Here is a 72,089-nt window from a genome sequence, read left to right as displayed (position 1 = left end):
TTCTCAGAAGAAAATTATTGTGATGATTTTGTAACAGATTAGAATATTTCAAACAAACATGTTCTCTTGTATTTTTTTTATTCGTTTGTGGGATATGGGCATCACTGGCGAGGGCAGCATTTATTGCCCATCCCTAACTGCCCTTGAGAAGGTGGTTGTGAGCTGCCTTCTTGATCTGCTGTAGTGGGGTAGGTACACCCACAGTGCTGTTAGGAAGGGAGTTCCAGGATTTTGACCCAGCGACAGTGAAGGAACGGCGATATAGTTCCAAGTCGGGATGGTGTGTGGCTTGGAGGAGAACTTGCAGGTGGTGGTGTTGCCATGCATTTGCTGCCCTTGTCCTTCTAGGTGGTAGAGGTCGCGGGTTTGGAAGGTGCTGTCTAAGGAGCCTTGGTGAGTTGCTGCAGTGCATCTTGTAGATGGTACACACTGCTGCCACTGTGTCTCAGTGGTGAAGGGCGTGAATGTTGGTGGATGGGGTGCCAATCAAGCGGGCTGCTTTGCCCTGGATGATGTCGAGCTTCTTGAGTGTTGTTGCAGCTGCGCCCATCCAGGCAAGTGGAGAGTATTCCATCACACTCCTCACTTGTGTCTTGTAGATGGTGGACAGGCCTTGGGGAATCAGGATGTGAGTTACTCACCTCAGGATTCCTAGCCTCTGACCTGCTCTTGTAGCCACGATATTTATATGGCTACTCCAGTTCAGTGTCTGGTCAACGGTAACCCCTAGGATGTTGATAGCGGGGAATTCAGTCATTGTAATGCCATTGAATGTCAAGGGAAGATGGTTAAATTCTCTTTTGTTGGAGATGGTCATTGCCTGGCACTTGTGTAGCGTGAATGTTACTTAATGTGTTATGTGTTTATATTATTTATAGTATGAAAATGTCTATACTTTTGTTTCTGACATGAATTCATAATTTACTTATGATATCTAATTTAAAAAAATTAATGCACATAAATTTATTCTTTTGGTAGCGAGAAAGCAGCGAAATGTTTATAGTTTTCATAGGTTCCCATTAATTCTGATGAGTTTTTTTGCAGTGGTCCACGGACAAAAAAGTTTGAGAACCACTGTCCTACTGTGGTCAGCAAATCCTGCATAATATGAAACTTAAAAAATTAAAATATGAAAGCCTGAATATTTAAGATATGATGATACGACTGTACCATCATTGACATGCTATTTAATATTTCACACTCATACTTGGTTGATAAAGGGAAATGGTGTAAATTCAAGTCAACAAATTCTGTTCTAACAATGGATCAAAAGTCATGTTACACTACAGAGCCTGAAGAATCAAGTCAAAGCCTTTCTTAAAAGAGTCAGTGCCTTCAACAAAGGAGAGGCAAATTTTACAAAAAGAAAGAGAAGGACACATGGCTCCCTCTCTCTATCTAAAACAGTGCTTCTTTAAGTAGCGTCATTTAATGAAATTGGAGAATTTTGGCTCCACTGCATATATCCACCTCCTCCCTACAGCTGCAATAAAAGTGCTTTATGCCTGTGAATAGTGCAGAAACAGGGAAAATGTCATTCACTCACCACTGAATAAAGAAAAATGTTGGCGAACAGTTGCTTTACATCTAAATGGTTCTGCCCATGGTACAGTTCCAGCAGACAAGTTTCCATGCATGTTTATTACAAAGTTTCAATGCTTTTCGGCCTTAATCCTTCGATGCTATTGTGCTTTATAAAGAAAAAACTTGCATTTGTTTAGTGCTTTTCATGACTTCAGGATGTCCAAATCACAATTCAGCCACTTAAGTACTTTAGAAGTGTAGTCACTGTTGTATTTGTCATATTTATCATGGTTGACCTTGAGATGAGCTTCCAACCACATATCCGCACCATCGCTAAGGCTGCCTATTTCCACCTCTATAACATTACCTGACTCCACCCTGCCTCAGCTCATCTGCTGTCAAAATCCTTATTTATGCCTTTAGGCTTGATTATTCCACTGCATTACTGGCTGGTCTCCCACATTCTACTCTGTAAAATTGAGGTCATCCAAAACTGCTGCCCTTGTCTCAACTCTCACCAGGTCCCGTTTACCTATCACTCCTGTACACGTGATCAACATTGGCTCCCAGTCAAGCAATGCCTTGATTTTAAATTTCTCAACCCTCCAATGCCTCACCCTTCCCTATCTCTGTAATCTCCTGAAGACCCACAACCCTCTGAGATATTTGTACTCATCTAATTCTAGCCTCTTGTGAAGCCCTGATTTTAATCGCTCTACCATTGGTGGTCAGGTCTTCAGCTGCCTAGGCCCTAAGCTCTGCAATTTCCTCCTTAAGCCTCCCTGCCTCTCTTTCCTTCTTTAAGATACTCCTTAAAACCTACCTCTTTGATCAAGCCTTAGACCAGGGTTGTCCAAATTTCTTGCGTGGGTGGTGTGGGGGGGGGGGGGGGGGGGGGGGCGGAGGCACGTTACAATTGTTGTCTTACATAGGTTAGACAATTTTGGAAAGATAAAGGCATTAAACATTTATCTTACTATCAATCAAAACAACAAATGTACATTTTTGTGAAAAAGCTTTAAATGAGAAGACTAATTTATTGACTTACTTTCTCGTCACAATGTTGGACACTGATTTAATGAGATACATGGAAATTTTTTGCTTCAACAACTAGCTAATGTCTGCCCGCACACTTCTTGCAGTGCTGCAGAGTATTCTGGATAGATGTCCATCTGTCAGGAGCATTCTTGATCACTCTCTCTGTCTTTCTCTCCCTGTGTCCCCCACCTCTCTGTGTTTCCCCTCTCTGTCCCCCTCTTTCTCTCTCTGTGCCCCTTCTCTCTCTGTCCCCCTTTCTCCCTCTGTCCTCTTCTCTCTCTCTCTCTGTAATATACTGGTGTGGATTAAGGATTGGTTAACAGGCAGAAAACAGAGAGTAGGAATAAACAGGCCATTCTCACGTTGGCAGGCTGTGACTAGTGGAGTACCGCAAGGATCAGTACTTGAGCCCTAGCTGTTCACAATATATATCAATGATTTGGATGTGGGGAGAAAATATAATATTTCCAAGATTGCGGATGACACAAAACTAGGTGGGAATGTGTGTTGTGAGGAAGACGCAAAGTGGCTTCAAGGGGATTTGGACAGGCTAAGTGAATGGGAAAGAACATGGCAGATGGAATATAATGTGGAAAAATTTGAGGTTATCCACTTTGGTAGGAAGAATAGATGTGCAGAGTAATTCTTAAATGGTAAGAGATTAGAAACTGTAGATGTACAAAGGGACCTGGGTGCCCTTGTCAATAAGTCACTGAAAGCTAACGTGCAGGTGCAGCAAGCAATTAGGAAGACCAATGGTATGTTGGCCTTTATCGCAAGAGGATTTGAGCACAGGAGTAGTGAAGTCTTGCTTCAATTGTATCGAACCTTGGTTAGACTGCACCTGGAGTACTGTGTGCAGTTTTGGTCCCCTTACCTTAGGAAGGATATTATTGCCATAGAGGGTGTACAACGAAGATTCACCAGACTTGTTCCCAGGATGGTGGGACTGTCCTATGAAGAGAGATCGGGGAAATTGGGCCTACATTCTCTAGAGTTTCAAAGAATGAGAGGTGATCTCATTGAAACCTACAAAATACTTAAAGGGATAGACAGGGTAGATGCAGGTAAGATGTTTCTCCTGGTTGGGGAGTCTAGAACCAGGGGACACAATTTCAAAATAAGGGGGAAGCCACTTAGGACAGAGATGAGGAGAAATTTCTTTACTCAGCAGGCTGTGAATCTTTGGAATTCTCTACCCCAGAGGACTGTGGAAACTCAGTCATTGAGTATGTTTAAAGCAGAGATTGACAGATTTCTAAATACCGATGACAATAAAGGGACGTGGGGATTGTGTGGGAAAGAGGCATTGAAGTGGATGATCAGCCATGATTGTAGGCTCAATGGGCTGGATGGCCTACTCCTGCTCCTATAATAAAAGCAAAATACTGCAGATGCTGGATATCTGAAATAAAAACAAGAAATGCTGGAAATACTCAGCAGGTCTGGCAGCATCTGATGAAGTTCAGAGTTTTGATGAAGGGTCACTGAGCTGAAACGTTAACTCGGCTTCTCTCTCCACAGATGCTACCAGACCTGCTGAGTATTTCCAGCATTTCTTGTTTTTATTTCCGATGTTCCTATGTTCTCTCTCTTTCTGTCCCCTTTTCTCTCTCTCTCTGTACCCTTCTCTCTTTTTGTCCCCCTTTCTCTCTCTATCCCCCTTCCTCTCTCTCTCTCTGTACCTCTTTCTCTCTCTGTTCCCTTTCTCTGTCATTCTCTGTCTAACTTTCTCACAGTTGCACAGAGTGGGAGTGCTCCGTACGGCAGATTTGTGGTTGGTCAGTTTTTTTTAAAAAGATCACAAGTCAGTTTCACAACAGCTCTGACATCAGGAGCAGCGGTTTCCCAACTTTGGACAGATTCAGAGTTTTCCAGCAGTTTCCAACTTTTTTTTTTAAAAGCCCACCGGAAAACCCCGAGTCTGTTCCTGATGTCAGACCTGTCAGTTGGAAAACTGACTTGCATTCTTTTTTAAAAGCTGGTCTGCATGAAGGGCCAGTGGAAACTTCTCATTTTCAGTCACAGACCCCTGATGAGGATCGGCCCGGGTACAGCTTACATCCGCAGACCAGATGGAAACCGTCGGCGGGCCAGATCCTGGCCTGTAGGTCGTATGTTGGACAACCCTGCCTCAGACCATCTGTCCTCATATCACCTTATGTGACTTGGTGTCAAATTGTGCTTTATAACACTCCTGTAAAATGCCTTGGCACATTTTATTACATTGAAGGAGCTATATAAATACACATTGTAATGTAGGAAACACAGCAGCCAATTTGCTCTCATAAACAACAGTGAAATAAATTATTTGTTTTAGGTGTTTGGTTTTGGGATAAATATTGGCCAGGACACAGGGAGAACTTCCCTGCTCTTGGTCGAAATGGTGTCATGGGATCTTTTACATGTGTTATGTCCACCTGAGGGGGTAGCCCAGGACTCGTTAATTTCTCATCGAAAGACGGCACTTCTGACAATGCAGCACTCCCTCAGTATTGTACTGACGTCTTGACTTTGATTTTGTGCTCAAGTCTCTGGGGTACAGCTGGAACCTACAACCCTCTGTCGAGACTGTTACCCACTGTGTGGTGGCTGACACCTGCTTTTCAAAATTTCTCTCTGCTGCAAAGATACTAACGTTTGTTGGAGTATGAGTCCATTGGTGCCTGCAACTCTGCAGCAGGTTGTCCATGGATCTCCTAATGGTGTGCGAGTGTCACAGCCAAGGCTGATCCCATCTTCGACTGATTTCTACAAACAAAGACTTCCCAGCAGAGGTCACTTGATATTGATCATGAACAGGAATCCTGGCTGATTTTCCACCACCCTATCCCAGGTCAACTACAAACACAAGGCCCACACAGAGCATGGAAATTCCTATAAAATGCTAATTGCTTATGATTACTTCTCTCCAGCACAAAAAGATTTTTGTGGCTTTAACTTCACCAGTGCTGACTTAGCTGCCAAATCTTCTCCAAAATGCCAGGCTTCTCATGTCTTGCAGCGGGCAAAAGCATCAGTAAGCTCAAATTCTTCCCCATGTATGAACTGCATTCCACAAAATAATGCTATACCCAAACTATATTACTCTAATATTGAATAAAATGTTATGGAAAATATGATCAGACATTAATGAGAATCAATGTGAAGAATCAGATGGTGGTACATCTCAGCTGACCTTGAGTGTTCATAAAACTCCATCCATGAGACAAAGCCTATTGAAGAATTTTTATTTTACAGGGAAGAAAGGAGATGGATGGATGGTGGTGGAATGGTAATGTTACTGGACTAGTATTCCAAAGGTCCAGGTTAATGCTCTAGGGGAAGAAGCTCAAATCCCACCGTAGCAGCTGGTGGAATTAAAATTCAATTAATTGATAAATCTGGAATTAAAAGCTGGTCTCAGTAATGGTAACCACTAAACTATCGAATTGTCATAAAAACCCATCTGGGTCACTAACGTCCTTCAGGGATGAAAATCTGCCGTTCTTACCCGGTCTGGCTTACATGTGACTCCAGACTGTGTTTGACTTTTAACTGCCCTCTTTAATGGCCTAGCAAACCACTCAGTTGTACCAAACTGCTACAGAAAATTTGGAAAAGAATAAAACCAGACAGACTACCCAGCATCGATCTTGACACTGGAAACTGCAAAGGCTATGGGCCCTGACAACATTCCGGTAATAGTACTGAAGACCTGTGTTCCAGAACTGGCCATGCCCCTAGCCAAGGTGTAGGCTATGGGCCCTGACAACATTCCGGTAATAGTACTGAAGACCTGTGTTCCAGAACTGGCCATGCCCCTAGCCAAGGTGTTCCAGTACACCTACAACACTGACATCTAGCCAGCAATGTGAAAAATTGCCCAGGTATGTCCTGCACACAAAAAGCAGAACAAATCTGACCCCGGACAATTACCAGTCTACTCTCGATCATCAGCAAAGTGATGGAAGGCGCTGTCAACAGTGTTATCAAGCGGCAGTTACTCAGCAACAACCTGCTCACTGATGCTCAGTTTGAGTTCCGCCACAGCCACTCAGCTCCTGACCTCATTACAGCCTTGGTTCAACATGGACAAAAGAGCTGAATTCAAGGGGTGAGGTGAGAGTGACTGTCCTTGACATCAAGGGAGCATTTGACCGAATATGGCATCAAGGAGCCCTAGCAAAACTGAGGTCAATGGGAATCAGAAGGAAAACTCTCCATTGGTTGGAGTCATACTTAGCACAAAGGAAAATGGCTGTGGCTGTTGGAGGTCAATCACCTCAGTCTCAGAACATTATTGAAGGAGTTCCTCAGGGTAGTGTCCTGAACCCAACCATCTTCAGCTGCTTCATCAATGACCTTCCCGCCATCATAAGGGCAAAAGTGGAGGATGTTCGCTGACGATTGCACAATGTTCAGCATCATTCACGACTCCTCAGGTACTGAAGCAGTCCGTGTCCAGATACAGCAAGGCCTGGACAACATTCAGGCTTGGGTTGATAAGTGACAAGTTACATTCACGCCACACGTGCTCGGCAATGACCATCTCCAACGAGAGAATTTAACCATCTCCCCTTGACATTCAATTGTATTACCCTTGCTGAATCTCCCACTATCAACATCCTGGGCTTACCATTGACCAGAAACTGAAATGGGCCAGCCATATAAGTGCTGTGGCTACAAGAGTAGTTCAGAGACTGGGAATTCTGCAGTGAGGAATTTACCTCCTGACTCCCCAAAGCCTGGCCAACATCTACAAGTCACAAGTCAGCAGTGTGATGGAATACTATCCACTTGCCTAGATGAGTGCAGTTCCAACAACACTCTTAAAGTTCAAAACAATCCAGGATGAAGCAGCCCACTTGAATAACACCCCATCCACCACCTTCAACATTCACTCCCTCCACCACTGCCGCACAGTGACAGCAGTGTGTACCATCTACAAGATGCACTGCAACAACTCATGAAGCCTCCTTCGACAGCACCTTCCAAACTCGCAACCTCTACCACCAAGAAGGACAAAGGTAGCAGATGCATGGGAACACCGTCACCTGCAAATTCCTCTCCAAGTCACACACCTTCCTGACTCGGAACTATATCACTGTTCCTTCAGTCACTGGGTCAAAATCCTGGAACTCCCTTTCTAGCAACACCATGGGTGTACCTACATCAGATGGACTGCAGCGGTTCAAGAAGGCAGCTCACCACCACCTTCTCAAGGGCAATTAGGAATGGGCAATAAATGCTGGCCTAGCCAGTGATGCCCACATCCCATGAAAGAACAAAAAATAACTTTGATATTTTATCCAGGAACTTGGGAAAGTGAGCTGTTTGCACCACTCTTCCAGTCACCTTTCTAAAGTGCCGTCCATCTCCCCTAAACCTGTTGCATTGGCTTGGGATAGGATTGTGCACGGCCTTGGAGAAATGAGTACAAAGGGTAACCAGAGAACTTGGGGAATAAAAATACATATACTGCTCCCCCGCCCCTCCTCCCACTCTTTTCCCTATCCTGTTATCAGTTGCTGAAGTGCAGTCACAAAAGCCTGAGTAGCAGCCCTTTGCCAATATCTTGACCAATTGGCCTTTCTTGATGAATAAGCCTGTAGGGCAAGTGTCAACAATCACAAGGTAATTAAGAGATGTGGTCATCATGAAGGTATCCAGCTATAACTGTGTGCTTAAATATAAACCTAGGGATTTCCACCTCACAAATGTCAGGCCATAAACATCATGTACCAGGGCCAACTAGGTCCTAGACAAACACCAATACCAGCTTGAGCTGCCGTCCTGGATGTGTGAAGCCAGAGGCAGTGCTTTGACAGTGACAGCATTAGTGTTCCAGTAATGACAGTGACACATCTGCGATAGCAACAGTGCTCCGACAGTGATAGTAACAACACTCCAACAGCAGCAGTGCTCCAACAATGGCAGTACGCCAAAAGCAACGGTGGCAGTGACATAAGGACATAGGAAATAGCAGCAGAAGCTTGAGCCTGCTCTACCATCCAATTAGATCATGGCTGATCTACCTCAACACCATTTTCCTGCACTATCCCCAGATCCCTTGATATCTTTAATACCTAGAACTCTATCGATCTCTGTCTTGAACATACTCAATGACTGAGCCTCCGCAGCCCTCTCAGGTAGAGAATTCCAAAGATCCACCACCCTCTGAGTGAAGAAATCCCTCCTCATCTCAACCCTAAATGGCCTACCTCTTATTCTGAGATTGTGTCCCCTGGTTCTAGACAGCCCCCAGCTCCTGCATCTACCCTGTCGAGCCCTGTAAGAATTTTGTATGCTTCAATGAGATCACCTCTCATTCTTCTAAACTCTAGAGAAAACAGACCCAGCCTCCTCAATCTCTCCTTACAGGACAATCCTGCCATCCCAGGAATTAGTCTGGTGAACCTTCATTGTACTCAGTCTATGGCAAGTATATCCTTACGTAGGTAAGGAGACTGAAACTATACACAGTACTCCAGGTGCGGTCTCACCAAGGCCCTATACAATTGTAGCGCTCCAAAAGCAACAACTGCAAAGAGCATATGGAACCAAAATTCATGAAAGTTTTTTGCCAGTTAATGTTTGTAATGCTGTGTTATTAATGCTGAAACTGATTGAAAATGGTGACAGTAGAAGGTGAAATGTTAGAAAATCAGATTGAGCAAAATATCACAAAAGGTAGAGGTTATGTTGAAGTCTAGAAATTTGAACAGTATTGTCTTAAAACTTTATGATTTATGCTTTCATATGCCATTGACAGTGTTACAATCCTTTTAGGGACCGTTAACTTTTAAAATGGGAAAGCTGAATTCCCAAATATTATTGAAAGAATTACCCCACAAGATTTCAGGTTTTAAACCAAAAGATTTACTGTGCAAGAGTTAAACAAAGCAAAACTCGACTAACTTAACACTACAATTTAGAAACAATTATATTTTAGACTTAAAATCTTAACAGGACATGAGGGCGTATGCTTTAAACTCTAAATCTCAACAGACACTCCTATTTGACTGTTAATTCCACATCAAGAAGTTCCCTATACGTTACAGGGATCTTGATGGTTTGTTCACTTCTCCTGGGACCAATCCAAAGTGTACTAAGCTCTTAGGAATTCACTTTGATTTCCTTAATTTCTCAGTTGTCTTCTGAGGTATGAGATCACCTCCCAAATCTGGACTTCCCAGCTTAAGCATGAGCCTGCCTCAAAACAGAAACACCCCTGCTCCCCGATGGCCTCTCCGCTCCTCAGTCCAACTGACTTCCAAAAGCCAACAGCTATCCAAAAGCCAAATGTCTGCCTATGTCAGCAAGCACATAGATTAAAAAAGCAACAGACACCTCTGCCTCATCTATCTCCATAGCAAAGAGGTATATATGGGATGTCCCACATAGCATTTAAACAAATTATTTCCAACTCCAAATCTTCTCTTTGGTCTTGGAAATCATATGAATGATTTAAACTTCTGACTGGGGGAGCTGCAGACACATAGTCTCCATCAACAAGTTCAGAGAGGTTCCCATTATGTAGGGTCTTGACACTTCCCAATATGACCTTATTAAACATGGTCTACCCTTTGATTTGTAACCACCCTAAGTTTGTTTGTCAGCTTCTCCAACCAGGTGTTTTCATTTGTCTTGCATTAAAAAAAATTAAATTCCCAAATTAAAAGTTACCTCTAGAAAATTACTACGAACCCTGAACCAGGTGATCGTAGAAACATAGAAAATAGGAGCAGGAATAGGCCATTCAGCCCTTCGAGACTGCTCCGCCATTCATTATGATCATGGCTGATCATCCAACTCAGTAACCCCGCTTTCTCCCCATACCCTTTGATCCCTTTAGACCCAAGAGCTATATCTGACTCCTTGAAAACATACAATGTTTTGGCCTCAACTGCTTTCTGTGGCAGCAAATTCCACAGGCTCACCACTCTCTGGCTGAAGAAATTTCTCCTCATTTCAGCCCTGAAAGGTTTATCCCGTATCCTTAGACTATGACCACTGGTTCTGGACTCCCCCACCATCAGGAACTTCCTTCCTGCATCTACCCTGTCAAGTTCTGTTAGAATTTTATAGGTTTCCATGAGATCCCCCCTCACTCTTCTGAACTCCAGCGAATCTAATCCTCACCGACTCAATATCTCCAAATACCTCCCGCCATCCCAGAAATCAGTCTGGTAAATCTTTGCTGCACTCCCTCAATAGCAAGAAAATCCTTCCTCAGATAAGGAGGCCAAAACTGCACACAATATTCTAGGTGTGGCCTCACCAAGGCCCTGTATAATTGCAGCGAGGCATCCCCGCTCCTGTACTCGAATCCTCTCACTATGAAGGCCAACATACCATTTGCCTTTTGTACCGCCTGTTGCACCTACATGCTTACCTTCAGCGACTGGTGTACGAGAACACCCAGGTCTCGCTGCAAATTCCCTTCTCTCAGTTTATAGCCATTCAGATAATAATCTGCCTTCCTGTTTTTGCTACCAAAGTGGATAACCTCACATTTATCCACATTATACTGCATCTGCCGTGCATTAGCCCACTCACTCAACTTGTCCAAATCACCCTGAAGCCTCTCTGCATCCTCCTCACATCTCACCCTCCCACCCAATTTTGTGTCATCTGCAAATTTGGAGATATTACATTTAGTTCCCTCATCTAAATCATTAATGTATATAATGAATAGCTGGGGTCCTAGCACCGATCCCTGCGGTACCCCACTAGTCACAGCCTGCCATTCGGAAAAAGACCCATTTATCCCTACTCTTTGTTTCCTGTCTGCCAACCAATTTTCTATCCATCGCAATACTCTACCCACAATCCCATGCGCTTTAATTTTACACGCTAATCTCTTATGTGGTCTTTGTCGAAAGCCTTCTGAACGTCCAAATAAATCACATCCACTAACTGTCCCTCATCAACTCTACTAGTTACATCCTCGAAGAATTCTAGTAGGTTTGTCAGGCATGATTTCCCTTTCGTAAATCCATGCTGACTCTGCCCGATTCTACCACTGTTCTTTAAGTGCTCTGCTATAAAATCTTTGAAAACGGACTCTCGAATTTTCCCCACTACCGACATCAGGCTGACTGGTCTATAATTCCCTGTTTTTTCTCTACCTCCCTTTTTAAATCGTGGGGTTACATTAGCTACCCTCCAATCTGTAGGAACTGTTCCAGAGTCTATAGAATCTTGGAAGATGACCACCAATGCATCCACTATTTCTAGAGACACTTCCTTAAGTACTCTGGGATGCGTACCATCAGGCCCTGGGGATTTATCGGTCTTCAGTCCGATCAATTTACGCAACACCATTTCTCTACTAATACTGATTTCCTTCAGTTCCTCTCTCTCACTAAGCCCTGTGTTCCCCAACATTTCTGGTATGATATTTGTGTCCTCCTTTGTGAAGACAGAACCAAAGTATGCATTTAGTTGCTCATCCATTTCTTTGTTCCCCGTAATAAATTCCCCTGTTTGTGACTGTAAGGGACCTACATTTGTCTTCCCCAATCTTTTTCTCTTCACATACCAATAGAAACTTTTACAGTCAGTTTTTATGTTCCCCGCAAGCTTGTACTCGCACTCTATTTTCCCCTTCTTAATCAATCCCTTGGTCCTCCTTTGCTGAATTCTAAACTGCTCCCAATCCTCAGGTCTGGTTTTTTTTTCTGGCAAATTTATATTCCTCTTCCTTGGATTAATGCTATCTCTAATTTCCCTTGTAAGCTATGCTTTGGCTACCTTCCCCGTTTTACTTTTGCGCCAGACAGGGATAAACAATTGTTGCAGTGCATCCATGCGCTTTTTAAATGTTTGCCCTTGCCTATCCACCGTCATCCCTTTAAGTAACGTTTCCCAATCAGTCATAGCCAACTCGCGCCTCATACCTTCATCATTTCCTTTACTAAGATTCAGGACCCTCGTCTCAGAATCAACTACGTCACTCTCCACCTTGGTGAAGAATTCTATCATATTATGGTCGCTCATCACCAAGGGGTCGCGCATCACTAGATTGTCAATTATTCCTCTCTAATTACACAATACCCAGTCTAGGATGCCGTGTTCTCTAGTTGGTTCCTCAACGTATTGGTCCAGAAAACCATCCCGTATACACTCCAAGAATTCTTCCTCTACGGTATTGTGACTAACTTGATTTGCCCAATCTATAAGCAGATTAAAGTAACCCATAATTACAGATGTTCCTTTATCGCATGCGTCTCTAATTTCCTGTTTAATGCCATTCCCAACATCACCACTACAGTTTGGGGGTCAAAATGCAAACCCCACTAATGTTTTTTGCCCCTTAGTGTTTCTCAGCTCTACCCAAACAGATTCCACATTGTCAGAGCTAATATCCTTCCTCACTATTGTGTTAATTTCCTCTTCAACCAGCAAAGCAACTCCACCGCCTTTTGCTTTTTGTCTGTCCTTCCTAATTACTGAATACCCCTGGATGTTCATTTCCCATCCCTGGTCACCTTGCAGCCATGTCTCCGTAATCCCGATCATACCCGATTACATCTATTTGCGCGATTAATTCCTCCAATTTATTGCTACTGCTCCGCGCGTTAAGGCACAAAGCCTTAAGGCTTGTCTTTTTAACATTATCTGTCCCCTTCCTACTATTTTTCACTGTGGTCCTGTTGGATTCTGGCCCTTGATTTCTCTGCCTATCACTTTTCTATTCCCCTTACTGTCTTTTGTTCTTGTCTTTGATCCCCCCTCTCTGACTCCTTGCAAAGGTTCACATCCCCCTGCCATTTTAGTTTAAACCCTCTGCAGCCACTCTAGCAAATACTCCCAAAGAACAAAGAACAGTACAGCACAGGAAAAGGCCATTCGGCCCTCCAAGCCTGCGCCGATCTTGATGCCTGCCTAAACTAACACCTTCTGCATTTCCGGGGCCCACATCCTCTATTCCCTTCCTATTCATATATTTGTCAAGATGTCTCTTAAACGTCGCTATCGTACCTGATTCCACCACCTCCCCCGGCAGCAAGTTCCAGGCACTCACCACCCTCTGTGTAAAAAAACTTGCCTCGCACATCCCCTCTAAACTTCGCCCCTCGCACCTTAAACCTATGTCCCCTCGTAAGTGACTCTTCCACCCTGGGAAAAAGCTTCTGACTATCCACTCTGTCCATGCCGCTCATAACTTTGTAAACCTCTATCATGTCACCCCTCCACCTCCGTCGTTCCAGTGAAAACAATCTGAGTTTTTCCAACCTCTCCTCATAGCTAATGCCCTCCAGACCAGGCAACATCCTGGTAAACCTCCTCTGTACCCTCTCCAAAGCCTCCACGTCCTTCTGGTAGTGTTGCGACCAGAATTGCACGCAATATTCTAAGTGTGGCCTAACTAAGGTTCTGTACAGTTGCAACATGACTTGCCAATTTTTATACTCTATGCCCCGACCGATGAAGGCAAGCATGCCGTATGCCTTCTTGACTACCTTATCCACCTGTGTTGCCACATTCAGTGACCTGTGGACCTGTACGCCCAGATCTCTCTGCCTGTCAATACTCATAAGGGTTCTGCCATTTACTGTATACTTCCCACCTGCATTAGACCTTCCAAAATGCATTACCTCACATTTGTCTGGATTAAACTTCATCTGCCATTTCTCCGCCCAAGTCTCCAACCGATCTATATCCTGCTGTATCCTCTGACAATCCTCATCATTATCCGTAACTCCACCAACCTTTGTGTCGTCTCCTTAGGACATCAGTCCCGGTCCTGCCCTGGTGTAACCCGTCCAGTTTGTACTAGTCCCAATGTCCCAGGAATCATAAACCCTCCCCTTCACACCATCTCTTCAGCCATGTATTCATCCAATATATCCTATTTCTACTCTGACTAGCACGTAGCACTGGTAGTAATCCTGAGATCACTACCTTTGAGGTCCTGCTTTTCAACTTACTTCCTAGCTCCCTATATTCTGCTTTTAGGATCTCATCCTTTTTTTTTTTTACCTATGTCGTTTGTACCAATGTGTACCATCATCACTGGCTGTTCACCTTCCCCCTTCAGAATGTCCTGTAAACTCTCTGAGACACCCTTGACCCTAGCACCAGGGAGGCAACATACCATCCTGGAGTCTCTTTTGCGGTCACAGAAACGCCCATCTATTCTCCTTGCAATTGAATATAACTATTGCATTCCCACACTGTAACAACAGTTCGCTTCTAACATGTGAAGATCCAAAGTTATTAAAGTTGCACAAGGACTTTACAAACACCCTGTGTTATCAAATTTATGATGTAATTTTGGAACTTCCTCCTCCAATTCCATTTCCCCACCTAGATTGTTATTAGCTACAAATTCAACCACTTTGCTTTGGGCTCACTACTTCTGAGCAAGGGAAGAAAGATGATAAAACAGATTTCAGCCAGGGTACCCATTTACCATCTGATGATGCTGGCAAGTGCACATGTGGGCACTAGATGAGGTCAGTATTGGGCAAGGTTCTGATGCTCCCCACATCTTGCCAACACTCATTATCCAGTTTAAGCATTTGAGCAAAAAGATGAATCCTCCTAAATCTGTTGTCATCATCGCACTATAGTGACAGCAGTGGCTCAGCACTAGCACTCTCATCTCGAGTCAGAAGTTCCACTCCAGAAACTTGAGCACAGATTCTTAGTTGACACTTGAGTGCAGTACTGAGTGAGTTCTGCACTTTCGGGGGTGCTGTCTCTCAGATGAGACATTAAACCAAGCCCCTATCTACCCTCTGTGGTGGGTGTAAAAAAAATTCCTTGCACTATTTGAAGAGGAGCAGGGGAGTTCTCACCAGTGCCCTGGTCAATATTCATCCCTCTACCAACATCACCAAAACAGATGATCTGGTCATTATCACAGTGCTGTTTGTGGGAGTGGGCTGTGTGCAAATTGGCTGCTACATTTCCTACATTATAACAATGACTATATTTCAAAAGTACTCCATTGATTATAAAGTGCTTTGGGACATCCTGAAGTTGTGAAGTGCAAATTTTTCTTTTACATATATCACTACTGTAACCTTCCCATGGATTACTACAGCAGCTGCACATCACGGACTCAACAAATACCACCAACATTCTCTTGAAGAAGGGCTCAGTGCTGCCGTGTGACTAATCTTGGAACTGAGCCAGTGGAAAACTCCTCAAAGAGGTGTCTGGTTCTTTAGCTGCAAGGCTTATCCAGTGGTGAAAGGTAATTGTCGAAGAAGCCATTGAAGACCACCTTGCTAAGCCACACAGAATACAGGGTGCCAATTTTGATGCCATCTGTACTCAGCTAGCTGGGCCCACATTTGGGGTGCTACAGCTGGTCGCAGCGTTCCTGGGCCAGGGAGAGGAAAGCTATCACTTAGAGCTTCTTATCACTAACCAGTGATGTAACTGAGTTCTGAAGGCTGCTATTTGCATAATATGCTTATATAGGGAAAGATGGGGAAATCTTTCAAAAGGTAACTAGTCAATTTACCTTTAGTGTGTCACCAAATAGAAGACTCGGTACCATTTAGGGACTTTGGAGCAGATAGTTATACAAATATTACTCAAGATGGAGGCCATTTGTCAGTCAGAAGTTCCTCTACTGAAGAAGCCTTTAATTGTGCACCTGGACTACATGATCACTGGCTCCATTTGTAGAATATACAAGCTCATTGTAAGTGAGGAAACTGTGATGTGGGTTTCTGTCAGGAACTCTGAAAAGGGAAGAAAAAGGCATGGACTAAAAGGACGTTAAGACAAAGCAATCATGCTGCCACAGGGTCCCAATATTCCACCCATCACACTGCCAGCAACTCGCCTGCAAAACAATCTCTCAACAAAATGCTCAATTGGGTCAATAACATGACCTTATAAGTCACCACCTCAAGTTAAGTATTTTTATGAGTAAACAAACTCATCTTTAATAAGTTATGAAATAGATTTTTAACAAATGCAAACTCAGGGTATAGAAGGAGCAGTAAGTGACAAATGAAACGTTAAGTGCATTAGTTAACACGCAGAAGTTCTTTTAGTGTGTTGACGCAGAAGTTCTTTATATTTTCCAACAGAAAAGGTCACAAACCCAACATTAGACAAGTACAAAATTAGCCATATAGGCCAGAAAGGCCAGTTTCAATTCCCTCTCTGTGCTAAGTTTGTTGATCTGAGTCATAGCAACAAGCAAAAGCATCTTACATTTTTATAGGGCTATCTCTCATCCTTGGGACCTTTCAAAAGACTATGAAAGCAATGAATTGCTTTTGAAGAAAATATACAAGCAACTGGAAACATCAAATGAATTGAATGACCAGAGTTACAAATTTCAGACCTGAACTACGTACTCGTATACAGCATTACCAGTCTCCAGTAAGTCGGCCCTGTATCTCTTACAACCAGAAGTTTACCTTTATTGCCAATAGCTAGTCAAACGCTAATATGATCTGGTGGTTATAACAATGAAACCCCTTAAGTGAACTGGATAATGTAATCTCAAATGCTCTCTCATATATATTTCTCTCATATTCCAGAAGACTGTAGTAAAATGAAACCAATTACAAAAAAAGGACTTGCATTTATATAGCACCTTTCACAACCATAGGAGGGCTTGAAGTACTTTACAGCTAATGAAGTATTTTTGAAGCGTAGTCACTATTATAATGTAGGAAACACAGCAATGTGCACACAGCAAGCTCCCAAAAACAGCATTGTGATAATGACTAGGTAGCTTGTTTCTGTGATGTTGAATGAGGAATAAATATTGGCCAGGACATTAGGGATAACTCCCCTGCTCCTCTTCAAAATACTGCCATGGGACCTTTTACATCAACTTGACAGGATAAACAGAGCCTCAGTTTAATGCCTCATCAAGACAACAACATCTTCAACACTGAAGTGCACTCTCAGTACTGAACTGGAGCATCAGCCTTAATTTTTGTGAACCCGCTACCTTTTAACTCAGAGGTGAGTGTGCTAATAACCAAGCCACTGCTGATGCAAACAACCAGGATAATTATTTTAAGTATGTGAACAAACAGAGTAATAGCTACAGTGAATTTTAACCTTTTATGAACAGTGGATTTTGTAACTTGATTAGGTTTTAAAAATTGAGATTTTTCCATCGAAAAAGGCTATGGTGAGGTTTTCATGTATTTTAATAAGCAAATGCCTATTTTAGGGTATCAGCTACTTGCAAAGTACTATTTAGTTAAGGGGGATTTCTTTTAATTTAGTTATGTCTTTAAACATGAAATCTTGTGCAATTCTTTACATAGGTCTGGGAGTTCATATTGTATTTTTCAAGCTAACAATCTCACTGAGGTTAGAACACCTTCCATAGAACTTCGAAAATAAGAAACCATACTATTTATGTGAGCTAACTACACTTTTCTAACGGAGAACACAAGAAATAGCAGTATATGGCCCGTCAAGCCTGCTCTGCCATTCAATACTATCATGGCTGATCTTGGGCTTCAATTCCACTTTCCCATCTGCTCACTATATCCCTTGATTCAGAGACCGAAAATCTATCACAGCCTTAAATGTATTCAACGATGGAGCATCCACAACCCTCTGGGGTAGAGAATTCCAAAGATTCACAACCCTTTGAGTGAAGTAATTTCTCCTCATCTCAGTCCTAAATGATCCTTATCCTGAAACTGCACCTCCATGTTTTAGATTCCCCTACCAACAGAAACAATCTCTGTGTCTACCCTATCCAGCCCCTTCAAAATCTTGTATGTTTCAATGAGATCGCCTTTCATTCTCCTCAACTCCAGAGAATATAGGCCCAATTTACTCAACCTCTCATCCCAGGGACCAATTTAGTGAACCTTTGCTGTACTGCCTCCAATGTAAGTACTCCAGATGTGGTCTCACCAAAACCTTGTACAATTGTAGCAAGACTCAACATTAGCAGTGAACTCATACGGACCCTGCAGATCCTGGCCTGGATTTTCCCCAAGTCCTGGCAGAACTTCAGCAGAAACCCTGGAAAAATAATCACTTACACCAGGATTTGCCCTTACCACACGTCATCAATTGGTTTGTGAAAAGTACCAATCAAACCGACTACCTTGCATCAGCAATCGCCCCCACATATGGCACCTGTATGATCTGTTCACCGAAATCCCAGCAGTGGTGAGTGATAAGGAAACTATTCTAACATTGTGCCTGAATAGCACCTTCCAACGTCATTTGGTGATAATCTTCCGCTCCCTAGTCTCAAACTGGTGTGCATATGTTTCAATGGTTAACCCATTGCCTTCCAGATCTCAAAAATTCCTAGACTTGCTTGTTCCGACAGCAGTAATTTCTTCCTCTTGATTAAAGAAAAATATGCTGAATCTCTGGGAGTTAATCCTTAGAATCCTGAATCTGTCTATCAAAGATATATCATTTAAAACAAAATTCCCTACCTGCATAGCAAAAAATCCCAAAATGTGACAATGTTTTTGGGCATGTTAGTTGAGGGAGAAATGTTGACCAGGACACTAGAGAAAACTCTTTCTTCAAATACTGCATGTAATCTTTTGTATCCACCTGAACAAACAGAAAGCATCTCAGCTTAATTCTTGCCTGAAAAATGGCACCAACAATGCAGCACTTCTTCAGTATCAGATTTAAGTGTCAGCCTAGATTAAGTGCCCAAATCCAGGGAGGGGACAGAAGTGACAATGTTACCAAGTGAGCCAAGAAGACACAATCAGGGTGCTACAATTTGCCAGAGTGTTCCTGGGTACAAGGGATAGGGGCAAAAAAGGGAAACTTAGCTGGCGTTCCTAGCTCTTGTATCTGTATCTAGCAACCCCTACTGACAAGTCTGCTATGCCCCACTTGGCTGACTAGTCCATCAACGCTCATTATCTAGGCCCATTCACTAAAAACGGCAATATGTGGAAGATAACAGAGGGCTACAAGTAACCTGTAGAATCATGGCTCAGGACAGGTCAGCTGAAAACAGGAAATAAGCTGAGGGGAAAAGAAACAACAGTGCACAGTCACAGTTTCAAGTTTTATTCATTACTATTCAACTAGCAGTGAAATAACTTTATTTCTGATGGATTACAATAAAAAGAAAAATGTATAAGCTTCATAGTGATCTTGCATATTACTAATGTAAGACTTTATTTCGTATGAAAAACAGCATCCATTTTTCAGATTGCCAAATATTAACTGATTGAAAACATCTCAAGGGGACAAGAACAGCTAAATGGAGTGCAGAGATTGCAAATGAATAGACTGAATAAGCAACACTGGTTATTAGGTGAAAGCAAGTGCAGAGTTAACGTTCACCTTAAAGCTACTTTATTGTTCATAGTAACTATCCCTCTCAAGTTAAAGGTGTAATGCTATAATGAATTAACACTATTTTCCTTCACTATTTTTCTCCTCAGCTTTGCTAAAGGCAGCGTCACAATGTGAAGTTCCATATACGCTGTTCATTCTCTAGTACCTTGTCATTATTCTTAAGCAAGGTCTCACAATGAATGTCAAGTGTATTTAACCACACATTAGAAAGGATGTATATCGCACTGGGTACTACTGTGTCCTCTCAATAAGAAATTTTCCAGCAGTGGTCAATAAATAGCAATCAGTATCAAGCACCCTGGCCAGTATTTCCCTTCCTTGTGGGATGCTGAGGCCCCATGGTCCTAATACTGCCCTTACTGAGATGAACAAATGCGACTCATATCAGGAAATCAATAGAACCTCAACTTCTGCACCCGTGACATTTTTCCATTTGCGACACTAGTCAACTTGTAGCCACTTGGACTGAAACTATCAATATAGTACTGAATTACAGGCACTTTTGTGCATTGGGCCTGCACTAATTAGGACCTGCACAGTGGCTCCCAAATGCATTTCATGAAGGGACAGCCAGCTAACACAGGGCAAGCAGAACTACTATGCAAGTTTTAGCTATGTAGCATGCTATCTTTTCAAGAGGTTGCATGCTGCATACAACTATTGCTTTAACAAGGGGAAAATTTTATCATGGAATCACAGCAGCTCACCAACTTACACTGGAATAAGAAATTATAGGCCAACTACAGTGTTGTGTAACTAAGATTTCAGTAATATGCAATCGTGGAGATATGAAATTTCATACTATATCCACTCAAACTGTGACAAACACCTAGTTGTCCAACTATCGATTTTGTCCTTCTAAACTGAAGTTGCGCCTAGAGAAACCAGTTTGAGCTTTACAATACTATAGTGAAATGCTAAGGGTAGTAATGTGAGGTGATGAACTATCATTCAAGAAGCAGATTGACACAGCATTAAAATATATTTTTATTTGAGCTCCCCAATGGCTCACTGGGTAAAAGCAGAACATGAAGGTCCCACATTCAATTCCTGGTTTCTGCTCAGATGATCTCAATCAGGATGGCAGAAAATGTGGATGTTGGATGGAAAGAGAATTTACTTCTGCTGTAATGCCCCTTCTTGAGTGAATGGTCTGCCAACATTCACTCTATGGCTTACACGTGCAGAGCAGACACTTTGGCAAGATGTTGATGGATTCTTATTCCAAAAGGATCAATTAGCTTTAAATCAATTACATAGGTATCTCAAGGAAATTTGAAAGCAGAAGTACAATGCAAAGAAGTTTAGTTTCAAAGATCCGAAATAAAAGGATTCTGAGTGTTACAATTCGTGATCTTTTCCAACACTAACTGCCATTTTAAAGCCCCATCTAAATGATAAAGACAAGAGCTTGACTTCTGAGGCTGAAATGGCTTTACTGAACCTATGACTATTCAAAGGCCAAGTAATTTTTTTTTACTTTCAACTGTGGGACAATGTTTGAAAACACATAAATCAATGTTGAAATTTTTTATATGTTACAAAATGTTGATATCTACATAATCTAAGAGTAAAAGGTGAACAAAACCAACCTGGGCTACAAACAAGCCACAGTTGTGTGGAGGCTTACCAGCTGGGAATCTTCATGCAAACTGGGTAATATTTTAGCCAACGGCACACTGGTACTTTGGAATCAATTCGGTTACCTCAGGCCAAAGTCTGGAAAATGACAAAGAGGGAGTGTACAGCAAGTTGAAAGAACTTCAGTTCCTACAATGCTTCCCATCTCTTCCTCAGTGTATCGTGACCAGGATGCATGTTCCCACTCCCTCATGCTTTAGTTTCATGTTTCAGTCAGTGCTGGATCTTCTATACCAGAACCTGGCCCTGAAGTCATCGCTACAGGTCATGAAACCAGGATTGGTAGGAGAATGCACTATGCAGCGAACAATATTGTTGTGCCCGAGAGACAGGAGGTTCTTGCGCTCAGCTGTACGTGAGTCCCAGCAGCAAAGACTTATTGTTCTTTCATCGGGGAGAAGAACGTAATCTTCAGTATGGTTGAAGACAGCCTGGGTGCGATGTGTCTGTCTGCCACTCAATCCTGCTCCTAAATGGAAGGAAAAATACAACAAAGACGACTTTGGTCAACACTTCTTGCTCTTGTCTAGTTACATTAGCTATAACTGGATGATTGACTGACAACACAGTAAATCATAGCCCTGCTCATTTTTGATACCCTAACAATAAAATTCAAAAATCCACCCCTCCCCCCCCCCCCCCACCCCCACCAAACAAACTGCATGGAATTATTAATTTATTAAAGCATTTTGGTCAAAAGAAATTCAATATATTCAATACAAAGAACAGGTAGCGCAGTCAGTAAAAGCACTGCCCACATGGAACTGAGCCACAGTGGGCATGAAGGTTCCAAGTTCAATCCCAGATTTGCACTAATTAGCTTTGGCAGCGGTAACTGCACTGCAATTGACCATTATTCCATAATGGGCCTGGTTCATTGACCTGTGTCAAGCGACATGCGACTACCTCTGCAAACATGCCCAAACCAAAGGTCCAAATACAAATAAAAACAAGAAATGCTGGAACCACTCAGCAGGTCTGGCAGCATCTGTGGAAAGAGAAGCAGAGTTAACGTTTCGGGTCAGTGACCCTTCTTTGGAACTGACAAATATTAGAAATGTCTCAGGTTATAAGCAAGTGAGGTAGGGGTGGGGCAAGAGATAACAAAGGAGAAGGTGTAGATTGGACAAGGCCACATAGTTGACCAAAAGGTCATGGAGCAAAGGCAAACAATATGTTAATGGTGTGTTGAAAGACAAATCATTAGTACAGATAAGGTGTTAACGGACTGAATATTGAACAGCAGCAAGTGCAAACATGAAAAAAAAAGTGGGTAAGCAAACTGAACAAACTAAGATGAAAGGAAATAAATGCAAAAAAAAGATTGTAAAAAAAGTAAAAAAGCAAAAAAGAAAAAATAACTAAAATTGAAAGTAAAATGGGGGGCTGTCATGCTCTGAAATTATTGAACTCAATGTTCAGTCCAGCAGGCTGTAGTGTGCCTAATCGGTAGATGAGATGCTGTTCCTCGAGCTTGCGTTGATGTTCACTGGAACACTGCAGCAATCCCAGGACAGAGATGTGAGCATGAGAGCAGGGGGGTGTGTTGAAATGGCAAGCAACCGGAAGCTCAGGGTCCTGCTTGCGGACTGAGCGGAGGTGTTCCACAAAGCGGTCACCCAGTCTGCACTTGGTCTCCCCAATGTAGAGGAGACCACATTGTGAGCAACGAATACAGTATACTACAATGAAAGAAGTACAAATAAATCGTTGCTTCACCTGAAAGGAGTGTTTGGGGCCTGGGATAGTGAGGAGAGAGGAGGTAAATGGGCAGGTATTACACCTCCTGCGAGTGCAGGGGAAGGTGCCATGGGACGGGGACGAGGTGGTGGGAGTAATGGAGGAGTGGACCAAGGTGTCGCGGATGGAACGATCCCTTCGGAATGCTGACAAGGGAAGGATGGGAGAAGATGCATTTGGTAGTGGCATCACGCTGGAGGTGGCGGAAATGGCGGAGGATGAACCTTTGGATATGGAGGCTGATGGGATGGAAAGTGAGGACAAGGGGAACCCTGTCACGGTTCTGGGAGGGGCATTTATTTCATCTTAGTTTGTGCAGTTTGCTTACCCACTGTTTTTTTTTCATGTTTGCACTTGCTGTTCAATATTCAGTCCGTTAACACCTTATCTGTACTAATGATTTGTCTTTCAACACACCATTAACATATTGTTTGCCTTTGCTCCATGACCTTTTGGTCAGCTATGTGGCCTTGTCCAATCTACACCTCTTTTGTTATCTCTTGCCCCACCCCCACCTCACTTGCTTATAACCCGAGACATTTCTAATATTTGTCAGTTCCGAAGAAGGGTCACTGACCCGAAACGTTAACTCTGCTTCTCTTTCCACAAATGCTGCCAGACCTGCTGAGTGGTTCCAGCATTTCTTGTTTTTATTTCAGATTACCAGCATCCGCAGTATTTTGCTTTTATTATCCAAATACAAATGATTGATTCGCTCAGTATTAAATGGATAGCCAAACTTGGACAATGGAAAATAAATCTGTGATTGAATGTAAATGTCATTTAAATATTAACAGCTTATTGCAATGCACCTACCACTACCCCTTGTGAAGCTAACCTCAGCCAGCCTGCCTGTGTATCTTAACCTTTCACATGCTGTTCTAGCCTCAAAAAAATGCAATCAAAAATTCAACACAGACAAAAAGTCAATCATTTTAAACAAGTGTTTTGGTGAATACTGATGAAGTGCTATATGTTAAGTTCTACCTTTCTTCCCTGTGCACGGCAAAACTGTTCTACCTTTGGTTTCTCCAATGGGTCAATGTGGAACTGGGACCAGGAAGGTTCCAAGTTGAATTCCTGGTCTGCGATGAGTTACCTAATCTCATCTGAGGTAAAGTCAGATGTTATAATTTGGGTCAGTGACAGCAAAATTGGCCAAGGTTCCCATTCCTGACTGCTATCGAGGGACTCTTGCTAATCTATTATTGTGAATATTAGTTGACAGCAGGGTCAGCTTCAACTGTGATTTCTCCAGCCTGTTCCAAAACTCCAATGGATTTGCAACACTCCCTGTCTAGACCTGTACATGAAGAATGCCAAATTGGACTATTGCAGAGGGGTCTGACCTACATTTCCAGAGCCACATGCAACCCCTACGGGTTCTAGCAATCTAGTGCTTAAAGCCCAGGGAATTCGGTAATATTTGAACTTGTACATCTTATTCACTGGATTGCCTGTTTGAATTTCATGGGCCTGCAAGTTTTAAGGTTTTTTTTTTAAATTAAAGGACTTTTTCTCCATTGATGGCTAAATACCAAGCCAACCCACCAGTATCAGAAACTTCTCCAAGTGAGAAAATGGGTTTATACTTCATATATGCTTCCCAAGGCTCCATGGTGCAAATCTGCGTGGCTACCAGGATTAAAGCTCAGACATCCCTAGGCTATGTAAAATATTGGGAGAAATGTCAGTGTCTATGAAACTGTAACTTAGTATGAATGAGTACATTTGAGGGAGGGATGGGCAAAAACTGGACACAAAAATAAACGTTTTAATCAATTTGGTGAATTATGAAAATCACATCTTTTAAAACTAGTAAAATACTTTTTTGGAATTACACAAAGGGTATCAAGACAGGTTTACTGGGTTGAGGGGTGAGATGGTAAAACAAAGATTTGGAAATAATTCTAATGCGATAGTAACAATTCTAATCTAGTATTACTAGCCGTTTGCTGTCTCTCAATATAACCTGGCTCAGTACATTTCTCAGCCCTACAAAATAGGCTCCATTCCAGTTTGTGCTAAATTAGTTGATCACAGCTAATCTACTCCAAGGTGCAGAGTTACATTAGTTGAGATTAACTACCAGTAAGGAGCTTCAATTAACCTCAGTGCCCTGGGTTAGGAATGATGAAATCAGCGAGTGATCCGGACTTCCGATCCAGTGACCCCTGCTTAAAGTTAGTGTCTTAGAACAGAATCAGGCTTGGTTGTGATGACCATAGTTAAATAACCTGTCAGCACTCACTGCTAAGGCTTACAAGAATGTTCATTTAGGCAAAGTACCAGGGCGTGACAGGTGCCTATGAGAGTAATCCAGCAAACAAACATTTTCAGGAAAACAGACAGCAGAAGATAAATATAAACACAAGACAAAAGGGTGAACGCCTATTTGCAAACCTTTTGAGGCTCAGTTTACAACGAGCAAGAGCAACTGTTTTCTGAATCAGCCAAAATTCAAACAACATTTCAAAGAGATGTACATAGGCTTAATTTCGATTTCAAATATCTTGCTCTCTTACCATACAAGTGGAGCACAAACTTTACCTGTTGCGGACCCCGTGCCCAAATCACAATAGTTTGCTCATGTTTCATTCCAATGGGCCTGTGATGCAGCAGATGGAAGAAGCTGAGCTCAATTGTTGTATCATATTCTACAGTTTTGAGGTATGACCACTAGAAACTAGCAGGTGTTAGGAGCTAGAGGAAGCCCAATTGTGCATCACAGATGGAGAGGTTTACAGACCGTTTCAAAAGCCACATTAAACAGGTTAGAAATCTTAAAGTCAAAAGGGACTCAAAACTGACCAGAAGGTGCATGCCAAGTTCTGTGCAACTGTGAGCAGCTCGCAATTTGCAAAAGTGTGACTTCATTTTGAAAAAGAAATTAGAAGTAGTGATATTGGTACACACTATCAGGCTTCTATTTTTTGCATCATGGCTTCTCACAATTTGCACATTTTACTTTTAAATTTCAGAAATCCCCAAACACTCAGCCATCCAACTGAGTTTTCTCATTATCTGAAAACTCAACATCATTTTAAGTGTTGAATTCCGTAAGCACAAGGCTATTGGCTTTCAGTGTTGAAGGAAAGGTAGACAGAATTGGACAGCATTATCCTGAAAAAAACAAATTCCAGAATCCCATGTAATAAAAATGTAAGTTGACTATTCATATTCCCCTTTATATAGCATATGTAAGGAACTGCTTTTCTGTTTTCATGAAAAACAATGGATGGAATTTCAGAATACAACACTTAAAATGCTGATCAAACTCCTGGTTTTCCATGTATTAAAATGGCATCTGAATATTCAGTTGCTGTAAATCAGAGAAAAGGACTCATATTTATATAGCGCCTTTCTTGACTTTACATCTAATGGCGTTATTTTGCAGTGCAATCCTTATTGTAATGTAGGGAAATGCAGAAACCAGTTTACACACTATAGCCCACAAACTGCAATGGAATGCACTCCTGGGTAACCTGTTTTCATGATTGCAGTTGAGGGATAAATAGTGGTCAGGACACCAGGAGAATGCCCTGCTTTTATAAACTAGTGTCATGAGATCTTCCATATCAGGGTTGTCGAACGTACGGCCTGCCAAAGGATTCTATCCGGCACAAGAATGTAAGCTGTACCCACATTCACAGCTGACAGGTGCGGGGGGCGAGGGGGAGCAGAGGGGGGAGAGATAGGCAGAGGGGGGTAGACAGACACAAAGAGAGAGGGGGAGAGAGACAGAGAGGGGGGAAGTGGGGGACGGGGGAGAGAGGATGGGGGGGGGGGGGAAATGAGGGCATGAGGGGGAGAGGGAGAGAGGCAGAGAGATGGTGGTGAGGGGGGAAAGAGAGAGAGAGAGAGAGAGAGAGATCAAGATCACTCCTGACAGATGGTCATCTGTCTGTCTGGAATACTCCACATCGCTACGTCAAGTGTGCGGGCAGAGATTGAGTACCTATGCAAGCAAAAACAATGCCAGGTATGTCACTAAATCAGTGTTCAACACAGTGATGGGAAAATAAGTCAATAAATTAGTTTGCGGCCTCCCACACAAAAAGGTTGGACACCCCTGTTCTACAACCACCCGAGAGGGCAGACCGCATGTTGGTTTAATATCTCATCTGAAAGGCAGCACCTCTAATATGGCAGGGCTCCATCAATATTGCAATAAATTGGCAACCTGGATTATGTATTCAAGGCTCTAGAGTGGGACTTGAACCCATGATCTGCTAACAGATAATACTTGCAATTTACTTGCTATGCAATGTCTGCAATGGCTTTGAAGTTTCGAACACCTTCAAAAGGGCACAAATATCTTACTTTAAGGACAACCTCAGTAAAGAATGTCCAACATAGTCATAACCTTCTGCACTCAGTTCATCCAAAACAATTGTACCTACATCCTATCCCACAGCAAATAACAATACTCACCAATCATTCCTGTCCTCGCTGACCTACACTGGCTCAGTTCCCCAAAGACTTAAATTTAAAAATTCACCCTTCCGTTTAATTTCCTTCAAGACCTCATTTCTCTCTATCTCTGTAACCTCCTCAAGCCCTACAACCTACTGAATTCCTCATTCCTGACTCCTGTGTCTGGGCATCCCTCCATCCCTTTGCCCCACTAAAGGCAGCTGTGAATTCAACCGCCACTGCCTAAACCTCTCTGTCTTAGCATCTCCCTCTCCTCCTTTAATACTCTTAAAAACCATCTCTGACAAATATTTGGACGCCCCTTATCATTTCTTCTTCTTTAGCTCAATGTTGGTTTCCTTATTTTTCTTGTGAAACACTGACATATTTTTAACTATGTTACAGGCATTATATAAATGCAAGTTTTTGTAGTAACGATTGCATATGGCCAGACCAGAAACTAAAAATATATTGAATTATCTCAGACCTTTACTTTGTGTATAAATAACTTGATTGTGTGTCTAACTAACTTGATTGAATTTTTCAAGGGGGTGACTAAAGGTATAGATGAGGGTAAAGCAGTTGATGTAGTCTATTTGGAGTTCAGTAAGGCTTTTGATAAGGTCCCGCATGGGAGATTGGTTAAGAAAGTAAAGGCCCATGGGATTCAGGGCAATTTGGCAAATTGGATTCAAAATTGGCTTAGTGGCAAGAGGCAGAGGGTGATGTTAGAGGGTTGTTTCGGCGAGTGGAAGCCTGTGCCCAGTGGTGTACCACAGGGATCGGTGCTGGGACCCTTACTGTTTGTAGCGTACATTAATGATTTAGACGTGAATATAGGAAGTATGATCAATAAGTTCATAGACGACACGAAAATTGGTGGTGTCGTAAACAGTGAGGAGGAAAGCCTTAGACTACAGGATAATATAGATGGGCTGGTAAGATGGGCAGAGCAATGGCAAATGGAGTTTAATCCTGAGAAGTGTGAGGTGATGCACTTTGGGAGATCTAAAAAGGCAAGGGAATATACGGTAGCACCCTAGGGAGTACAGAGGGTCAGAGGGACCTTGGGGTGCTTGTCCATAGATCACCGAAGGCAGCAGCACAGGTAGATAAGGTGGTTAAGGAAGCATACAGGATACTTGCCTTCATTTGCTGAGGCAGAGAATATAAGAGCAGGGTGGTTATGATGGAGCTGTATAAAACGCTGGTTAGGCCACAGTTGGAGTACTGTGGACAGTTCTGGTCGCCACACTATAGGAAGGATGTGATTGCAATGGAAAGGGTTCAGAGGAGATTCACCAGAATGTTGCCTGGGCTGGAGGATTTCAGTTATGAAGACAGAATAGATAGGCTGGGGTTGTTTTCCTTAGAGCAGAGAAGGCTGAGGGGGGACCTGATTGAGGTATACAGAATTATGAGGGGCACTGATAGGATAGATAAAAAGTAACTGTTTCCCTTAGTGGAGAGATCAATAACTAGGGGGCATAGATTTAAGATAATGGGCAGGAGGTTTAGAGGGAAGTTGAGGAGGAATTTTTTCACCCAGAGGGTGGTTGGAATCTGGAACACACTGCCTGAAGGGGTGGCAGAGGCAGGAACACTCACAACATTCAAGAAATATTTAGATGAGCACTTGAAACGCCATAACATACAAGGCTACGGGCCAAGTGCAGTGAAATGGGATTAGGTAGGACGGGTGCTTGATGGTCGGCGCAGGCACATTGGGCCGAAGGGCCTGTTTCTGTGCTGTAAAACTCTATGACTCTACTTGCCCCATTCTCACCACACCCCCGCCCCCAACTGCTGCCACCCAAAATCCCCCAGAGGTTGAAGGGGATCACCTAAAGCTCATTCATTAGCTTTTGTGCATTCTCTTTACACTTATACTGCTGAACTAGTTTCCGTTTTTATGAACTTGTGTTTTTGTTTAAAACTCAGATTTCCTTCCCTATTTCCCTTCCCCATTTGTCATCATTTCCTTCCCCTTTTTCTGCTTTCTTGCCAATTTTTCTGATCATTTTTATAAATTCTATGCCTTTCCACATGGATTCCTTGGATTGTCACTTTTCACTATAATCCAAAATCATGGCACTTTTTGACCACATTCCAGAGTTCCTTGGAAAGATACTGGCTGCAGCAGTGCACAGATGGACCTCCTCAAACTCCTACAACCTGCCAGTGTCTAGTGTGAGGAAACCGTAACATTTACAGGAGCTACCTGCACAGCATCCCTATCAGCAACTGCCAATAGCAAACTTTAGTTTACTGCTATCAGCCCAGATCTGCACAATATTGCTGATCAGTACAGCAAAGTAAAAATTAAACATAAAGAAGGTAAAAGTAGTGTGCTCACTTGTTGCTAAATTCAAACCCTGCATTGGTGACCATTTCCTGATTTCCTCACCTCAATAAGATTCTTAGGGTGTTGGCATGCCTCTGCATTCTTTTTATCTGATCCCTGATATGACTCTTCAATTGTATGGGGCATCACAGTTGAGCAAAATTCTGTCTTTGTGTAACAATAAAGCATGCAGAACTTCGAGCAGTGGAGACTGTAAAGTAAATGGGGAAGGAACAGTGGCTGGCTTTTCTTCTTAACTCTGGGGTGCAGAGGCCATTCCCAATACCCTGGATCCTCTCTCTGGCTGAGATCAGAGAAACTAATACTTTCCTGCTTTGTATGGCTCAATACTGAACTGGAGGTTGCATTTATGCAATAAGCCATCAGGTAGCCTTCTAGTTAACACTATTTTTAAACTCACATGAACGCCTCCCATACCTTTTGTATTTTGCAGTTGGTGGGATAGCTTTATTCCGTTTTAAGATTTATTTTGCGAATGATGACTGTCATGTTAGACATTTGGAGCTGGGCTTTTGGTGGTGCGCTTAATGAACGATGAATCGTTATGGTGTAATCAATTCACATTGATAGAGTGACGATCCAGAAATGATTAGGAAATAATATGGCTCTGCTATGAAACGAGCTAAGCTCAAAAAAATTCTTGACATCATATTCTTTGTTTAAAGAACAAATAAATGTTGTCATTAATTCGCAAATGTGATTTAGGGTTTATCTACAAATAAGACAAAAGCACTAAGAGCAATCCTTTCCAAATCTTCAGGCCTACAGAATTCAAACAGAATAAAGTAGCAACTAAGAAATATAAGGATAAATAGAAAGGAGTTAGCTGACCGTGTGCTACATTGCCTGGGATGACAGGTTGCATGAGCACCACAGGCTGTAATTTGTTATTTTCCTGATAAAAATTACTGCAAACTAGACAATTAACATAAAAGATAATCACAGGTTTGACTTTGAAAATAAACAAAATGTAAATTATTCATGTGATGCTGAAATACCATTGCGCAAACCATCCAACAGCACCCAGATGAAAACAATGCGAGCCCACTCAAAATTACAAAAATGAAAACAAAAGAACAGAATCTAACATTTTTCTTTTTACCCCTTTGTTTAGTTTGATGTGAATTCTACTTAATTCTATCACTTTGCCTTATGGTCCGGGAGAAATTGCGGTATGTACTGTGTAGCGTTACAGGTTCTAAAAGTTAGAAACCACACCAGTAAATCTAAAGAATTGTTAAAACACCAAGTGCTACATTCAAGAGTTTGGGAAAAGTCCCTACACAAGCTTTAAACAGAACACAAACATTTTCTTAAAAAACAGTTCTGAAAGAAACTAAGAGAAAGTTTCTTATAAACTTTGATTATGCACAAATAGTTCACAACTTTTCAGGAAGCTAAATATGCAGTATGTGCACTTTTTGAAAAGGAACCATTGACCAAACTGTTATCAAGTTTGGTAGAGCAGAGATAAAAATGATTCCAGTTACTACAGTAACAAACAATCCACAGGAAAAACTAGCAGCCATTATGGACTTCAGTTACTGGAGTAATATTCTCTTTGTGCACAGACTTCTCAGGCACCAAATCCCACAAGGATGTTCAAGGTTCCTGGTTTCATTATTAAACCATTCTTATGAGATCTCCCTCTCCTTCCACCTTTCTTGAACCTATGTTTAGTATTAGCTATTCCCAACTTACTTTGTCTTCTCTTTTACCCTTTCCAATCTTGGGTTTCTCAATAAAGTATTAAAAAAAAGCAGCATGCATAAATTCAGTCACATCCAATGGTGTGCTGAAAAAGAAAAAGACATGAAGGAAACTTCATGTCCCCAACAGCATCACATGTTCAGGGTGAGTGATGGGGGATGCAAGGCAAGTGAATGGCTTGTTTACCTATCCATAAACTTCAGTTCACAATCAAATTTTGGTTAGCTTTCTTACCTGTATATTTAACCATTGTGCGCCCAGTTGATATTTCCCACAGTTTCACGATAGAATCCTTTCCACTTGACAAAACATATTTTGAATTTCTTGAGAACATAATGGAGCACACCTCTGCACCGTCATGTGCTTTCTCGTAGGTCGTGATGCAGCGGTTCGATACGCCATCCCACAGCTTGATGTTGCCATCTTTACTGCACGTGACATACATGTTGGCACTGGGGTTGTAGCTTACAGCACAGACAGCATCTGTGTGCTGATCGCGGGGATTGCTCGACACAAAACACTGGAAGGTGTTGACATCATACAATCGCAGAGTAGGGTGCTGCGTTCCCACTAGAATATAATCTCCAGAGGGGTGAAAGGAGATGGAGCGCAGCATTTCTGCTTCCTAAAAACACACAAGAGGTAAGCTGCAGAGATCAATAATAACTCATTTCTCCCCTTCTTTCTTTCAGGTGCCATTGAGAAAATTCAGCCAGGCTGCCTCCTCCTAATCATTATCAGTGACTCCTGCTAGAAAGGAGAATACATGGATAGCTGAGGATCGGATTTGACTTGATTGTAATGCTCACAATTGATTAGACCAGAGGTTCAAACTTGGAGATTGGCCATTTGGGCAAGTTATTGGAATACTGCCAGCATCCGTGGAACTGAACTTCAAATATTTAATGGTTTGGGGGAGGGGAAGGAGATACCTGAGGGAACAAAATAAGGTTGGCAGAGCATGGAAATGTCCATAAGACTACTATCTGTGTGTTAAAAAAAAAACTCTGCATTTTTATGTCAAGATATCCCAAAGAGATTTCAAATATGGATCACATTTGAAGTCAAATGCTATCAAATAGGCAAATATAGCAGCCATTTTGGATACAGTAATGTTCCACAAACAAAAAATGATTAAATGACCAGATAATCTATTTTTGTAGTGTACAGTAAGACAGGAAAATTGGCCAGAAACTTGGGAAAATCCCCATGCTGTGGGACCTTTAACATCCATCTAAGCAAGCAGACAGAACCTCGGTTTAACAAAAGACAGCATCTCAAACAATGCAACACTTCATTAGTACTACAATGAGGTGGCAACCTAGAATACATGCTTGGGTCCACAGTAGGGCTTGAACCCACAGCCTTCTCACTTCAAGGCAATACTGCTCTCAAAGAGCCCATTAAATTTTGATCTCTAACCTGAAGATATTTGAATGCCCGTTTTGCAGAAGGTTTCGAATAGTCAAAAAGTTTCAGTGTGTAGTCCTTTGACCCTGAAGCTAGTATCTGTTCTGTGGGGTGGAAAGCAAGACACGTGACTTCATCCACATGGTCGTACAGCGTACGAATTACAGGATGGTTTTCCATGTTCTGCTGTGCTGTCTCATTCATCATCACCTGTGTAAGACAGTAAATAAAATGGCACATTACAAGCGACCTGACATTTCTATTGAACTCACAGTAGCACTGGCTGTAGTCCACTTGCATTTAGTATGGCTGTCGTAATTCACTATGGGAAGCTGAGAGATCCAACACTAGTATGCATCAAACTAGAGGGGGCATCCCTCATTACAGGCTTACAGCTGCATTGGCAAAAATTTTCACTAACTCATCCAGACTCACACCAAACCAGTACATGCACTGGGCCAAAAAAAAAAGTCAAATATAAATTAAAGCTGAATAAAACTGCATCATTCAGCATCATCTGAGACCAGGGAAAGATAGGACAATCTTGAATAGTGAATAAATCAGATTTTGTGCGAATGAATTAGTTTTACAAGACAAACCTCTTTTGTGCACACTGCCTTTGGTCACAGTGCCCCCTTGCTGCTTTTAAAGTGCAGTACATAAAGTTTCACAATCCATAATAGTTTTGTCTGTCTGAATTATTTTTATTGGTCAGTTTAAGGGGTGCATCTGTTGGTGGGTTTGTTTAGTGGGTGGTGCCTCGTGCACGTGGAAGCACATGAGGCACATTTAGTTTTCGGCGCCATTTTCGACTGGGACAGAGTTGAGTAGCAGAAATGAAATCCAAATTTGTCAAAATGTTGTTTCAGGGTAATGCTTGCCAACTGCAATTTTTAAAACTCCTCACCATAGTTTGTGGAAACTTGATGTGCACAGAATAGTTGCCACTTTATCGCAGAGAACTGCACCGAATAATTAATTCTATGCAGGTGCTTTGGGACATTCGAAAGACTTGAATAGAAGCAAATCCTTTTTGCCTTTAGGGAGAGTCAGTTACACTGCAAACTACAGGGGATTAATGACCTTTTCTTATTACATATTCTCTCATGCAGCGAAGAATCTTATAAGGAAGACAGTGACTGGCCAGCTAAGTGGAGAAGCTATAGAATTACTTCAGAGTAACGCATTAAACTGACAGGTGACAAATGTTGTTTCCTAGAGCAAGTTATACACAAAAGCAAAAATTTACATTTACGTAGCACCTTCAACACAGTAAAATGACCCAAGGTGAGTCATAGAAACATTAACAAAATTGGGCAGAGACACAGAAGGAGATATTAGGGCAGATGACTAAAAGCTTGGTCAAAGAAGGAGGTTTTAGGGATCAACTTAAAAGGAGAGAGAGGTGGAGAATTTTAGGGAACGAATTCCAGAGCTTTGGGCCTAGGCAGCCAAGACAAAGCTACCAATGGTGCAGTGATGAAAATCTGGGATGCTTAAGAGGCCAAAATTGAAGGAGTGCAAAGGTCTTGCAGGGTTGTATGACTAGAGGAGGGTACAATAATAGAGAGGGGGGAGGCAATGGAGGAATTTGAAAACAGCAATGAGAATTTTAAAATAGAGGCATTGCTGGACCAGGAGCCAATGTAGGTCAGCAAGCATAGGGGCGATGGATGAACAGAACTTGGTGCGAGATAGGATATGGGCAGAGTTTTGGTTGAGCTAAAGTTTTCAAAAAGTGCAAGGTGGGGGACTAGCAAGGACAGCATTGGAATAGGCGAGTCCAGAGGTAACAAAGGCATAGATGAGGGTTTCAGCAGATGAGCTGAGACAGAAATGGAGATGGGTGATGTTATGGAAGTCAAAACCTTGGTAATGGATAGAAACTGGGGTTGGAGCTCAGCTCAGGGTCAAACAGTGACCAGGAAGAAGGACAGAGTCAATGGCAAAGACCGAAGACATCAGATGAAAGGTCACACACCTGAAACGTTAACTCTGGTTCGCTCTACACAGATGCTGCCAGACCTGCTGAGTATTTCTAGCACTTTCTGTTCTCGTTTCAGAGTTCCATAATTCACAGTATTTTGCTCTTATTAGAGAACAGTCAACCTAGGGAGCTACACACCAACAGATAGAAACCTACACACCACTGAAATGGACTTAGAGTAAATCTTTAGGAAATCGTAACTGATCAGGAATTTGTCCACTGAACCCAAGGAGGGAGACTCATTAAAAAAAAAACAACTGTTGTCAGGTTTGTGGGCCTTGCTTTATGTTTGGTGAGGTTGTTCTACAAAACTCTTGTTCTGCACCTGTGCGATGACAGTTGGTTAATTAGATATTTTAAAACTTTATTGTAATATTCAGGTACAGTCTACCGTGTAACCATTTTTTGATGCATCTGATAGATTGGTTGTTAGTTGGCTGCTTCCTTCGAAGATAGATAATGAAATTATAACAGGCAGATTTCAAGGCCAGACTTTTGACAAAATTTGTATTTATATTTCTAGGCCTGTTTTTGCACAAGGACAGCTTTATGCAACTTTTTCTAGAATGAGAAGTTTTGATTCTGTTAAAGCCTTTGGTGAAAGAACAAGGAAGCCTGTATTTAAGCAAGTACTGTTGCAATAAAGATTTGACCACAAATGTTTTGCAGGTCTCTGCTAGTCAAATATAATTTCCAAAGAGGTACAATAACTTTAAATGTCTCTGCTTTTAAAGGATCTTTTAGCTTGAGGAACAGATGTGTGCATATTTCAACACAACATCTGCACAAATTGTTTCCAACATTTCTAGTTTGAACTAAAATTAGAGTGCATTAGAATGTATATTAAACTACAAATATGAATAATGTAAACAAAAAATTTCCTTTGCGAGGAGAGTTAGTAAATCATCCCCAATGTGAAAAGTAAGTCAATATTCAGTCATTACACACTCAATTCAATTAGGATCTGAAAAAACTGTCAAATGGACAAAACCATCATATTATCATACCTGGCAGTGCACCACTCAACCTGGTGGAACAATTTATCCGACTGATTTTCCTTTGGTCAGTTTTCTTTCCCCTGCTGAAGGTGCTGACTCTTGATGGTAAATGGTTCCAAACAGTGAGTGTCCACTGACTATTTGGCTAGGGACTACTGCACAGTTGATCCCAATCTTGTTTTCCTCTGAAATTAACTTTCCAACCATACTCAGACTTACTGAATAAGCAGGAATGGAATATTGACTGACTTCTCGTCCTGACACAAGGTAATGAGGTGAATTGTGGTTTTCCCTACCGCTGCCCTGGCTAAGATTAACTAACTCAGCACCAATCCCCGGAACTTGGGTACAGCCTTTGGAGACCTTGGGTCTGTATAATTCAGCCATTTAACCTTTACCAACTGATTACTATGCGTGTTTAACTGGGATCCATAAGTCAACCAGAGAAAAGAAACCATTATTCTTCACTCACAACTTGAATGCAGATATAGATCCAAGAGCAAATTACTCAGACCCTACTGTAATAGCTTAAATATCATGAAATGAACAGACAACAGCAGCTAACTGAGGTGCAAATATGCGGTTCTAGATTAAGGACTGATCAAATAATAAAGGGGCCTGCACCCAATGGTTTGGTACATAAAAGTACTGGCTAGCAAAGTAATGAATAATAAAGAAGGTCCCATACTCAAACCAAACTTTGTACTGAGTTAGTAGGTATCAACCAATCCACTATTTGGGGGCCTTACAATGGGAGAAAAAAAAGTTTCCACTCCTGATTGTCTATCCAATGAGCCCTGTTGGAAAGCACATTATTTTAATGAGATTTTTTCTTTGGATGTGGGTGATGCTGGCAAGGTACTATTTATTTCCCCAAGGGCATTAATGACCCAAGCCAGATCAAGCTGGAGTTGTAGGTCCCCTTCCTTGAAGGGGATTAGTGACCCAGTTGGATTGTTAAACAATAATCCAACAGCGTTCTTGGTCATTTTTGTCTGCTGCCATTTCACATGTTACCAGATTTATTGAACTGAAAGTTACAACTTGTCATGGTGGGATTTGAACTTTCAACTCTGGGTGGCTACTGCTGCATGTATGGATATGTGAAAAGAAGATAGGGTTTCGCTGCAATACTCCCATAACCATAGAAACTGCTAGCTGGAGAGGCTTATGCATGAAGAATGGCTGCTTAGATGAGCTACCAGAGGTCCATCAATGCCATGGAACTGTATGCTAGCAAGAGTCAACACCTTCAGGGGAAAAAGGGATCATACTTCATAACTGAATTTGAACTCTTGCAAAATAGTTGCATTCACTTTACTCCTGTACCTCAATGGGCATGGCACTTTTTGCTAGCATCCTTTCAGTATCCAGAATCTTGATGGATGCATCAGCAGAGCCTGTAGCAATCAACTGTCCATCCCGGCTATAGGTGGCAACTCGGCATGGCCCTTTGTGCGATGTCACATAGCATGTCTCGTACTCAGCAGCCTCTGGGGACATAGTCTGAACATCAGCATCAAATTCCATGTCAATGCCTGTACCAGGAGCCACGGTGTCTGACCTCCCAATAGCATACTGAACAGTGTTGTCGTCATTTTCCATTCCTGTGAGTAACAACCATATCGAATACAAGAATCAAAGCGAGTTTAACCAAATTGGGCTTACTCTGGACTAAAGCAAAATAAAATCTAAAGCCTGAAAAAAAAAAAATTTCCAACAGACATTTTAGTTTCACAACTTGGAACATTCTGACCCCTCAGTAAAGACCACTCTTCCGCCCTCTCCTCCCCCATCTCTAGCATTTTCACAGACAGCCTGGCTATGTATCATTTATTTGCACCGGTGTAAGTGTCATTTCATGTTTCTAAACTACTAAGAACTGAGCTGGAGCTTATTTAAGGAACTTTACAGAAATTAACAACTTGCCTTTCAAACAAAATGTGACACCAAGCCACAGAGAGATATTAGAACAGGTAACCAAAAAGTGGTCAGAGGTAGGTGTTAAGAAGCATCCTAAAGGATGAGAGAGGTGGAGAGGCTTAGGGAGGGAATTCCGAGCTTAGAGCCCAGGCAGGTGAAGGCACACCAATGGTGGTGCAATTAAAAACAGGAACGTGCAAGAGGCTAAAATTGGAGGAGCGCAGAGATCTGGGAGGGTTGATGGACTGAAAGCAGTTAGAGACAGGGAGTGGCATAATCATGAAGGGATCTGAAAACAAGCTAAAAAGGAGTGTGGCTATCTTTAACACTTTCAAGTCTTGCCAAAATTGTGTTTGTCATTATGAGTTGCTCAGTGAGTAGCTGAACCATACAGATCAGCATTGTTTCATTTTATTCCCAGGCTGTACTGAGTTTGCTGATCTCACTGGCCAGGGTTTGCTTCCCAACTCCTGATGGAAGACCACACATGCAATTGTCAATCGGGACAGGATCAGGATGAGCCATCACATCCTCAGCATTTCAACAGCCTACCAGCACTAACCATCAAGGTTCACACAACAACTTATATCTACACAGTGCCTTTAATGCATCACAGTGGGGCTCAAATCCGAGCCGGGGTGGGGAGGGAGGAATAGCGGAAGCTGCTCAAAAGAAATGCCAAAGAGATAAGCCGAAGGAGTTTCCGAAAGTGCAGAGAATCTCAAGAGGGAAACTAGGAATGGGCATTAAATACTGTCTTCATCAGCGATGCCCACATCCCAAGGACAATCAAAAAGGTGCTGTACCTTTTTAAATTATTGCACTGCAACCTGAATATATTGCTAGGGCTTGTTCACTTCAAACTCCATGCTTTTATTAATAAAATAAGCTCTGAAACATGACAAGCGCAACATACTATTAAACAACATCATCATGGTCACAGGCATCCACAGAGAAATGAAGCCTTCAACATTCAAGAATAAAATTGACCATTTGAAATTACGTATGTGTTGACATTCAGCAAGATAGGATCAGACTTGACCAAAGTGCCCTCCATGACTGAGTAGCCTGCTGACATTCATCATCTAGTTTTACACTTGAATGATGTTACTTGGGCAAGTCATTTTGCATCTAATGACCATATCCCAGTGAGCAGTCAACAGGAGAGCTGCTAAAATACTTTAAGTTCAGTTGCAAGAGGATTATTAACACAAAGCACTTACCAAGCTTGGCAAGATGCAATAGTTGCTCAGAGGGAGAGCAAACTGATGGCGGCTTGATCTCATTGATCAGGTTTGATGCAATGTTCATGTACCCATCATACAGTAGCTGGCCAATAATGAGTCGATAAAGATGCTGTCGGTCTTTCAGAGTAACCTTAGGTCGGAACATTTCTTAAGTGATTCTCTTTCGTGTAATTATCCTGGAGTATTAAAAATATATTAAAAATGAGCAATTTTCACAGCAGACAATATAATCAAACATGATTTGATCAAAGCAAAATATGCTTCCATTTCCTACACCTTTAATTATATTCTGCTCATCTTAATACGCTGATGACATATGCAGTATTACATGGGAATTCTAACTAAGGTTCCTACCCCCACCCCAGAGGTACTGAGCTCAACTGTGGAACCCCCATTGCTACTTCAGCACAACCCGTAAAAAAAAAAATCTCAGATCCTGTATTCTGAAAACTCCCTTAACTCAATGGTAGTGCTGGAGCTCTGAATTTTTGAATTATAATGCAAGCCCAATATTCAATCAGAATAGTTGTTTTTTGTTAATCCACGTGCTTTTTCAAATAGCATGCAATTTCTATATGTTCAACATTCAACACATGCTTTTGTTTTTTGGTGTTTGGAATTGCAAATGAGACATCAGTAGAAAATGATCAGCAACTTTAATGTACCAGTAGTAAATTCTGGCCACAAGAAGCTGCACCATTTACACAGCTCAAATCACTTGATAAATATGGATAAAAGAAATAACTCCTGCTGTTTCCAGAAAGATCCCACTGTGCCCTAGTTCAATATCTGTTTCCTAAATAATTAACAGGGTTTTCACCTTTTTCCAGAAATGTTCACTCTCAAATGAAGTTCCTGATCTTGGTCCTAAATCTGTGTTTAATTAATTGGAATCTGTTATCCATTGACCTACTCTTGCTGTTAGCTTGAAATAATTATTTTAGATTGACCTATTCCATGTTTGCTATCTTATGAAACATTTTAAGTTCACCACTCAATCACCTCCTTTCCAGTACATACTTGCCTAGTCCTTCAGCATACCTTTAGTCCTTAGTAATCAGCTTTGCGGCTTACTGAATATCAACCTGTTACTGGCTGGACTTCTTGATAGATTTTGTTTGTGCTCAGAGGAGTTTAAGATCTCCTTACTATTATCTTTTCAGTGCCATTCCATTTTATTTGAAGAGATCATTATTTTCCCACTACTTGATCTGGCTGGGTCTATGGCAGCCAACAATAAGATTCCATTATTTTCAATTTCTTTTATGAAATTCAGAAAGATCTCTACAAGACTCCAATTCCCAAAAATATTTATACTTAAAATTTGGATGTGGGGACCAAATGTAATGTTTCCAACTTTGATGACAGAAAACTAGATGGGAAAGTGAGTTATCAGGAGGATGAAAAGAGGCTTCAAGATGATTTAGACAGGCTACGTGAGTGGGCAAGAACATGGCATATGGAATATAACGTGAAAAAATGTGAAGTTATCCACTTTGGTAGGAAAAGCAGCAATGCAGAGTATTTCTCAAATGGCGAGTGTTGATGTCCAAAGGGACCTGGGTGTCCTTGTTCATAAGTCACTGAAAGTTAACATGCAGGTGCAGCAAGCAATTAGGAAGACAAATGGTACGTTGGCCTTTGTTGCAAGAGGATTTGAATACAGGTGTAAGAAAGTCTTGTTGCAACTGTATACAGCATTGGTGAGACCCCGCCTGGAGCCTTGTGTACAGTTTTTGGTGTCCTTACCTAAGGAAGGATATACTTGCTATAGAGGGAGTGCAACGAAGCTTCACCAGACTGATCCCTGGGATGGTGGGATTGTCCTATGAGGAGAGATTGAGGAGACTGGGCCTATATTCTCTTGTGTTTAGAAGAATGAGAGGCAATTTCATAGAAACTTACAACATTCTTAAAAGGGATAGACAGGGTGGATGCAGGAAGGATGTTTCCCCTTGCTGGGGGTGGCGGCAAAAGAGTCTAAAACCAGGGGACAGAGTCTCAGAATAAGAGATAGGTCATTTGGCACTGAAATGAGGAAGAATTTCTTCACTCAGAGGGTGGTGAATCTTTGAAATTCTCTACCCCAGAGGGCTGTGGAGGCTCAGTCATTGAGTATATTCAAGACAGAGATCGATAAATTTCTAGATATTAAAGGCATCAAGGGATAGTGCAGGAAAATTACATTGAGATAGATCAGCCATTTATTTATTTCGACATACAGCACTGAAACAGGCCCTTTGGCCCACTGAGTCTGTGCCGACCAACAACCACCCATTTATACTAACCCTAAAGTAATCTTCGCTGCCTTCGGAGAATACTTGGCATCAGGTGGCAGGACTATATCTCCAACACAGAAGTCCTTGAAGCGGCCAACATCCCCAGCTTATACACACTACTGAGTCAGCGGCGCTTGAGATGGCTTGGCCATGTGAGCCGCATGGAAGATGGCAGGATCCCCAAAGACACATTGTACAGCGAGCTCGCCACTGGTATCAGACCCACCGGCCGTCCATGTCTCCGCTATAAAGACGTCTGCAAACGCGACATGAAATCGTGTGACATTGATCACAAGTCGTGGGAGTCAGTTGCCAGCATTCGCCAGAGCTGGCGGGCAGCCATAAAGGCAGGGCTAAATTGTGGCGAGTCGAAGAGACTTAGTAGTTGGCAGGAAAAAAGAGAGGTGCAAGGGGAGAGCCAACTGTGCAACAGCCCCGACAAACAAATTTCTCTGCAGCACCTGTGGAAGAGCCTGTCACTCCAGAATTGGCCTTTATAGCCACTCCAGGCGCTGCTTCACAAACCACTGACCACCTCCAGGCGCGTATCCATTGTCTCTCGAGATAAGGAGGCCCAAAAGAAAGAAAAGTAATCCCATATTCCCTACCACCGACCTACACTAGGGGCAATTTACAATGGCCAATTTACCTATCAACCTGCAAGTCTTTGGCTTTGGAAGGAAACCGGAGCACCTGGCGAAAACCTACGCAGTCACAGGGAGAACTTGCAAACTCCGCACAGGCAGTACCCAGAATCGAACCCCGGTCCCTGGAGTGGTGAGGCTGCGGTGCTAACCACTGTGCCGCCCATGATCTAGTTGAATGGCGGAGCAGGGTCAAGGGACCAAATGGCCTACTCCTGCTTCTATTTCCAATGAATCCTATAATTATCTTTTAAACATACCCATTGCGCAATAATTTGTGACATTTTGTTCCAAAACAGTGCAATTTATTTTATGAGCACCTGTTATGATTTTAGATGTTTCCTACCATTCTTTAGACTATTTCAACTCTCGTTTTTAAAGGCAAGTCCTATCTGTTATACAGCCTACCCCAACCTTGACATCTAGGTAGGCATTTGATAACACAACTGGGGCAGCAACTTGCATTTATAGAAGTAGCCTTTAATGTAGTAAAACACTTCACAGGAGCAATTATCAAACAATATCTGACACCAAGCCACAAAAGGAGATATTAGGACAGGTAAGAGGTAGGATTTATGGAACGAATTAAAGGGTAGAGAGAGAGAGAGAGAGAGAGAAAGAGCGAGAGAAGAGATGAGGAGAGGCTTATGGAAGGAGTTCCAGAGCTTAAGAATTAGGCAGCTCGAGGCACAATTGCCAATGGTCAGGCGATAGCAATCAGGGATGAACAAACAAGCCAAAATTGGAGAAGCAGAGAGATCTCAAAGGGCTGCAAGAGATTACAGAGATAGGGAGAGGTGAGGCCATGGAGGGAATGGAAACAAAAGTGAGTTTTAAAAATCAAGGCAATTCCAGACCAGGAGCCAATGTATGTCAGCAAGCACACAGGGTTTATAGGAAAACCAGGCTTGGTGCATGTTGGGATGAGGGGGCAGAGTTTTGGATGAGCTCAAGTTTACAGAGGGTACAAGGTAGGCGGCCAGCCAGGAGAGTATTGGAATAGTCAAGACTTGATCACTAAGGCATGGATGAGGATTTCAGCAGATAAGCTGAGGCAGTTAGTATGCAGATACAGCAAGCGATTAAGAAGGCAAATGCAATGTTGACGTTTATTGCAAGGGGAATGGAACAGAAAAGTAGAGATGTTTTGCTACAGTTGTACAAGACATTGGTGAGACCACATCTGGAGTACTGTGTACAGTTTTGGTCTCCTTACTTAAGGACAGACATAATTCTTTGGAAGCAGTTCAGAGAAGGTTCACTCGGCTGACTTCTGGGATGAGAGGGTTATCTTATGAGGAAAGGTTGGGCAGATTGGGTCTGTATTCATTGGAGTTTAGAAGGATTAGAGGTGATCTTATTAAAACATACAAGATCCTGAGGGAACTTGACAGGGAGGATGTTGAGATACTTCCCCTTGGAGAGGTGGTTTAAAAATAAGGGGTCTCCCATTTAAGACAGAGATGAGGAGAAATGTTTTCTGAGGATCGTGAGTCTGTGGAACTCTTCCCCGAGAGCGGCGGAGGCAGGATCACTGAATGTTTTGAAGGTAGAGGTGGACAGATTCTTGACAAACAAGGGTGTTAAAGGGTATTGGGGTAAGTAGAAAAATGGAGTTGAATCCACAAACAGAACAGCCATGATTTTATAGAATAGCAGAGCAGGCTGGAGGGGCTGAACAGCCTACTCCTGCTCCTAGTTCGTATGTTCATATAGGGCAGAGACAGACATTATGGAGCCAGAAGGCGGAGGTCTTGGTGATAGAGATGATATGGGATTGGCAGCTCAGCTCAGGGGCAAAATATGACACCACAGTTGCTAACAGTCTGGTTCAATCTCTCACAATAGGCAAAAAAAGGAACTGAGTCAGTGGCTAGAGAACAGAGTCTGCAGTCAGGATCAAAGATGATAAGTTCAGTCTTCCCAATACTTAACTAGAGATCATTTCTGCTCAGCTAATATTGGATGTCAGACAAGCAGTATGGCAACTCAGAGGCATGGAAGGGGTTGGAAGAGGCGGAGGCGAGGTAGAGCTGCTGTCAAAAATGTACACGTGGAACGTGACATGTTTTCAGATGAAATTGCTGAGGGGCAGCATCTAAGTGAGAAACAGGAGAGGGACAAAAATAGATCTTTGGGGGACTCCAGAGGTAACTGCGTGGAAGCAGGAAGTGAAACAGGTGATTCTCTGACTATGACCAGACAGGTAGCAATGGAACCAGGGAAGGTCGGTCCCACCCAACTGGACAACAGAGAGGCATTGGAGGAGGATGGTTGTTCAGCCGTGTCAAAGGCTGCAGTCAAGTTGAGTAGGATAGTTTACCATGGCTGCAGTCACATTGGATGTCAATTGTAACTTTAAGGGTAGAAATCTTTGGTCACTATTTAGCTAATGGGCAGGCATATCCTTCAATAAATGAACAATGCATTATGTTTTCAGACTTTTTCAATTTAAACTAATTTCATAAAGCCAAACAGTCATATAACAACACTATATTTAATGTAGGTCTTTCAATCTAACTCAATGAGTGGAAAAATAAAAGGATTACTAAGTACTAAATAACATTCATATATGCAGTGTTTTATTAAATATCAGACCACTGAGAATGAATAATTCAAATTATCTCTAATTTTGAAACTGATCTGAGCTCGATCTCAGGAGTTTCAAAGAGTGCAGTTCCTTCTTCCAGAGATTTTCCAATTGACTCTTAGCTCCAAAGAAAACAGTTCTTTTCATATGCCAGAAAAATATTGCTGGCATATTCAGGATTTTGAATAATTGACCACACAAGTAAGAAATGACTATAAACTGAACTTACAGAACAATTTCATGCTAACTTGTAAAAACCCTACCTAATGCAGTAGATAGTGATGTAGTTGAAGCATTCAAGGGAATTGCCTCAAATTCCTGATTCAGCAGTAAATGGATTCTCAGCAATAGGTGACAATGAAAAATAGTGAGAGGGGTTCTTGAAAATGGGCAATGGATGTGTGTTAACTCAATCAAATGAGGGATGTTAGTGTTAGAGATTAAATCACTTTTCACTTTATGGTATTAAGTATTGGCAAACATTCCCAGATCAGGTAGAGCAGAGGGGAGAACTTTCATGTCAGAAGGGTGCAACAAACATGAATCTCTTCCATGGTCAGACACTTTAAAAAAAAAAATTCATTCTTGGGATGTTGGTAATCGCCTGTCGCTAGCGCCCTCGAGAAGGTGGAGGAGGATAATCTTCTGGAACTACTGCAACCACATGGTGAAGGTACTCCCACAGTGCTGTTAGGTAGGGAGTTCTAGGATTTTGACTCATTGTCAATGAAGGACCGGCAATACTTGTAAAAATAAATCGCCAACATTTGTTATGATAGGAAAGCAACTTTGCAAGCCTTTGTCAGCATCCATCAGGAATGTTGCATTTGCGCCATTCAGCACTGTGGATCTTTGGCAACATTACCACCTAAAAATGCACATTGGCACATGGATATTATTGGGTTCTGCCTGAGCACCAGTCCCCCTCAGATGCAAATATAAAACTGCATATAGATACAGAATAAAAGTTTCTTCACTCTGCTCAATAACATGCCTCAGCTCCAAACTCAGAACACCTTTTCCATTCCCCCCAGTTATTCTTCAAGCAAAACTACCAACTTGTGTAAGTCATGGCAGCCTTATGCTACAGGTCAACAATCACTAAGAACATGATGCAAGCAGCCAAAAACTAAGTTAAGTTCCGATCGTACAGCCAAAGATACCCATCCATTCAGTCTAAGCTACATTTCAGTCCAGGTGCCAAAGGTCAGTACAGCACCCAGTCCTGGCTTTTCCTCTTGTTCCTATCTCATATTTTAGTTTGCTCTTGCCAATTTTCTCTGTTTCCTTTCTTAAAAATACGATTCTTTGTTGCATACAATCTGTGAGCATTCTCCAGCACCTTCCTCAAAGTAAGGTGGATTGTCTGTGGGCTACTCATCTGCAAGAGTCAGTGGAACCAAGTCTGTTGTTCTTTAATTCAGCCCCCACATATGTGCACTTTCTGTCGGGGGGCACTGGATGGTGATTAGTGCTTCACTAACAGAGGTACAAAAGCCAATCGTATCAATCTCATCACTGACATTTCTGAGATCAACTAACTCGGAATCAGATCTCTGATGAGTCCTCATCTGCTTGGTTTAGTTACTCATGGAAAAGCTCCTCGAGTCACCAGAAGGGAAGCTCTTCTGGATGTTATTAAATGTTAAATAAAGAACAATTTTGAAAATCCTATCCACAATCGCCTGTAGCCTTCAAACCTAATTCTACATTCTTTGGTGGCACAGTGGTATACAGTTAGGAGGCAGTGGCCCTGGGAGTCCTCAATGTTGACGGGAGGTCAAGACTAATGAGTGGGAAATAGGCAATTTCATATGGAGTGGAATGGGACTCGACAACAAAGGTCAGTTCGATGTGAGGAGGTTGAAGGGTAAGAGTCGGCATATTGATAGTAACGAAAGTAGGAAAGGGGGGGAGGATCCATGGTTACGGAGGGAAGGGTAATGGTAACATTGGGTGGGTCAAGGGTGATGGGATCAAGCTGGAAGGTTGCAGGAGGTGGTTGGAAGGTGGGGAAACATGCCCTGAATTCCACGCACACCATTTTGTCCAACGATAATGGGAACACTCAAGGAGAGCAAGGAGGATGCGAGGAGGCAAGCGACAGTGGGTGCATCTTCTACCTGGCTACAATTTGAAGGCATATATAAAGGAGCTGTTCATTGGCTCGATGTTTCAGCTCACTGGCAACGGATGGCTGAATTTCCATGCTCTGCTTATTTATTGTTCAGAAAAGCCACAGCGACATGGGTCTCATACACTCAACTTGTCTTGTACTATGGGAAGGAGAACAAAGGGAGCAACTAAGGAGGGCTCTTTTCTCTCAACTCATGATGCCTGAGGGGCAGCAACAGGCAGAACAGGAAGGTGAGGATGCTCTGAATGATAACATCTAGGAATGGCTATATCGAAGACAGGCACTGGCACGTCATCACCTCCTCAGGACAAGGACAAATTACCTACAAATATCAGAGGGGCAATGCTAGAGACGCCTAAGGATGTCATGTGACATTTGTTGGATCTGTGGCATGACTCCAGACATACAGCAATGTGGCTGACTCTTAAATGCCCTCTAAAATGGCCTAGCAAACCACACAGTTGTATCTAACCGCTACAAAGTCCAAGAAAAGTAATGAAACTGGACGACCACCCGACATTGACCTAGGCACTGGAAATGACGATGGCAAACCCAGCCCTCTCGATCCTGCAAAGTCCTCCTTACTACCATCTGGAGGCTTGTGTCAAAATTGGGAGAGCTGTCCCACAGACTAGAAAAGCAACAGCCTGACACAGTCATACTCACCAAATCATAGCTTATGGACAACCACCATCACCATCCTTACAGACAACGCCCCAGCCACCATCACCATCCCTGGGTATATCCTGTCCACCTGCAGGACAGGCCCACCAGAGGTGGCGGCACAGTGGTATACAGTCGGGAAGGAGTTGCCCTGGGAATCCTCAACATTGAATCCAGACGGCCCCATGAGGTCACATGGCATCAGGTCAAACACAGGCAAGGAAATCTCCTGCTGATTACCACCCACCTTCAGCTGATGAATCAGTACTCCTCCATGTTGAACACTACTTGAAAGAAGCACTGAAGGTATCAGGGGCACAGAATGTACTCTGGGTGGGGTCTTCAATGTCCATCAACAAGAGTGGCTCGGCAGCACCACGACTGACAGAGCTGGCCAACTTCTGAAGAACATTTCTGCCAGACTGGGTCTACGGCAGGTGGTAAGGGAACCAAGAGGGACAAATCCTACTTGACTTGTTCCTCACAAATATGCCAGTCACAGATGCATCTGCCCATGAAAGTATTGACACAATCCCTGTGGAGACAAGCCCATCTTCACACTGAAGACACCCTCCATTGTTTTGTGTGGCACTACCACCGTGCTAAATGGGATAGACTTAGAACAGGTCTAGGAGCTCAAAACTGGGCATCCATGAGGCATTGCGGGCCACCAGCAGCAGAATTGTATTCAACCACAATCTGTAACCTCATGGCCCAGATATCCGTCACTCCACCATTACCATCAGCCAGGAGATCAACCCTGGTTCAATGAGAAGTGCAGGCGAGCAAGCCAGAAGCAGCACCAGGCATACCTAAAAATGAGGTACTAACCTGGTGAAGCTACAATACAGGACTACAACACATGCTAAGCAGCGGAAACAGCATGCTATAGACTGAGCTAAGCAAATCCAATGGATCAGTTCAAAGCTCTGCAATCCTGGCACATCCAGTCATGGATGGTGCTGGACAATTAAACTAAACTGAGGAGGAGGCTCCAAAAACATCCCCATCCTCAGTGATGGGTCATCATCCAAGACAAAACAGCCCACTTGATCAGCTCCTTCCACCATTGGCGCACAGTAGTAAGGGTGTGTATCATCTATAAGATGCACTTCATCAACTTGCCAAAGCTCCTTTGACGGCACATTACAAACCTGCGACCTCTACCACCTAGAATGGCAAGAGGAGCAGATGTGTGGGAACACCACCATGTGCAAATTCCCCTCCAAGCCACACACCATCCTGACTTGGAAATATATCACCATTCCTTCATTGTCACTGGGTCAATCCTTGAACTCCCTCCCTAATAGTACTGTGTGTGTAGGTACACAGCAGCAACACAGGGCAAGACTGAAGAGAACCAATGGTAGCTGGAAGAAGCAACTGCATGTTCGACTTTGTCCCTACATTTTGCTATGGGGGAGTGGCTTTCTCCCCATATTTGCAACTGTAATCTATATTCCCTGGTGAGGTTGGAGAAGAAGTGGTGTGTTTTTGCCTAAGATATTTATATTCCATATCACAGATCAACCAATGGTGCAGAGTCTGGGACAATCATGTCTCATCCCATGTATAGGGATATACCCTCCCTGCCTCCTGCGAGTGGGGGTAATCCTGGGCCAGTTCCCTGAGACTGGGGGGTAGGTCTGGCCCACCTGTTACCTTTGTCTACAGCAGAATCCTGCCCAAACAGCTTTTAAAAGTCTGGACAAGATGGACCCAATAGGAACATTCTGTTAGGAGTGGGTAACTCTTCTTCACTTCCCCGCACCAGGAAGTAATCCTGCTCCAACTCCCCGTGTCCCTCTTACTCTCAGTCCCGTTGCTAGATTCTGCCTCTTGCCGTGGCCGAGGGCCTCGCGGAAATTGTCCCAGCCCCAATCCAACCTTAATTAACGCACTGAAGGGACGGCCTGGTCTAAAAATCACAACCTGGAGCTGATAGCGGCTCACTCACCGAGCGGGTCCCGGCGCAGGGGAATGGCGGCTCACTCACCGAGAGGGTCCCGGCGCAGGGGAATGGCGGCTCACTCACCGAGAGGGTCCCGGCGCAAGGGAATGGCGGCTCACTCACCGAGACAACCTGCGGGGTAACGTCAGCACGTCTTGCGTCGCAGGCAGCCAATGATGTGCTGAGGTCTGTTAGCGTCAGTCCGCCTGGGAACAGGAGTGCTGCGTCCCCACTAACCTATCCTATGAGTGCTACGGTCTCCTCCTCTGTTTACTTCTCCCCCTACTCTAACTTTCTAGCCCCTGACTCTTGTTTTTGTTTTACCTTATTTGGCTCTCCATTCTTTTGCAAGCCTCCTGTGTGTGTGTTAACTTGCAGCTGTCAGTTACTCATTCACTACATCCTTTGTTCTAACTCTTGCTGTTTTTCTTTTCTCTGCATAAGCACAATTTTTAACTGCCGTACTGTCTCAAGGTCTTTACTTACATACCCTTATCAGTTCCCTTGTTCAGTGATTTCATTATGTTGTGTAGAAATGACTTCTTGGTAATTTTCCACAAGCTGTAGAAACAACATTTCAGTATTTCTTATTCTCACAATGTGTAAAAACAGGCCCAGCAAATTTCGTCAGAAATCTGGCCTTGTGACTTGTTTATTGTCACTGAATATGAAAGTCTAATTGAGAACTGTTTTCTCCTGAATTAAAAAGGCAGGTTTGCATCTGATGGGCTCAATATTATTAAGGAACATAGGAGCAGGAGTAGGCTATTCAGCCCATCGAGCCTGCCCCACCATTCAATAGGATCATGGCTGATCATCCCCTTCAATGCCTTTTTCCCACACAATCCCCATATCCCTTTATGTCATTGGTATTTAGAAATCTGTCAATCTCTACTTTAAACATAATGACTGAGCTTCCACAGCCGTCTGGGGAAGAGAGTTCCAAAGATTCACAATCCACTGAGTAAAGAAATTTCTCCTCATCTCTGTCCTAAGTGGCATCCCCCTTATTTTGAAATTGTGTCCCCTGGTTCTAGACTCCCCAACCAGGAGAAACATCTTACCTGCATCTACCTCGTCTATCCCTTTAAGTATTTTGTAGGTTTCAATGAGATCACCTTTCATTCTTCAAAACTATTGAGAATATAGGCCCAGTTTCCCTAATCTCTCTTCATAGGACAGTCCCGCCATTCCGGGAACAAGTCTGGTGAACCTTCGTTGCACTCCCTCTATGGCAATAATATCCTTCCGAAGGTAAGGCGACCAAAACTGCGCACAGTACTCCAGGTGCGGTCTAACCAGGATTCTACACAACTGAAGCAAGACTTCATTACTCCTATACTCAAATCCTCTTGCAATAAAGGATAACATAACAATCGCCTTCTTAATTGCTTGCTGCATCTGCATGTTAGCTTTCAGTGATTTATTGATAAGGTCCCTTTGTACATCTACACTTTCTAATATCTTATCATTTAAGAAATACTTTGCACATCTATTCCTCCTACCGAAATCGATAACCTCACATTTATTCACATTATATTCCATCTGCCATGTTCTTGCCCCCTCACTAAGTCTGTCCCAATCAGCTTAAAGCTGCTCTGCATCTTCCTCACAACGCACATTCCCACCTAGTTTTGCGTCATCCGCGAACTTGGAAATATTACATTTGGCCCACATCCAAATTATTGATATATATTGTGAACAGCTGGGACCCAAGTACTGATGCTTGCCATACCCCACTAATCACAGCCTGCCAATGCGATAATGACCCGTTTATTCCTACTCTCTGTTTTCTGCCTGTTAACACATCCTTAGTCCATGCCAGTATATTACCTCCTTTACCATGTGCTTTAGTTTTGCTAACCAACCTCTTGTGGGGGACTTTATCAAAAGCCTTCTGAAAATCCAAGTATACTACGTCCACTGACTCCCCTTTAACAATTATGTTAATAACATCTGCAAAAAACTCAAACAGGTTCATCAAACATGATTTCCCATTCATAAATCCATGTTGACTATGCCCAATCAAATCATTATTATCCAAGTATTCATTTATCACATCCTTTAGAATAGATTCTAACGGAAACGACAACGGCAAACCCAGCCCTGTCGACCCTGCAATGTCCTCCTTACTAACATCTGGGGGCTTGTGCCAAAGTTGGGAGAGCTGTCCCACAGACTAGTCAAGCAATAGCCTGACATAGTCATACTCACGGAATCATACCTGACAGACAATGTCCCACACACTGCCATCACCATCCCTGGGTATGTCCTGTCCCACCGGCAGGACAGAACCAGCAGAGGTGGTGGCACAGTGGTGTACAAGAGTGAGGGAGTTGCCCTGGGAGCCCTCAACATCAGCTCTGAACCCCATGAAGTCTCATGGCATCAGATCAAACATGGACTAGGAAACCTCCTGCTGATTACCACCTACCGCCCTCCCTCAGCTGATGAGTCAGTACTCCTCCATGTTGAACAGCACTTGGAGGAAGCACTGAGGGTGGCAAGGGCGCAGAACGTACTCTGGGTGGGGGACTTCAATGTCCATCAGCAAGAGTGGCTCGGTAGCACCACTACTGACCCGAGTCCTAAAGGACATATCTGCTAGACTGGGTATGCGGCCGGTGGTGAGGGAACCAACAAGAGGGAAAAACATACTTGACCTCGTCTTCACCAATCTGCCTGCCGCAGATGCTTCTGTCCATGACAGTAATGGCAGGAGTGACCACCGCACAATCCTTGTGGAGACGAAGTCCTGCCTTCACACTGAGGATACCCTCCATCGTGTTGCATGGCACTACCACAGTGCTAAATGGGATAGATTTCGAACAGATCTAGCAATGCAAAACTGGGCATCCATGAGGCGCTGTGGGCCATCAGCAGCAGCAGAATTGTACTCAACCACAATCTGTGACCTCATGGCCCAGCATATCCCCCACTCTACCATTACAATCAAGCCAGGAGACCAACCCTGGTTCAATGAAGAGTGCACGAGGGCATGCCAGGAGCAGCACCAGACATACCTCAAAATGAGATGTCAACCTGGTGAAGCTACAACACAGGACTATCTGCGTGCCAAACTGCATAAGCAGCACGCGATAGACAAGAGCTAAGCGATCCCATAACCAACGGATCAGATCTATGCTCTGCAGTCCTGCCACATCCAGCCATGAATGGTGGTGGAAATTAAACAACTAACTGGAGGAGGCGGCTCCACAAATATCCCCATCCTCAATGATGGGGGAGCCCAGCACATCAGATAAGGCTGAAGCATTTGCAACAATCTTCAGCCAGAAGTGCTGGGTTGATGACCCATCTCGGCCTCCTCCTGAAGTCCCCAGCATCACAGATGCCGGACTTCAGCCAATTCAATTCACTCCGCGTGATATCAAAAAACGACTGAAGGCACTGGATACTGCAAAGGCTATGGGCCCTGACAATATTCCGGCAATATGACTGAGGACCTGTGCTCCAGAACTTGCCGCGCCCCTAGCCAAGCTGTTCCAGTACAGCTACAACACTGGCATCTACCCGGCAATGTGGAAAATTGCCCAGGTATGTCCTGTACACAAAAAGCAGGACAAGTCCAAACCGGCCAATTACCGCCCCATCAGCCTACTCTCAATCATCAGTAAAGTGATGGAAGGTGTCATCAACAGTGCTATCTAGCGGCACTTGCTTAGCAATAACCTGCTCAGTGATGCTCAGTTTGGTTTCTGCCAGGGCCACTCAGCTCCTGACTTCATTACAGCCTTGGTTCAAACATGGACAAAAGAGCTGAACTCAAGAGGTGAGATGAGAGTGACTGCCCTTGACATCAAGACAGCATTTGACCGAGTATGGCATCAAGGAGCCCTAGCAAAACTGAGGTCAATGGGAATCAGGGGGAAAACCCTCTGCTGGCTGGAGTCATACCTAGCGCAAAGGAAGATGGTTGTGGTTGCTGGAGGTCAATCATCTGAGCTCCAGTATATCACTGCAGGAGTTCCTCAGGGTAGTGTCCTAGGCCCAACCATCTTCAGCTGCTTCATCAATGAACTTCCTCCAATCATAAGGTCAGAAGTGGGGATGTTCGTTGATGATGGCACAATGTTCAGCACCATTCGTGACTCCTCAGATACTGAAGCAGTCCGTGTAGAAATGCAGCAAGACCTGGACGACATCCAGGCTTGGGCTGATAAGTGGCAAGTAACATTTGCGCCACACAAGTGCCAGGCAATGACCATCTCCAACAAGAGAGAATCTAACCATCTCCCCTTGTCATTCAATGGCACTACCATCGCTGAATCCCCCACTATCAACATCTTAGGGGCTACCATTGACCAGAAACTGAACTGGAGTAGCCATATAAATACCTTGGCGGCAAGAGCAGGTCAGAGACTAGGAATCCTAAGGCAAGTAACTCGCCTCCTGACTCCCCAAAGCCTGTCCACCATCTACAAGGCACAAGTCAGGAGTGTGATAGAATACTCTCCACTTGCCTGGATGGGTGCAGCTCCAACAACATTCAACAAGCTCGACACCATCCAGGACAAAGCAGCCCGCTTGATTGGCACCCCATCTACAAGCATTCACTCCCTCCACCACCGACGCACAGTGGCAGCAGTGTGTACCATCTACAAGATGCACTGCAGCATTGCACCAAGGCTCCGAAGACAGCACGTTCCAAACCCACGACCTCTACCAACAAAAGGACAAGGGCAGCAAATACATGGGAACATCACCACCTGCAGGTTCCCCTCCAAGTCACACACCATCCTGATTAAGAACTATATCGCCGTTCCTTCACTGTCGCTGGGTCAAAATCCTGGAACTCCTTTCCTAACAGCACTGTGGGTGTACCTACCCCAAATGGACTGCAGCGGTTCAAAAAGGCAGCTCACCACCACCTTCTCAAGGGCAATTAGGGACGGGCTACAAACGCTGACTTGGTCAGTGACACCCAAATCCCTTGAAAGAACACAAAAAAAAAATTCCCTACTACTGATGTAAGGCTAACAGATCCGTAGGTCCCTGTTTTCTCTCTCCCTCCCTTCTTAAATAGTGGGGTGACATTTGCTACCTTCCAATCTGCAGGAACCATTCCAGAATCTATAGAATTCTGGAAGATGATCATCAATCCCTCCACCATCTCCATAGCTACCTCTTTCAATACTCTGGGATGTAGAATATCAGGTCCTGCGGACTTATCAACCTTCAGCCACATTAACTTTGCCAATACAACCTTCTTACTAAAACTAATTTCCTTTTCAATTCCTCATTGTCCCTCGTCTCTTGGATCTCTAATTCTGGGAGATTTCTGGTATCTTCCTCAATGAAGACAGACACAAAGAAATAATTTAGCTTCTCTGTCTTTTCTGTACTCCACATTATAAATTCTCCTGACACTGCCTATAATGGACCCACATTTGTCTTAGCCAAAGATTTCCCTTTTATGTACCTATAGAAGCTTTTACAGTCAATTTTTATGTTTTTTTCTAGTTTACATTCATATTCTATTCTCCCTTTCTTTATCAGTTTCTTGGTCCTCCTTTGCTGTATTCTAAAATCCTCACAATCGTCAGGTTTACTACTATTTCTGGGAACTTTATAGGCCTTTTCTTTTAATCTTATACAATCTTTCACTCCCTTTGTTAACCACAGTTGACTGCCTTTACTTTTGGGGTTTTTGTGCCTTGAAGGAATGTGTAGTTGCTGTAAACAATGGAACTTAAAGGAAAAGCATATAATAGCGTAAAGATGGGAGGCAAGTCAGAAGATTGGTCAGAATATAAAAAACAGCAAAGAATGACAAAACAATTGCCCCTACTGTAGGTAGGTGGTAGGAGAATTGAGGGGATGTGAGAGGGAAAATGGGTTTAATGTAGGATTAGTATAGATAGTAGTTGGCAGGAAAAAAGACAGAGGTGCAAGGGGAGAGCCAACTGTGCAACAGCCCCGACAAACAAATTTCTCTGCAGCACCTGTGGAAGAGCCTGTCACTCCAGAATTGGCCTTTATAGCCACTCCAGGCGCTGCTTCACAAACCACTGACCACCTCCAGGCGCATATCCATTGTCTCTCGAGATAAGGAGGCCCAAAAGAAAAAGAAAGTATAGATGGGTGGTTGATGGTCGGCGCAGACACGGTGGGCCGAAGGGCCTGTTTCGGTGCTGTATCCATATAATGGCTAAAAGATTGATAAGGAAAGTAAAATTAGAGTACAACAGAAAGCTAGCTAGAAATATAAAGACAGTAAGGGTTTCTATAGACATTTAAAAAAGAAAAGAGTTAACAAACTGAGCGTTGGTCCTATAGAAAGTGAGTTTGGGGAATTAATAATGGATAATAAGGAGATGGCAGATGAATTGAACAGGTATTTTGCATCGGTCTTCACTATTGAGGATGCAAGTAACATCCCAGTATTAGCTGTAAGTGAGGAAATGGAAGGGAGGGAGGAACTCAAGAAATTTACAATCACCAGGGAAGTGGTACTGAACAAATTGTTGGAGCTGCGGGCTGGCAAGTCCCCAGGTCCTGATGGACTTCATTCTAGGGTGCTAAAAGAAGTGGCTAGTGAGATAGTTGATGCGTTAGTTTCAATTTTCCAAAATTCCCTAGATTCAGGGAAGGTTCCGTTAGATTGGAAAATAGTGAATGTAACTCCCTTATTCAAAAAGAGAGGGAGACAGAAAGCAGGAACCTACAGACCAATTAGCTTAACATCTGCCTCATGGAAAATGTTAGAAGCTATTATTAAAGACATTATAGCAGGGCATTTAGAAAAATTCAAGATAATCAGGCAGAGTCAACATGGTTTTGTGAAACGGAAATCATGTTTAACCAATTTATTGGAGTTCTTTGAGGGAGTTACATGTGCTGTGTATAAAGGGGAACCGGTGGATGTGTTGTACTTAGATTTCCAGAAGGCATTTGATAAGGTGCCACATCAAAGGTTATTGCAGAAAATAAAAGCTCATAGTGTAGGGGGTAACATATTGGCATGAATAGAAGATTGGCCTGCTAACAGGAAACAGAGAGTAGGCATAAATGGCTCATTTTCTGGTTGGCAAGATGTAATGAGTGGTGTGCCACAGGGATCTGTGCTGGGACCTCAACTTTTTACAATTTATATAAATGACTTAGATGAAGGGACCGAAGGTATGGTTGCTAAATTTGCTGATGACACAAAGATAGGTAGGAAAGTAACTTGTGAAGAGGATATAAGGGGGCTACAAAGGGATACAGCTCTGTTAAGTGAGTGGGCAAAGATCTGACAAATGGAGTATCATGTGGGAAAGTGTGAAATTGTCCACTTTGACAGGAAGAACAAAAAAGAAACATATTATCTAAATGGTGAGAGATTGCAGAGCTCTGCGATGCAGAGGGATCTGGGTGTCCTACTGCATGAATTGCAAAAGGTTAGTATGCAAGTACAGTATGTAATTTAGGAAAGCTAATAGAATGTTATCATTTGTCGCGAGGGGAATTGAATACAAAAGTAGGGAGGTTATGCTTCAGCTATACAGGGCACTGGTGAGACCACATCTGGAGTACTGTGTACAGTACTTCTCTCTTTATTTAAGGATGTAAATGCGTTGGAGGCAGTACAAACAATGTTTACTAGACTAATACCTGGAATGGGCAGGCTGTCTTATGAGGAAAGATTGGACAGGCTAGGCTTGTATCCGCTGGAATTTGGAAGAGTAAGAAGCGACTTGATTGAAACATATAAGATCCTGAGGGGTCTTGACAGGGTGGATGTGGAAAGGATGTCTCCCCGTGTGGGAGAATCTAGAACTATGGATCACTGTTTAAAAATAAGGGGTCACCCATTTAAGACAGAGATGAGGAGAATATGTTTCTCTCAGAGGGTCGTGTGTCTTTGGAATTCTCTTCCTTAAAAAGTGGTAGAAGCAGAGTCTTTGAATATTTTTAAAGCAGAGGTAGATAAATTCTTGACAAGCAAGGGGGTGAAAGGTTATCAGCGGTAAGTGGAAATGTGGAATAATCAGTTCAGCCATGAACTTATTGAATGGTGGACCAGGCTCGAGGGGCCGAGTGGCCTACTCCTGCTCCTAATTCGTATGTTCATAATAACTAGTCATTTGGAAGCACAGAAGTTGAGTATTGCTGAAATTAGAGACATGTTGTCGAAGATTTACATCTTGCACTCATCAGGACAATCCGTAAGAATACCAATGCAAGGGAAAACAACAACTTTATACTGTATGAGAAGAGAGTGTCGATTTGTTGGCAAGTGAACTCTGATTGGTTGAGGCATTGCCATGGAGAATGCACCAGTTTACGGTGACTGACAGTTAACTGCCAAGCTTTGTTAGAAATTTAAACCAGGCAGCTTGACTCTGATTGGTCAAGGCATTGTCCTGAGAAATGAACCAGCGAATGGCTGTCACTTATTTTGTTTAGCTGAAACAAGCACAATGTTTGTACATGTTCTTTCTGTCTGCAAAGAACAGGGCCCTATGTATTAATATATGTAGCTTCCAGAACGTGTAAATACGCCACACTGCGAGCCCAACTGACAATCTTAAATTAATTGTCAGAGTAATTCATCGCACACTAAGGATTATTTAGCAAATATTGTCCAATTGCGGAATCACATCTAATGTTGGACACTGTGTTTTGAGTTTTGCAAGCATGGGCTGGTTGGGTACGGCCTGTACCTTTCCTGTTGCGAACAGCAGAAGGGACATGTTGTTTGATATAATCCGCGAGTGTTTGGGATGTACAGCCTATATACCTTGTATCACACTGGCATTGGAATTCATATAGCACATTACTCACTTGCGTGATAGGCAGGACATGTTTTTGGCTTGACGGTAGCAACTTGTTAGTGGTGAACACCACACGTGTCCAGCATTGGATGTGATTTCCCGATTGGACGACATTTGCTAAATAATCCTCAATAATCCCGGCAAGGGTGCAGAATGCACTTTGGATGGGGGACTTTAATGCCCATACGTACATACAAACATACGAATTAGGAGCAGATGGAGGCCATTTGGCCCCTCAAGCCTGCTCCACCATTCAATAAGATCATGGCTGATCTGTTTGTGTTTTGAATTCCACACTCCTATCTACCCCCGATACCCCTTGATTCCCTTACCTAACAAGAATCTATCTACCTCCACCTTAAAAATATTCAATGTGTCACACCTTCTGAGGCAGAGAGTTCCAAAGTCACACAACCCTCTGAGGAGCCACCAAGAGTGGCTCGGTAATACCATTACTGACCAAGCTGGCCAAGTCCTAAAGGACACAGTTTCTAGACTGGGTTTGAGGCAAGTGCTGAGAGAACCAACAAGAGGGAAAAACATACTTGACCTCGTCCTCACCAACCTGCCTGTCGCAGATGCATCGGTCCGTGACAGTATTGGTAGGAGTGACCATCGCACAGTCCTTGGGGAGATGAAATCCAGTCTTTACATTGAGGATACCCTCCATTGTGTTGTGTGGCACTACCACTGTGCTAAATGGGATAGATTTCAAACAGATCTAGCAATGCAAAACAGGGCATCCATGAGGTGCTGTGGGCCATCAGTAGCAGCAGAATTGTACTCAACCGCAATCTGTAACCTCATGGCCTGGCATATCCCCCACTCGACCATTACCATCAAGCCGGGGGATCAACCCTGGTTCAATGAAGAGTGCAGGAGGGCATGCCAGGAGCAGCACCAGACATACCTCAAAATAAGGTGTCAACCTGGTGAAGCTACAACCCAGGACTATTTGCATGCCAAACAGCATAAGCAGCATGCGACAGACAAAGCTAAGCAATCCCACAACCAACAAATCAGATCTAAACTCTGCAGTCCTGCCACATCCAGTCGTGAATGGTGGTGGGCAATTAAACAACTAACTGGAGGAGGTGGCTCCACAAATATCCCCATCCTCAATGATGGGGGAGCCCAGCACATCAGTGCGAAAGATAAGGCTGAAGCATTTGCAACAATCTTCAGCCAGAAGTGCAGAGTGGGTTATCCATCTCGGCCTCCTCCTGAAGTCCCCAGCATCACAGATGCCAGACTTCAGCCAATTCGATTCACTCCATGTGATATCAAAAAATAACTGAAGGCACTGGATACTGCAAAGGCTATGGGCCCTGACAATATTCTGGCAATAGCACTGAAGACCTGCGCTCCAGAACTTGCCGCCCCCCCCCTAGCCAAGCTGTTAAAGTATAGCTACAACATCTACCCGGCAATGTGGAAAATTGCCTAGGTATGTCCTGTACACAAGAAGCAGGACAAGTCTAACCTGGCCAATTACCGCCCCATCAGTCTATTCTCAATCATCAGTAAAGTGATGAATGGTGTCGTTGACAGTGCTATCAAGCGGCACTTGCTCAGCAATAACCTGCTCAGTGACGCTCAGTTTGGGTTCCGCCAGGGTCACTCAGTTCCTGACCTCATTATCGTCTCGGTTCAAACTTGGACAAAAGAGCTGAACTCAAGAGGTGAGGTGAGAGTGACTGCCCTTGACATCAAGGCAGCATTTGACCGAGTATGTCATCAAGGAACCTTTTTCTGGAGCAGTTCTTTTCAGGCGGCATCGAGAATTAATCTGGCAAGCTCTCCAGGAGCTTCTCTGGAGAAACGCAGCATTTCACAGAGACAAGAGTCATGGAGCCATAGAGTCACAGAGCCATAGAATTATACAGCACAGAAACAGGCCCTTCGGCCCATCGTGTCTGTGCCGGCCATCAAGCACCTATCTATTCTAATCTCATTTTCCAGCACTTGGCCCGTAGCCTTGTATGCTATGGCATTTCAAGTGCTCATCTACTTACTTAAATGTTGTGAGTGTTCCTGCCTCTACCACCCCTTCAGGTAGTGTGTTCCAGATTCCAACCACCCTCTGGGTGAAAAAAGAAGAAATTACTCTGTCCTTACCTGGTCTGGCCTACATGTGACTGCACACCCAAGGCAATTTAGTAAGATAGTTCACTGCTTGGTGTAGTGTCTTAAAAAGTATAAGCTTAATTAGAAGTGATTATGAGTAATAATGCTTTAAATATTGTTAAAGTAACTATAATGTGTAAGCTGAGTTATTGTCCTCAGTTCACAATACTTCCAAGTTTTAGGTCATCTGCAAATTTTGAAATTGTGCCCAGTACACCCAAGGCTAGGTCATTAATATATAATAAGAAAAGCAGTGGTCCTAGCACCGAACCCAGGGAACCCCACTGTATACCTTCCTCCAGTCTGGAAAACGACCATTCACCACTACCGTTTTCTGTCACTCAGCCAACTTTGTTCCATGCTCTCACTTTCCTTTATTCCATGTTATACTACTAATCATACTTAAACAAAGCAAAACAAAATCAAAGAACTTACTCTCATCACAATGAAACTCTTGTTCTTGATATTTAACACAAATTCCTGAGTGAACATTTGCCAAAAAAGGAAGGAGGCAGGTTGGGTGTTTCTCTCTTGGCAGGTTGATCTGCAACTGCTTTCAAACACAGTCCACACTCCAACTGAACCAAAACAATAACTCAGAAGTGGAAGAAAACAGCAAGTCAGAACTTCCTGATCCTCCTAACTCATGACATGTCCCTTCGCTGTAAACATCTCCCCGAAGTCACTAAGGTTTCTGTTATTTATTGAGCTTAAGGCATGTGACTTCCTGTAAAGGTTGTTTTCAAACAAGATCTCAAGTGTTCTTCCGGTGACCCCTTTTAAAGAAACAAAGTCCAATATCTATGAAATTACTTCAGTTCTCCAATGAATCCATCTCCACAATTCTAACACATGAATCCTCAAAAAAAAAATTAAATAATAGAAGCACCTTCATAACACCTCCATCCTTGGAGGAATGAAACATCATTTTTAAATGCATTTCATTATAAAGTATGGAAAAACAGATGATGAAAAAAATATTCAAACACATTTATACACTCATTCTCATTCACTCTTAACCTGTAGCTAATACAGTTCGGCTTTGTACCATTTTTGCACTCAGATAATTCAAAGCAAGGTTAAATCCTAGACAAAGCATCTGCAATTACATTATGTTTCCCCACAATGTGGATAATCTTTAAGTGATAAGGTTGCAATAGTAAACTCCATCGGAAAGTCTGGCATTCTTGTTTTCAAATTTTTCCACAAAGGCTCGGGGGTTATGATCAGTTTATAGCAGTGTCTCTCTGTAGTCATGGCGGAAATAGACTTCAAAATGCTTAACAGCTAGTAATAAGCCCAGTATTTCTTTTTCAACTGTTGAGCATTTCTTTTGGTGTCAAATTAGCTTTTTAGAAAAAGTATCACACTGGCCTTTCTATGCCTGATTCATCATCTTGTAACAGAACTACTCCAATCCCCATGTCACTAGCATTAATTGCTACCTTGAAGGGCTTAGTGAAATTTGGGGCAGCCAACACTGGTTCATTAATCAAAATGACTTTCAGCCTCTCAAAGGATGTTTGACACTCCCATGATCACACTACCTTGGTTTTCCTTTTTTGTAGCAAATCTGTCAGTGGAGCAGCTAAAGTACTCAAATTTTGTACAAACTTGCGGTGAAAACCACACATCCCCAAAAACCTCATGATTTCTTTCTTAGTTTTAGGGGTAGGGAACTCCACCAATGCTTGTACTTTTGCTGTTCTTGGAAACATCTGTCCTTGCCCTAATATATGCCCAAGGTAGGTTACACTGGCTTTTGCAAATTCACTTTTGGTAAGGTCTATCACTAAATCAGCCAATTGTAATTTTCTAAACAGAGCTTCTAGTTGTTTCAAATGGTTACTGTATACCAGCACATCATCAAGGTAAACCACGTAGTTAGGAACACTGGCTACCATTTGGTTCATTAGTCTCTGAAAATTTGCTGGGCATTTTTTTAGCCCGAATGGCATCACTCGGCGTTGGAAAAGACTGTCGAGTGTGACAAAGGCTAATATTTCTTGAGCTCGGGGTGTTAAAGAAGCCTGCCAGTATCCCTTTAACAAATCTATTTTTGTAAGAAACTTGGCACTGTCTTCTCTGTCAATACAGTCTTCCAAGTGAGGAATTGTATAGGAGTCTGTCTTTGTTACTGCATTAACCTTTCTGTAGTCTATGCAGAATCTAGTTGAACTGTCAGGTTTAGTCAGTAACACCACTGGGGAACTCCAGCTGCTTTGACTGGGTTCAATTAGGTGGTTTTCCAGTATGTATTGGATTTCTGCTTTTACCTGGGCCTGTTTCTCTGGACTTAAGCGATAAAGATGCAGTTTTATAGGAAAGGATTCCCCTACATCCTCATCATGTATGGCTAAGGTTGCAAATCCTGGTTTGTCCCTACAGACCCCTTTACATGCTGTGAGTAGCCTTGTTAGATCTTCTTGTTCTTATGCATCTAAATATGAAACCATAGTGTCCAATAGAGAGATACAGCACTGAAACAGGCCCTTTGGCCCACCGAGTCTGTGCCGACGACCATCAACCACCTATTTATACTAATCCTACATTAATCCCATATTCCTTACCACATCCCCACCTTCCCTCAATTCTCCTAACACCTACCTACACTAGGGGCAATTTACAATGGCCAATTTACCTATCAACCTGCAAGTCTTTGGCTGTGGGAGGAAACCGGAGCACCCGGTGGAAACCCACACAGTCACAGGGAGAACTTGCAAACTCCACACAGGCAGTACCCAGAATCAAGCCCAGGTCGCTGGAGCTGTGAGGCTGTGGTACGAACCACTGCGCACTGTGCCGCCCTAAAAATATCCCTAACAATTCAGTATTAGCTAACCAGATAGTAGGAGGTTCAATTTGAGAATTGTCTAGGCCTCCTTCTGCCTCATCCTCACTATCCCTTTCATCCTTCCCTGTCCTTACAATCTGACATACCTGTGCTTGCTTATTCTCTTCCCGGCAATGATACTATTTCAACATATTGACATGACACAGCCGAATCTTTTTCTGGCAATCTGGGGTGTCAATCAAATAATTTATTTTACCAACTCTTTGATCATTTATATGGATCAGTGAACCATGCTTTCAGTGGTTCACCTTGTAAAGGCAGTGATACTAACACCTCATCCCCTGTTTGAAATGTTTGGGTCTTGGCATGCTTGTCTGCCCGCTCTTCCTGGTTGTTTGAGAAGCTTTAATGTGTTGCTGGGCCACTTTGCAGGCTCTCATGAGCCATTCCCAGAACACGGATACATAATCTAACACAGATGATTCATGTCTCTGTGCTAAAAACCTTCATTTAAGTAGCTTTAGAGGACCTCTTATCTCATGTCCATAAACTCATTCAAAAGGACTAAAACCGGTAGACTCATTAGGTGAATCCCTAGTGACAAACAAAACAAATTCTAGCCCTTTATCCCAATCGTGGGACTATTCATGACAGTATGCCCTGATCATCTTTTTGAGGGTCTGATGGCACCTTTCTAAAGCCCTTTGTGTCTTGGGTGGTATGCTGAAGACTTTAACAGTGTTACACCTAAATTACCCATAACTTCCTGGAAAAGTTTGGACACATAATTGGAACCTTGATCTGACTGAATCTCAATCAGTTATCTATATCTAGTGAAGAACTGGGTTAACCTCCCTACCACTACCTTAGCAGAAATTGTTCTCAAGGGAATGGTCTCTGGGAACCGAGTAGCCGTACCCATGATAGTGAGTATATGTTGGTGTCCCACTTTTGTTTTCGGTAAAGGTCCTACACAGTCTACCAATACCCTACTAAATGGTTCCCCAAAAACTGCTATGGGAATTAGAGGTGCCGGTTTTATGGCAGGTTGCGGTTTTGCCACAATCTGGCACGCTTTACAAAACTACACCACATCCTTGGAAAGACCTGACCAGTAAAAATATCGACCTATACGTGATTGGGTCTTCTGGATCCCCATATGTCCTGTTATAGGAATTTCATGGGCTATCCTTAATTTTTCCCAGCAATACTTGGGCGGAACCACTATCTGGTGAACAACCATCCATTCTTCATCCGCAGATCTGTGAGGAGATCTCCACTTCCTCATCAGAATTCCATTTCTAATATAGTATCCTTCCAGAACTCCTTTTGCCTCAGCTTCAGTTAGAGCTGATTCTGCCACTTTATTTAACTCTGGATCAGCTTGCTGAGTCTTGATCAGAGAAGACTTGCTGAACATTTCCTTTGGATTATCCAAATCCCCAAAGAAAGTTTCAGATATTTGACTATCTGACTGTGGTGCCAATTTTACCTCCAATGCTGGAACTTGTTTAGCCACTGCTCGGGTCACTTCACATGAAGAAAAATTCCTGGAACCTTTTCTTGCAACTGTTTTGTCTCTTTAACTTCACTTGGTTTTTCCATGACTACTGGAGAAACTACTACCTTCGCTCCGGCCAAATCATTCCCCAGGAGTCGGTCAACTCTGTCTATGGGCAAACTATGAATAACTCCTACAGTTACCGTTCCAGACATTAGGTCACACTCCAGGTGCACCCGATACAAAGGTATGGGTATATACTCCCCGCCAATACCATTCACTAAAATCTTGGCATCCAGTGCACTCTCTGTTGGAAAAGTTATGCCTTTTCCCCTCAAAAGAGTTTGGGTGGCTCCTGTATCCCTAAGTACACCTATAGGTTTACCTGCCTCACTTGAGAGATAAGGAATTACTTTTCCTTTCAACAAGAATTCTCTATAACTCTCAGGTATCCTGTTCACGACCCCCACACTCACAATGGTTTTTGTATTTGGCCTTACAGCTGCAGTCAGATCTACAGTCATACTCTCGGTCAGAGCCTCTTTCTCTGCATTGGCTTTGTGTACCCCAATAAGTCCCATGAATTTACCCTGCAACTTCCAGCATTCTGCACAAAGGTGTCCCACCTTGTGGCAATGGTAACACTTAGGCTTGTGGACCTCACTTCTACTCTCAGCACCTTCCTTTCTGGCCTGAGGAGGAGATTCCAGGGCATTCCCAGCTGTCCCTTCTTGTCCCCGGCTACTTGACTTCCTTTCACCCTCCCACCTTCTATCCTTCTCGGGTTTGCTTGTAATCATCAGCGATTTCTGCTGCCTGTGTGGCTGTTGAAACTTTCTGGTTCTCTAAACGGGTTCTTACGAACAGAGTGAATTTTTAAATTCTTCCAGGAGAATAAGTTCCCTAAGGTTCGCAAAAGTGGCCTCTACCTTTAGTGCCCAAATCCAATGATCAAAATTAATTTGCTTTACCCTCTCAAATTCTATATAAGTCTGTTCAGACTGTCTCTGGAGGTTCCGAAATTTCTGCCAGTAAGCTTCCGGGACCAACTCATAAGCAGTGAGAATAGCTTTTTTTGCCATCTCATAATCTGCAGAAGCTTCCTCAGAAAGCATGGTATAAATTTCATGAGCTCTGCCCATCAATCTACATTAGATAAGCAGTGTCGAGCTTTCTTTTGGCCACTTCATCTATTTGGCTATCTTTTCAAAAGAAATGAAAAATGCTTCTACGTTCCTTTCCTCAAATTTTTGGAGGGCTTACACAAATTTAAATAGCTCTCCACTGAGTCCTGTGCTGGAGTCAGATCTTTCCTTACCAGAATTTTCCTTTCAGCCAAGGCCACTCTTTTGGCTTTGTTCCAGCTTTTTAACTTCAAATTCCCTTCCTTCTGTCTCTCTTTGAAATGCACTCGCTTTTGCCCTTTCCCATTGTCAATTTCAAGTTTTTTCATTGTCAATTCTCTGTCCTGTTCAAGCTCAAGTTTTTTCATTTCTATTGCTTTCTTTTTCTTTTACTTTTTCAAGTTAAAGCTGCCTCACGTGTAACTGAATTTTAGCTAATTCAACTGCACTACCCTTTGGTTTGCCTTCTTCTTCCAATTGCAAATGCTGTGCTATTACTTCTATTATGTCTGCTTTCTTAGCTCCTGGTTTTAACTCTAATGCCAATAGGTCTGCCAAATGCTTTAGTCTAATCTTGATTAAGTTTCTCAAATCCTCAGGAATACATCCTCCTTCCCCAGAAAGGTCGTAGCAACTAATGAAAATATTCCAGTAGGGTAGACTTTACTCTAATGCACAAGAAACCTGTTTTTTTTCTTTTCCTCTTTTCAATTATTATTATCACTCTCACAATTGCACATCAGCAGCACAGAGAGCCCTCAATTATACGTTACGACTGAGGCGGGAAGAGTGCACTGTCTTTTCTAGTTCCACTTCTCCACTGGTCACAACATATATTTAAATGTTTACCCAGTTACAGATACATAGACCCTACTCTTTATCACAGCATAAAATACACCAACCAGCTTTCTTTAATAAACAACAAAATTATCAGTTTATTATAAAACAAGACATAACTAGTAACGAAGCAAAGCATTAACACACAGATTGAAATATGAAAGTTCCCTTTTACCTTACTGCAACACACACACCGATTAACTGGAAAAAAAGAGATTTTCCTTTTAGAGCTCTATGACAAAAAAAAAGACATAAAAGAATACTTTGAACAAATATTTGTTAATTCTTGAAGAAAAAAAGAGATGTGGAAAGATGACAATTGTCCTTTTATTGTTTTGGCATCCCAAATTCGCACAGACAGCTGTCATTGGGATCTTTCTCTGGAGCAATTCGGTCAGGCGGCGTCAAAGATTCATCTGGCAGGTTTTTCCAGCATCCTAGAAGAAATGCAGCAACCAGGGTTTCAGGCAAGCCTTTCAGGAGGAATGCATTATCAATTTCTCTATTTCTTACACTCGCTTCTAAGATATTCTCAAAGAGAGGGAAAAACTGGCAGGCTTTTCAAAGAGATGGGAAAGGCTGAGTTGGGGTTTTGTCCTTCAGGTTGATTTTTTTTAAAACTCCAACTGACTGTCCAAAGCAAAACCAAAAAAATCTCAAGAGTCAAACTTCCTGACCTTTATAAATCTTGACCTGTCACTTCTCTGTAAACATCTTCTCCAAGGTAAAAAGCCCCTGCTGGGTATTTATCTGAAGACAGGTGACTTCCAGTACTTGTTATTTGCAAACAAGTCCAAAATACCTTACGATGATCTTTTTGTTTTAGAAAATAACACAAATTCCAGCATCGATGGAATCCTTTTTTCAGTTTTAAAACACATGTCCTCAAAATTTAATAAAAAATGGCAGTACTTTCATAACATCATGCATTCGCTCGCACACAAACAGACACAAGAAGAAACTGATAGAGAAGGGAAGGAGGAAGGTGGTTTTTGGTGGGGGGGGTCGGGGGGGGAAGCTTACAATAAACTAGTTGAATTCTCTTGAGAATCAAGTTCTAGATGGATGTAGGCCTGAGATGTTTGTAGATTTCTCTCTTGATTGAAGGTTCTGTTGAAGATGGTGGGTTACTTTGAGCTCTCACTGCTGTATACTGCAGAAGTCAGATTTTTTCAATAGGGCACTGTGCTTCCTGGCTTGGCTGGAACTCAAGCTGTTACAAGTAACTTCACCTTCTGGGTCAGTCTCTCTCTCTCTCTGGCTGTCTATTTTAAGTTAAAACTGTGTCACCTCTCATCTCCCCCTCCTGGTAGGAGACATCAGGTGATACCGTGAATGACATTGCCAATGCCGCCCCGCCTCATAATTGGGGGGGAGAAACAGTCACCATCATTATGCTAAATGGTCATCCGCCACATAATTAGGGCAATGTGGCCGCTAACATCATAGGCGAGCCCGCCGCCATTTTGCGCACCCGCCACTGGGAGTGAGGATAATAAAATTCAGCCCCCTATGTGTCCAGTGAAGGTCACAGGAGTACCATCCCTCATATTCAGCAAAGGCGCTCTTGTGCTCAGTCATGAGACTACTTACCCTCTTGCGATCGCACTTCTGTCTAAATGTCCACGATGAAGCAGCTGCCATGCTGTCCTGCCAATTCCAGAGCCATCTCTTCAATTGGTATAAGGATGGTGTCATGCAGGCCCCCATCTGCCAAGACTGAAGCACACATTATTTTGCCACATGAACATTAAAACATAAAATAAAAACAAGAAATGCTGGAAATACTCAGCGCCGCTTTGTCTTACAACACACCATTAACATATTGTTTGCCTTTGCTCCATGACCTGTTATTCTCTGTGACCCTCTGTCCTATCAACACCTTGCCTTTTGTTATCGCTCGCCCCACCCCCGCTTTATTTGCTTAAAACCTATTACATTTCTAACATTTTCCAGTTCTGATGAAGGGTCACTGACCTGAAACATTAACTCTGTTTCTCTCTCCACAGATGCTGCCAGACCTGCTGAGTATTTCCAGCATTTCTTGTTTTTATTTCAAATTTCCAGCATCTGCAGTATTTTGCTTTTCTTAAAACTTAAGATTGTGGCTGGAAAGAAAAGAGGGCCTATCACAAGGAATTGCCAAGCCCCTGACTGGAAACACATTTGCATGCTAGCAGACAGTGTTGGAACAAGGGACCCAGTCCTTGCTTCCCCAATACACAGAAGAAGTGGTCAAACCAGTTTAGTCACATGACTAACTGACTGTTGGAGTTTTTTGAATTTGAACTTGCTGAGAGAAAGAAACTCAGAAAGCTGTTTGCTCCTGGACTGAGAACACCTCTCTCCTGTCTGCTCCCAACTCTTTCTCATGGAATGGTAGACCCATTAAAGACACGTGAACTCAAAGAGAAAAAAGTCTCCTACGTGAACAAGGTTTAAGAAGAATACTGGGCCCCAATGAAAAGTAAGAGCTGTCTACAATCGAAGACTCTGCGGCGAGCTGGAAACACAGAAACAGTAACAAGAAACCCCCTTCAGAGACTGCCTCTCTATTTTTCTCCTGCTCTTTTCTGTCCCTATTTGCATGTGTGTATCGCATGTGCATACTAGCGTGGACGTGTCATATATCCGTAGGTGTTAACTGAATTAGAGTTTACGTTTAAGGTTTAATAAATTTCACTTTTCTTCTTTAAACCTAAGAAAGCCTATTTATGCTCATTTCTTTCCCTTTTAATTGGAAAGTGGTGAACAAGGATTCACAAAGGGGAAGCTCAAAAGACAGTGTGTTTAAAATTAAACCCTGTTACAATAAGACCAGGTGAAGACAGTAAAAGACACCTAGATACCTTTCTCATCTGGTCATAGCAATGGCAAGAAAGGGCACTCCAACGCTGATCTGGTCCCTTTCTTTGCCATTGTGGACTCTCGTTTCCTGTAGGAATAAAAACAAACAATATCAGTCACCTGACAAAGATAGGCACAATGCCTAAGCAGGTGGCAGTCTAGATGTTCATGATGTACACAAATGCCTCCTGCATGCAGCCGCTCTGGAATGACCTTGCTACAGTCAGCACTGACAGACAAGCGCCCATTGATTGAGATGCAGCCATTCCTCTTACTCGATCTGTTGTAGACTGACCCCATTGCCAACAATTGGGTGGGAATTCCCTCTCACACTCACACGTTGCCACTTGTATACCTCTAAGGGACGCGAGGTGTGGAGTACTCACCTTGGCGGGACGAGTTAGGTCATTTACATGCTTACGGCACTGCAGCCAGGTTCTCCAGACAATCCCACAGCTGCTGACCTCCTCTGTAATCTCCATCTAGGCTTGCTTGGTCATTTGGGGGGGGGGGTCTCCTCCTCCTGTTCCTGGGGAAGAGGACCTTGCGCCTTTCCCATGTAGCCTGAAGGAGAACCTGCAGAGTCATCACTGAGCCATGGGGCTACGCGGGATCTTCCTGCTGCCATGCCTACAACCGTGTTCTTCCTCAGGCCTTCAGTATGGCCTGTTCGGGTCTGAAGTTCTGTTAATGGATGATAATTACCTGGTAGTTCAAGATAAAAGAGTGAACAGGTTAATTAGTTAATTGTATTCAAATATGTATATATAAAGAGCCAGCCAGCACTGGCTGTGGGTTAGGAGTGCTGAAGTAAGCTTTGTGGCAAGCAATAAACAATCTCCACCAAAGCATCCTAGTCTCAGTATCTTCTTCACAAACAGGCTTAGAGGTTTCTCTAACATGGCTGCTTCCGTCAGCAATAGTGTTTCTCTCACTGACAGAGTTGCGCAGAGTTCAGTGGCTCCAAATGCTTCAGTTACTCCAAAGAGCAGCAGCTATAGTCAGAGAGTGCTGGAAGCCCGTTAAATATGGCGCCAGAACCTCCGGCGACATCACCTGACACTGGGTCCGCCTTACTGCCTGCCTCCATCCAGGACTGGCCAGACTCGTCGCCCGCCGGGAGTTAATTAGCTGGCCGGAACAAGATAGCTTATATCAGTGGATCGACTTGAGAGCAGAGGTGACACCTGCTTCTGGTCCCAACAGCGGGACCTTGGGCCTAGATGGAATATTCCGGACATAGTTTCCCCTCAACCACTAACCCGAGAAATAGATTCCACAACCTCACAACTCTGTGAAGAGGTTTTTCCTATCCGGTGTTCTAAATTTGTTACATCTAATCTTGTATCAATGGCCCCACATTCTTCACCCCTAAACTGCTGGAAACAGTCTGATTTGATTTACCCTGCTTCATCGTAAAAGCAGCGAAAGGGGACCTTGGAGAATAACGCAGCAAAAGCAGACGTGGGACCTGAGAACAACACAAACAGGCAAAAATTGAAAGAGTGACATCAGAATCAGCACAGATTAAAAGTAACGACAGAACCCAAAGGAACTAAGATAAATATCAAGGATTAAGGTAAAGCTCTTAGATTTAAGACAAGGAACTAGAATAATTAAACTAGGTTTTAAACATTTCAGAGACTTTTCAGTAGTGTCCATTCAGCTGGGGTAAACAACTCGAGACCTGGTAAGTCACAGGACAGCTGGTTTGTGATTGGTTGGTGAGTAATATATTTTTTCTCCCTAAGCTGGGGGAGTGGTTTCAACAAAGAACTAGAAACCTATAACTTGCAAATACTTTGTTAAATTATTAAGTTAAACCATATAAATTAACTAGTTTAAAAAAATTAAAAATAAACCAAGTGAATTATTTACATAAAACTTTAGTTAAATATATAAAACTGGATCAAATAGAAATGGCAGTGCAGGTGGTGTGCCATATGTGCAGCATGAGGGAGTTTATGGAGAACCGCATGATCCTAGGGAACCATGTCTGCAATAAGTGTCTGCAACTCAAGGAACTGGGCTCAGCATTGTTGAGCTGAGGTTTGAGGAGCAGATATTATGATGCATCAGAGAAGGGGAGAATTACTTGGGCGTTTTGATCCAGGAGGCAGTCACGCCCCTTAGGTTCCAGCATCCGCAGTATTTTGCTTTTGACTTAATGTTTAAGTAATTTTTCTTCTGGAAATGCCAACCTTGAAGAAGTTCTGCTCTTCTCTCTGATGCGATTTCTGTTTGTGTCTTTAACTTTGTTTATCTTCATTGCTTTTTACTTCCCTTCTCATGTTTGATCAGGTATCTATCTAAACTCGCTTTCACAACTACATCTCCTTCCTCAGCAACTGTGTCCAACTCTGACTTATTCCACATGGATTCCAACTAAAATTCCACCCTTCGTGTTTCAGATTCACCCATGATTACAGATATCTCCTAGGCATTCAGCATTCCTTGAACCGCTGTTCTCGCCACATCCTGAGATCTACACTCAATGCCATGCACCACCACATGCGCACTGTCGACCTCTCTCTTAGCA

The 72,089-nt window shown here is 42.9% G+C and overlaps 2 protein-coding genes across 6 annotated transcripts in view; both read right to left on the bottom strand.

Moving 5' to 3' along the window:
- Positions 1–20,811: 20,811 nt before the first annotated feature.
- cstf1 (cleavage stimulation factor, 3' pre-RNA, subunit 1) lies at positions 20,812–49,753 on the bottom strand. 5 transcript variants are annotated; one of them, XM_068048096.1, is made up of 6 exons: positions 49,667–49,753; positions 39,256–39,455; positions 37,439–37,716; positions 33,137–33,334; positions 31,949–32,339; positions 20,812–21,952 (listed from the first exon to the last, which is right to left on the bottom strand). In XM_068048096.1, exons 2-6 carry the CDS (start codon positions 39,422–39,424, stop codon positions 21,693–21,695), a joined length of 1,296 nt encoding a protein of 431 aa, XP_067904197.1. In that variant the 5' UTR covers positions 39,425–39,455; positions 49,667–49,753; the 3' UTR covers positions 20,812–21,692. The 5 variants fall into 5 exon arrangements, with proteins under 5 accessions (XP_067904197.1, XP_067904196.1, XP_067904195.1 ...); XM_068048095.1 differs by having other exon boundaries at positions 49,628–49,703; XM_068048094.1 differs by having other exon boundaries at positions 49,589–49,677.
- Positions 49,754–66,838: 17,085 nt separating this feature from the next.
- LOC137378043 (acyl-coenzyme A diphosphatase NUDT19-like) overlaps positions 66,839–72,089 on the bottom strand; it is a 16,721-nt gene continuing 11,470 nt past the window's right edge. Inside the window, exons 2-5 of the transcript XR_010976544.1 lie at positions 69,937–70,255; positions 69,553–69,638; positions 68,297–68,422; positions 66,839–67,140 (exon numbers count right to left, since the gene is read on the bottom strand). The gene's annotated coding sequence lies outside the window, so the exon portion shown is untranslated. The remainder of the gene's footprint in view (positions 67,141–68,296; positions 68,423–69,552; positions 69,639–69,936; positions 70,256–72,089) is intronic.

This window comes from Heterodontus francisci, chromosome 16, assembly GCF_036365525.1.
Source record: "Heterodontus francisci isolate sHetFra1 chromosome 16, sHetFra1.hap1, whole genome shotgun sequence".
Lineage (NCBI taxonomy): Eukaryota > Metazoa > Chordata > Chondrichthyes > Heterodontiformes > Heterodontidae > Heterodontus > Heterodontus francisci.
This window is presented reverse-complemented; position numbering and strand designations above follow the sequence as displayed.

What these genes read in the sequence shown, in the direction of transcription:
- cstf1 (XM_068048096.1), bottom strand. Translation starts at nt 39,424, where the DNA reads ATGTTCCGACCTAAGGTTACTCTGAAAGACCGACAGCATCTTTATCGA. An exon ending in ATTGCATCTTGCCAAGCTTG is followed by an intron (nt 37,717 to 39,255) that starts GTAAGTGCTTTG and finishes TGTTACTCACAG; the next exon opens with GAATGGAAAATGACGACAAC. An exon ending in AAAGTGCCATGCCCATTGAG is followed by an intron (nt 33,335 to 37,438) that starts GTACAGGAGTAA and finishes TGTCTTACACAG; the next exon opens with GTGATGATGAATGAGACAGC.